Below are 68,213 nucleotides of genomic sequence, written 5' to 3' on the forward strand. Positions count from 1 at the left end.
AACGCCTCAGTTCACACCATGGTCCTGCTGCAGATTAACTCTGTGACTGTAAACACACTGCTAAACCTCACAGTGCCCTAGTTCCCTATCTCTTCAAGTAGGAATGATAACTATATCTCACAGATCTGAATAAGAATCAAATTAAATAAATTGTGCTTTTGAAAATGAGGCATCCTTAGTGCCTTTCCCTTTAGCCATCTGTGCCATTCCTGGAGCTGGTGCCCAGCAAACATGGCAGAGCCTGGCAGATAGGTCAGGCCGCGAGGTCAGGAATCCTCCCTGTGCCCATGCCTTGCTGCTTCTCAGGTTTCAAGCCCCTAAGAGATCTGATGGGATGGGGGTGCCAGCAGGAGTGGAAACTGAACCAGCGTTTGAGTTAGCAGGGTCTCTCTTGTACTCCAAGAATGGGAAGTCCTAAAGCAAAACTAGAAGCTGCAAGCGGGAGAGATAGATGCCTGTTGCCAGGGGTGGTAGCAATAGAGGCACCAATCCCCTCAGCCTGGAGCAGGATTTAAGTATCTGACAGGGGACAGGGAGTGCGATGGGAGCAGCCGTAGATGTAGGAATCAGATTTCTAAGTTTCTGAGAGAGTCCCAGGAATTAGGTCCCGGGACATGAGAGCAGAAGCGCCTGGTTGCAGACAGGAATATGTCATTGTCCTTGGTGACCCAACAGTCTTACATCGACTTAGCTCTCCGCCTTGGATTCCTCGTTAACTTAACTTGCACGAGGTAACCTGACGATTTTATATTTCTTTCTGTAAATTATTGTCATTTCCTTTATTGTTTTAATTTTCATGTTAAGAAAAATTTCAAACACACAGAAGTAGGGAAATAATATAATTAGTATATAACATATGTAATGTACAAATAGTATAAAATACCCATTAACCAAATTCAATCATTATTATCAAGATTTTCCCACACCTGCTTCACTTAAAATTTTTTTTAAATGTTTATTTATTTTTGAGAGAGAGAGAGAGAGTGAGTATGAGCAGGGGAGGGGCAGAGAGAGAGGGAGACTCAGAATCTGAAGCAGGCTGCAGGCTCTGAGCCGTCAGTACAGAGCCTGATGCAGGGCTCGAACCCACAAACTGTGAGACCATGACCTGAATGGAAGTCAGACACTTAACTGACTGAGCCACCCAGGTGCCCCAAAACTAAAATATTTTAAAGCAGATAGATAGACCCAAGTCATTTCATCCCTACTCATTTCAGTATGGATCTTTAAAACATATGTACATGGGGCGCCTGGGTGGCTCAGTCGGTTAAGCGTCCGACTTCAGCTCAGGTCACGATCTCGCGGTCCGTGAGTTCGAGCCCCGCGTCGGGCTCTGGGCTGGTGGCTCAGAGCCTGGAGCCTGCCTCCGATTCTGTGTCTCCCTCTCTCTCTGCCCCTCCCCCGTTCATGCTCTGTCTCTCTCTGTCTCAAAAATAAATAAAATGTTGAAAAAAAAATTAAAAAAATAAATAAATGAAACATATGTACACTTTCCTACATACCCTCAATATTCTGCCTTGTATTTATTACTCTCTGTGAGCTAGTTAATAGGAGATGAATATATTCTCAGGGTGTCAACAAAATCAAGTTTCTGACTCTGATGCACAGCGAACGCACTGAGGTGGATGTGCCTGTGAGGACTCTTCTGGTCACCAGGATCCCTTTGTGTGAGCATGGTCTGAACTACAACAATCCAGGCGCTCTCACTTCTCATGTGGCTACACACGCACACACTGTGCATACACAGACACACACACACACACACACACACACACACACACATAAAACTAAAGCAGAAATGAAGTAAGCGCCTTCTACACAGTGAAACAGGCTGTCACTGCAGCAATTCTGGTAGGCCATCAAGATAAATGGGGATGCTACCCAGACAGAGAACACCAATGCAAAGGTATCATCTATGCTGGCTTGGGAAAGAGAAAACAAGAATGTCAGAGAGCTAGGAAAGTACTGGCTGTTGGAACCGAAAACCATAAGCCACACTAACAGAGGCAGTATGTCATGCCAGAGAGAAATTCTGCTGGTTCCACCTTATCACTTCTATCCTGGTGTGTGAGAATCTCATTCATCTTCCCTTGCCTTCCTCGCCATACCCACTGGCCTCCTCCTGACCCATGGGTCCCCAAGGCAGTGATTTCATAGGAAGTTCTTCTCTTTCCCATCCTTTCTCTCCATCATCCCTATCTCCAAGCCCTCCTCTCCAAATGCCTCTTCTATTAACTACCCAGTGCCTTAATTTTATTCTTTCTTTCTTTCTTTCTTTAATTTTATTTGAGAGAGAGAGAGAAAAAGTGCGCACATGTGTGTAAGTGGGGGAGGGGCAGAGAGCGGGAAGAGAATTCCAAGCAGCCCCATACTGTCAGTGCAGAGCCTGACACAGGGCTCAACTTTACAGACTGTGAGATCATGACGTGAGCCGAAATCAAGACTCAGAAGCTTGAACGACTGAGCCACCCAGGTGCACCCCCCACCCCCAATGTCTTCATTTTAAACTAATTTTAAGCACTAAAGACACATTTCTTTGGCCTAAGACACATTCAACACATAGCACAGTGTCTGGTATACAATCTCTGCTATGATCTGAATGTGTGTGTCCCCCAAAAGTCACCAGTTGGAATCCTAATGCCAAAGTGATGATGTTACAAGATGGAGATTTGGGGAGGTGATTACGACACAAGGATGGAGCCCTCATGAATGGGATTCATGTTCTTACAAAGGAGGTCCCACAGACCTCCCTACCCTCCCTACTCTGTGAGGACACAGTGAAAAAGCAATGGCTATGAATCGGGAAGAGGGTCCTCACCAGAAGATGACCCTGCTAGTGCCTTCATCTTGGACTTTTTTTTGTTTGTTTGTTTATTTATTTATTTTGAGAGAGAGAGAGAGAGAGAGAGAGAGAGAGCAAGCAGGGGAAGGGCAGAGAGAGAGAATCCCAAGCAGGCTCTGCACTGTCAGCATAGAGCCTGACATGGGGCTTGAACCCATGAACCGTGAGGTCATGACCTGAACTGAAACCAAGAGTCAGATGGTCAACTGACTGAGCCACCCAGGTGCCCCTTGATCTAGGACTTCTAAGCCTCCAGAACTGTGAGAAGTAGATTTCTGCTGTTTCTATGACACCCAGCCTGTGGTATTTTGTTATAGCAGCCCAAACGGAGTGAGATAGCCTGTTGAGAAATATTGGTTAGGGGCACCTGGGTGGCTCAGTAGGTTAAGTGTCTAGTTCAAGCCCCACATCAGACTCTGTGCCAATGGTGCGGAGCCTGCTTGAGATTCTTCTGTCTCCCTCTCTCTCTCTGCCCCTCCTGCTTGCTCTCTATCTCTCTCTCAAAAACAAACAAACAAACAAACAAACTTAAAAAAATAGGCATATTGGCTGGATGGATGGATAATGAGTGGTTTTAAGCGAAAGGGTAATACTTTAAAACCCACATGAGTTCTGATGGAACTTTGCTATGACACTGAGGAGCCATTAGCCAAAATGGGCAACTAGTCATCATAGCTGGCTGTTCACTCAGGAGGTTACAAGAGTGAAAATGTGATACACGTGCCTTTCCCAGCACCATCAGCTACCAAGCATAAGAAGGGAAGAAAATGTCAGGATGGAAAGATGATGGGCACTGGGCTGGGGGAAACCTGAATGCAAACCTTGAGTCCACCATCTTCTAATAACGTGGCTTTCAATAAATTATTTAAAAGACTTCATTTATCCTTGGGTGCCTGCGTAGTTCAGTAGGTTAAGTATCCGGCTGTTGAATCTGGCTCGGGTCATGATCTCAGGGTCATGGGACAGAGCCCTGCATGGGGCTCTGTGCTGGGCATACAGTCTGCTTGAGAGTCTTTCTCTCTCTCCCTCTCTCTCTCTCTCTCTTGTGTCCCTGCTCCTCCCCCTACTCTGCTCTCATACACACACACACACTCTCTCTCTCAAAAAAAATTTCATTTATCCCATGTATAAAATGGGGATAATAGTATCCACTATGCAAGGCTGTTATAAGGATTAAATTAAATGATGTATTTAATTAAAGTTCCTAGCACAGTGCTTAACACATTTTGGGCTCAAAATCTTGTAATTTTTATGACATGATAATTATTATCATTAAGAAATCTCTGGAGAGAACCTAGGAAGTTATGGTTTATTTGTGAAATAAGCATGGTAAACACTTAAAGTTAACTTTAGACAAAGATGGTCAAATGGTATCTGTAAAAAGAAAAATTAATTTTCTTAATTTTTGAGGAAGTAAATAGTGTGTAGGTAAAAGGGAACTGCTTTATATTTTCTACCTTAACACCTTAAAAAACCTTTGACAGATTTCCAAAGGAGAGGCTGAAATAAAAGTCACATAAGATTGGAATGTTTTGTGAGGCCATAAGGAACTAAGCAAACATAAGCAAACATAAGGAAGCAAAAACAATGGGTGGAGCCTGTTGATTCCAGCCAGGGGAGGGAACTAGAGGGCCCAAGTGACAGGTCTTAGAAAGGCAGCAGATATATGAAGGGTGTGCTCATCATATTTCTAATTCTGGGTTTCTCGAAGGAAACAGTGCAGTTCTCTTCAGGCAGGTGGAGTCCTATGCACTTGGGATATCTGAGCAAGTGGTAGTTAGACATCAGACAACCATAGAGTTGACAGCAATGAGAGGAAGTGGGGAAGGAGCCTGACATTAATCTAACAGTGACTGGAGCAAGCCATGTGCCAGTTACATCTTCTCATTTAAGTCACCACAACCCACTGATAGTAACTCTTATCTCCGTTTGACAGAGAAGGAAACTGAAGCTCAAAGAGATCTTAAAATTCAAGGTCTCTCTGCTAATAAGGGGAGGGAGCTATTATAGACAACAATGCCCAGCCAATAAGCTGAGGTCTGCTGTGGATCTGGTTCCTCTGTTCAACAAATGCTTTATTGAGCACCTACTGCGTGCCAGGCACAGGGTCAGGTGCAGGAGATATGAGCAAAGATAGACAGTCCCCAGTCTCATGGAGCATAAAGCCTAACAAGGGAGTGAGAAGCAGCCACTAGTCAAATAATGCCACTAATGAAGATAAATTTACAAAGTGAGACATGAGCATATGTAACAAATGGACTTGTCTAGACTTGGGGTGGGATGGATGCCATGGGGGAGAGTGGCTCTAGACTTTATCTAGAATTGAGTAGGTAAAGGAGTGGTGAAAAAAACCATGCCATATAAGGCAACTGCAATTACAATGTATATCACTTATATGTATAAGTGATCAGGAGGAGGGAACGAGCAGTGAAATCTCGAACAACACTTCTAACTAGTGATGAGTCTAGATCATGGCCAGCAAACTACAGCCCACAAGCCAAATCCAGCCTACACCTGTTTTTGTGCATCCCTTGAGCTAAGAATGGTTTCTCCATTTTTAAATGGTTGACAAAAATCGAAAGAAGACTAATATTTTGTGGCAGGTGAAAAGTATACGAAATTCACATTTCAGTGTCCAGTGTTTTATGGGAACATAGCCATACTCATTTGCTTATTATCACCTACGGCTGCTTTCACAAGGGCAGAAGTGAGCAAATTCGACCAGCACCAAGGTATTGCTGCAAACCGGAAATTATTTATTCTCTGGCCCTTTATAGAAAAAGTTTGCCAATCCTTGGGCTAGTCAGAAGAGCCTATAAATCTGACTCTGTGGTCAGACAACTGACAAGTGAGCTTTAGTGGGAACAAGTGCAAAGTAATGCACTTTGGGATAAAAATATCCCGACTATTTATAAAATGAAGACAGGGCTCTGAGCTGCGAGGTCACAACTCAGAACTAAGCACAACTGGGAGAACTAAAGGCAGTAACAGTAATACTAAGTGATAAAAATCAGCACGCCATGGATGGAAGTGGTTATCTGAAGACTTTACCAGATGGGGGCCTGGGGAATGATTTCAGAAAGACTAAACTAAAATTGAACCAAGAAGAAAGGCTATATTCTTTTCACTTTCGCTCGAAAGTTATATATAGATATCAACAGTCTGTATGGAATCTGGGGGGGGGGGGATTAGTAATAAAGAATTAGAACTTAGGCTGTATATACAGGACTAATCAGGGGTGGGTTATCATCTAGACTTTGTCTTATCCAATTCTATAGCTTCAGTGCCTACTTTAGTGACTGGCATATGATAAACACTCAAATAACATTTGTGGAAGGGAAGAAAGAAAGAGAAGAAGGAAAGAGGAAAGGGAAGGAAGGGGCACCTGAGAGGCTCAGTTGGTTAAGTGTCCAACTTTGGCTCAGGTCATGATCTTGCCATCTGCCAGTTTGAGCCCCACATCCGGCTCTCTGCTGTCAGTGCTGCCTGCTTCAGGTCCTCTGTGCCCCTCTCTCTCTGCCCCTCCCCCACTCATGCACATGTGTGTGTATGTGCACTCTCTCTCAAAAATAAACTTTTTTAAGTTTAAAAACAAAAGGGAGGGAAGAAAGAAGGGAAGGAGAGGAGGAAAGAGGGAAAGAAGGAGGGAAATTGGGCAGAATCCATTGGGTTTGAAAGCTGAATGGCAGTTAGCCAGACACTGAGAAGGAGGAAGAACACCCCAGCAGGGAAAAAGGAACACAAAAGGCCAGGAGAGGCCATGAGGCCTGTAAATGATGTCACTGAAACCCCCCAGCCACCTTTGTTCTAGCTGTAAGGTAACTTGGTTTCTCATATTCACTGGTCCTGTGAAGAGGGCATCCAGGGCAGTAAGAGAGTTGTACCCAGGATAATTAAGCAATCAACCACACAGTAATTTACTCAGTCTCTTGGGGCAGTCTGGCATACACTGACTTCCCCAGCCTCACCCTCAGGCAGAGTTTCCACACCTGCAAAGTTACAGAACTGACTTGGGAACTCCACGGCTCTAACAGGGTCATGGTACCTTGGGGGTCCTATCTGAGGTGGTTGGCCTCCCTCTCAGACACCTTTGACCTCTTCCATTTCACTGTAACAGGAGTCACATCCTGAGAATTCCCTGAGAACACCCAGCCCAGTGTGCTGCAGGGCCCAACAGGAATAAGGTGTCTTGCCCAGGTAAGATACTCTCCCTGCCCAGCAATATCACAGTTACAGAATCTATTCTTGCTACAAGGTAAACTCATCCCAGTAAACTGTGGTCTCAGGTCTTGGAAATACCCTCCATCCCGAGTAAATCAGGACAGCTGGTTGCCTGCCAGACCGGTTCCTCATTTACAATGGGCTTCTTACCCTACTGTTCCCCAGACTTCACCTGGACCTGCTCCAGAGTTTCTGCTACCTTAAGCCCACTGTAGAGGCAGCTTTTAGGCAACATGCCTGAGCAATGGAAACCTCAGTAAGGTAAAAGGGCCCACAGTGACCACTAGGCTAAATGCAAATAGGCCCATTAGGTGACCCCCCTCAAAATAGCCTTAAGACCTAGTTGACAACTGAGCTACTTACAATGGGGCACAGGTACCAAAAAAAAGGTACCAAAATTCCACACATTCTCATACCTCCCCACCTTCCCCCCTTAACTACACCCCACCCCCCCACCCACAGCCCCCTATCAAACAGTCTCTCCTTTGCTGTCCTGCCTGTAGCTCCCTTGCGGTGTATTTAATAAACTTCTATCTCCTTTGTTCTGCCCAGGGTGAATTCTTTCACCACCCACATCACAGGCCTCCACCCAATTGGGTTGCCCCACACCCACACTCAGAATATTCAGAGTAGCTCCTTCTTGGGGTGTGGGGGGGAAGCTCACAGTGTGGGCTGGGTGGGTCACTGGGAACAGGATTAAGATCAGAGACTGGGAAACTGAGAAGGGGTTCCCAAGGAACCTCAGCTGCTGGAGAGTTGGTTGTTAAGACACCTGTCTTTCGTCTGTGTCTATTTGTTTCTGTGCATACAATGAGGATTAGACAGTATCTAGTATCAGGAAAAAACTCTCATTCTCATCGTTTCCAGTATTCTGAGGTGAGGAAGGCCTACTAATGGGAAGACTGCCTTAAAGCCTATTTGTAAGTGAGTAGAATGTGAGTTAGTAAAATATAAATAACAAAGAGGAGAGTAAAACTTGGTTGATCAGTATAAAACAGCTGTAATAATTACAGTAATTTATACCTAATTACCATATGGCATAGTGATTATGAGGCATTACCCGGTCATGTAAAACATACACCAAGATCTTTGTGATTAGGGTATTAACTTCTGCTCATTCAAGCATGCTCCTATCTATAGTCATTTTAAAACCATTAGAGGTCATTTAGGTTGGCTTGGTCTTGGGTTTTTTGCTTCAGGGAATACAAGTTAAACAACAGGTGAATTTATTACATTTGATTCTGGGAAGATCCATATAAGGATACTTCTAAAAAAAATAATTAATGCCACCTTTATTTATAAAGGAATTCTGGGAAAAACTCAAAGCACTTTGCAGATTTTAATCTAATTAATCCTCACAATAACCCTGGGAGGGAGTTTTTATACAATGGCCTTCATTGTTTAAAGCCACCAGTTCTAAGAGGTCACAAGAGTCACTTTGTCTGCAGTTGCTTCTCTGTCTTGGTTTAATTCATAAAGGTTATAATGTTCTCTGAAATAAGTCTACTGTAAGTATAAACTGAGTATTAGTGTTTTAATCATCTCCAATCAGTATGAGACAGATTAATCTCACCACTAAGAATTTCTTAGAAATTAAACATCAGTTTCAAGAAATACAAATGTTTTTTAGAGGGGAATTTAAAGTTATGAATGAACTATGATTAAAGTATTTTTTCTTTCTTTCTTTTTTCTTTCTTTCTTCCTTTTTTTAATGTTTATTTATTTTGAGAGAGAGCACGAACTAGGGAGAGGCAGAGAGAGAGAGAGAAAGAAAATCCCAAGCAGGTTTGACGCTGTGAGTGTCGAACCCAATGGAGGGCTCCATCCCATGAACCGCAAGATCATGACCTGAGCCAAAATCCAGAGCAGATGCTTAAATGACTGAGGCACCCAGGTGCCCCAGATGGTATGGTTTTTAATAGCTCTCTCTAGTAAAGTAAGTAAGGGAATGTTTTCACATGCAAAATTTCATTGGATTCTTACAGTGTTCCTGTGACAGAGGTAGGACAAATACTATTTTCCACTTTTACAGCCAAGAAAATGAGTTCAGCAACAGTATGGTGCTGGGGATCACTGTGAAAGGATGGCAAAATTAGAGGCTGAAGGAACTTCTCTTGTCTGTGATGGATTCCTAAAGCATGTCCAAAATCAGCGTTCCACCCTCACCTTCAAGCTGTTACCTCCAGACTCCAGGGCGGGTGTGCTTATGTCTTAAACCCATCCCAGCTCCTATTCCCTCTAATTTTAGCCAGATATGGTTAGAGAAATTCACAGGTACATTTCCTTTAAAAAGTAAAGAAAGACAAAGCAAAGGTATGAAAACAATGAACTTGACTGTTTTAGCTCACAGGTTGGTTTTCCTGACAGATACATGGGTGTGGCCCAGAGACCCTCTCCTTTATCTACTCACTGTCCAAGAAGGCAACTTGCCTGTCCTTGGGCAATTCTCTTACCTACTTTGCATCCTTCTCTTCCCCTGGAGGAGGGGTTAAACTGACTCTCCAGCCACTCTGTTAGCATAGCACTCCATAGAAAGAAGAAATTATTATACTCCCCATAGTTGTGTATCACATCACTAGCCCTTGTCCATTTGTATCTGATAGCTTTCAACCCCTCCTGAAAAAGATAAGGAGTCACATTCCAAATGCATCCTTTGGAAATCTCCTACAATCATCTATTCCAATGGAGAAAGGAATTCTCAGGTTGGGAATATGCAACATGTGAGCCTGTCAAGTAAGTGGCACCTTTCCCCATACCTCGGTTTTTAAAAACTTTTCCACTTTTTCCTTTCCTTTCCAAGAAGGATTTCACAGGGTGATGTTGAAGTCTCAAGGTGCTGGCAAGTCTTTGATATATGGAACAGGGATTTCTCCCAGCACACCTGAAGGAGTCTAGGTGCTTTTCTGCACATCATTCCATTTGTGTGTGAAACTGAGAGGACAGTGCAGGCTAGTGGTTGAGAGCTTGAGCTCTGAAACCAAACTGATCTGGAATTGAACTCCTGCTCTGTTTTTTAGCTGCATGACTCCAGTCAATTTACTTCACTTCCCTGAGACTCTATGTCTTCATCTACTTAAAAAAAATATGAGCTGTCATCGATTGAGCACTTACTATGTGCTAGGAACTACATATGCTATGTTTTACATGCTTTACATGCATCATCTCATTGAATCCTCACCACAGCCTCGTGAAGTGGGTACTCTTATCATCCCCATTTTATATGTAAGAAAATTGAAGCACAGATTGGTTAGTTTTCCAGAGACGATATAACTAAATGGTGAAACCAGGATACAAATATGGTCAGACTTTAAGACCCATGCTTTGAATTCTTAACTTCCCCTCTAATGGAAATCAGGTCCCCTGCAGAGGTGCTTGGTGCATAAACAAGCCCCAAGTAAATGTTAGCTGTGGTATTATTTTCAGCATTGTCATTTGTCCCAAGAGCTATCTGGGCCACAAAACAGGTTTTGAGAAAGGATATTTGGGGGCTATTCTCGTTGACTGCTGGAGTGTGTGTCTTGCAAATGTCAGACTTCTGGTATTACCTAAACAGTTTGTGTGTTAGGAGTTACCTGGGTAAGAAATAGGATAAATGGTTGGCAACTTTTTCTATTTGCCCATGCAAAAAAGTTCTTCAACTGGAAAGAAGTATTAAGTCTCTTATAAAAGAATGGCATGGTGAGGAATAGCTAGCTGAATTGCAGGCAGTACCCAGATTATAAATGGATTATTTTTCAAAAGTTCATTTGTCTGTTGTTATAAATTCTGAATACATAGAAATAAGGTTGCAAATTCCAAGACTATTCACAGAAGTCTATTTATTTAGCCCATTTTAAAGTTCAGTGATAGAAATCATGCCACTAGCCCAAGGACAGGCCTAGGAACAAGGGCGCGCGTGATAAAAGAATAAGAAAAGTGTCTTTCCTGGTACAGAGCAAAGTTGAGATTGAGTATATTCATTATCTATTGCTGTGTAACGAATTATCCCCAAACTTACCATACTAAAACAATGAACATTATTATCTCAGTCTCTGTGGGTCATCTGGGAGTGGCTTAGATGGGAGCTTCTGCTCAGGATCTCTCATGGGGTTTCAGTCAACATCTCCTGGGCTAAAAACATCTGAAGGTTTAACTAGGGTGGAGGACCTGCTTCCAGTACGGCTCATTCACATCGCTGCTGGCAGGAGGTCTCCATTCTCATCACATGGGCCTTTCCTTGGGGCTGCTTGAGTTCCTCGTGACATGGTAACTCTGGCTTCTCCCAGTGCAAGTGATCCAAGAGAGAACAAGCAGGCAACTACAGTGCCTCTTATGACCTAGTCTTTTAAGTCATCTACTGTCACTTATGTCACATTCTATTCCTTGTAAGCCATTATGCTATTCAATAAGAGCAGCTCACATTCACTGGGAGGGAGATTAAGCTCTACCTCTGGATGGGACAAGTATCTGAATTTGTGAACATACATTAAAATCACTGTATAGTTTTTGTTATCCACCCATCACTCTGTCCAGATACCCAGCGATACAAAATAGTAAAAATAAATGGGGACGCAGAACTGCACCCCTTCCCAACAAAGCTTACTGTAAGTACCCAAAACAATCCATGCTCTGCCTCAACTTTCCTTGAAAACATCTATCCCCTTTCCTTGGATGGAATCCTATTTGAAGAACTCATACTAAAGAGAGAGCAATCACACTCCTGACATAGTTGCTTTGTTCATTTATCTTTCTCACTAGCAGAATTTCAAGCAGTATAACAAATGAAAAACCACTAACCTACTCCCAAATTGGGTGGATTAAGATATTTGGGGTTAGGAAAGCACTACTCACTAAGCACTCTCCCTTCAGCTGATAATGAACTGAGGGCCCTGATTATTGAATAATTTCCTAGGCAAGACTTCCCTCCCGGGTCTTGGGAACCATGGGATCTCTGATCCAGGTTTCCTAACCTGACTCCCATGGCTGCAGCTCTGTGGGGATATGGTGGGCATTCAAAAGTGAAAGATTGCTGGGGAGTTCAAAGGCAGTTGGTGCTCTTGCACCCAAGGCATGCAAGATTCGAAAGTGCATTCTAAATCTTCAGAGGGAAATGATGTTCCATGTGACTTTTATTGCAGATTTTGTAACTTGAAATTTGGCAATCCATGTAGACTACTATCCAAATATGACATCCATTAACACAGGATAAATAGAGGAGTTTGCACTACAAGTCAACTCTGAGTGGAAGCTAGGGGGTTGATCTATGAGTTCTCCTGACAGTGTTGCTGTTTTAAATCTTACTTGAGTCTTAAACCCATTTAGAACATGATGAAAGCTAGGGGACTTGACTCAAGAAAACCCATATAAGCCACAATATTTTGCACATGAATTTAAGGCTTCCAGAAGCCCCTAAAACCCATTCAAGGGCTCTGGATTAAGAATCTCTTAGACTTTCAAGGGAGAAGAGGAGTGGGGAGGCCTATTGCCATTCCATTCTGCTATTATTTTTTAAAGTTTATTTATTTGAGAGAGAGAGAGCGAGACAGAGGGACAGAGCATGAGCAGGAGGGGCAGAGAGAGGGAGACACAGAATCCAAAGCAGCTCCAGGCTCAGAGCTGTCAGCACAGAGCCCAACACGGGTCTGAAACTCCAAGCTCATGACGTGAGCTGAAGTCAGGCTTAACCCACTGAGCCGCCCAGGCACCCCTCCATGTTACTATTAAAAGTTAAATCTTTAAAAAAAAATTTTTTTTTTAGATATTTATTTTTGAGAGAGAGAGAGAGAAAGAGCGCATGAGTGTGAGCAGGGGATGGGCAGAGACAGAGGGAGTCACAGAACCTGAAGCAGGCTCCAGGCTCAGCTGTCAGCACAGAGCCCTAAGCAGGGCTGGAGCCCAGGAACCACGAGATCATCCGAGAGATCCTGAGCTGAGCTGAAGTCAGACGCTTAACTGAGCCACACCCAGACGCCCCAAAACTTAAATCTAAATCAGAAACTGCTTCTCAGAACTTCTTTTAAATTTGTGGTTGTTAACAGAACCAAAGGCCAAAACGAACACCCCTACTAGATTTTCTGCTTGGGTTTAGTCTATGTTATATGGAGGGAGAAGGGACACTAAGCGAACACACAGGATAACACATACTTGCTGAAAAGCAATAGTAAATCTAAAGCAGGCCATAGAACTGCTGACCATAAGCTTTGCTTGCCCTCTCACCCGTGCAGCAAATTTTGTCAACTTGCCAGAGAAGCAGCAACTCGAAGAAAGCAAGCTGCTTAGTTTCTCACTTAGCAAGAAAGCACAAATTCGTTTTCTGCCCAGGATCCGCAACGGAGATCCTGCCCCGAGATTCCTGAGGCCCTCTAGGGTGGAGCGACCTCCCGCAGCAACGCCCAGCCCCAGGCGGGCGGGACCGTTCGAATCTACCCACTCGGACCGCAGGCCCCGGCTCCATCCGCTAGCGCCTCTCCGCCTGGGGAGGCGACAGTGCGGCACCAGAGACTGGGGCTTTCCTGTGAGTGCCCCTCGGGCAGAGCCGGGCGCGCGGGGCTCCGCAGCCGAGACTGGGGCTACGGGCGGGAGGCGGAGGACTGGATGCGGCACGAGCCCCTGCCCCGCCCCTTTGCGGGCGCCGCAGCCCTGCGCCGCGGGCCTGCGTGGGCTCGTGCGGACCCCTCCTTCGCGCTCCTCGCCTGCGGCCGCTGCGGCGCACGCGCGCGGCCTCGCGCAGGGTGGGGAGAGGCGGCGGCCCCCGGCGGCCGGCCCCGAACCTGTCAGACTCGGGAAGCCGGCCTGGAGTTGCGGGCGCGGCAGGCGCGAGGACGGCCCCGCTCCCCGCCCGGCCCCGGGCCGAGCTGCGCGAGTCGGCCCCGCCGAGCCGGCCGGCCGGGGGCGGGGAGATGAGCGGCGGCCCCGCGGCAGCGCCCCAGGTAGATGCGCCGCCCCCTCGCGGAGCCCCGGAGCCTCCGGGCCGGCCTGGCGCCCCCCGCCGCCCCGGGCTTCGGAACTTGTGGGCAGTATTGGGGCGCCTTTAATTTATAGCGTGTTTCGTTTTCCACAGGATGGGGAGGGACGCGCGGCAGTGCCATCGGGAACTGGCTCTCCGGTGAAGTAGGAGCCGCCGGCCGGCCGCCTGCACCGAGCCATTCCGCGCCGCGGCCGCTCAGCCTCTGCCATGGCCGGATCCGGCGCGTGGAAGCGTCTCAAATCTCTGCTACGGAAGGATGATGCGCCGCTGTTTTTAAATGACACCAGCGCCTTTGACTTCTCGGACGAGGTGGGGGACGAGGGGCTTTCTCGGTTTAACAAACTTCGAGTTGTGGTGGCCGATGATGGTTCTGAAATCCCAGAAAGGCCTGTTAACGGGGCGCACCCGGCCCTCCAGGCCGACGATGATTCCTTACTGGACCAGGACTTACCTTTGACCAACAGTCAGCTGAGTCTGAAGGTGGACCCCTGTGACAACTGCAGCAGACAGCGAGAGTTACTGAAGCAGAGAAAGGTGAAAACCAGGTTGACCATTGCTGCCGTTCTTTACTTGCTTTTCATGATTGGAGAACTTGTAGGTGAGTTGTGTGGCCAACTCACTTTCCATTTACCTTGTCCGGAGGGTTGTTGTCAAGCTTTAGCTACACAGGATTTGAGGTTTAAACGTTCTTTTCGGGAAGTTTGTTATTTCTCAGTATACCGATCTGGTGATATGGAAAGGCCACACGGTTCCAAAGTGCAGATCAACCTAAGTACAACATAAACTTTCAGAGATAACTGACATTTTCTTCCAGTTCTCCAAACACCGTGACATCTACTGTAAAGCTAAGGACATGAGCTTCATCGTATATCATTTAACTTCCTCTTTAAAAAAATTTTTTAAAAATAATAATCGCCAGGTTAATTTTTGCAACCTTTAAAAATAGTAAATGACCTAGAATAACTTAGAATCATAAAATTATGAAGGTATGAAGTGACCTTACTGAACACCTGCTTTACTTTCTTTTTCACACTTAAGGAATCTGAGGGCCCAAAAGAGGTGTAAATAAGTTGTGAGGACACTTAGCTGGTTAGTGAAAGAGCCACATCTACAGTCCCGGTCTCTATTTTGTGTGTGTGTGTGTGTGTGTGTGTGTGTGTGTGTGTGTGTGTGTCTGCATTTGACCTCAGGGGTCTCTTCATACTCTTTCCTTTTGTATTTATAGCCAAGAGATTTTCAGAATTAGATACTACTAACCTTTAAAGTGTTTCATTATAGTGAGGATCTGAAAGGAAACAGACGGCTCCCCCAGGGTTTATGAACTTGGTTTTTTCACTTTTTAATTACTCAAGTAATACATTCTCACTATAAAATACATTCTTAGAGATTAATTTCACAGTCACATTAGTGTAATTGCTAACTTCTCTTAGTGACAGTTTACAAAGTGACATAAAAGCAAGGATGTTATTCTGCCATGTTTCTTAACGAGGACCCATGATGAGAATAGAGGTGGCAGTCCAGATTAAGATGCTGGCTGGAGGTTGTATGTGGGAAAATTATATACATTTCCTACTTCATTTTATACCTCCTCCCCAGTCCTCACTTCAGCCATGCTGGCCTTCTTTGTCCCTATGGCTTACAAAGCTCTTTACTGTCCCTAAGGCCTTCAAACTAGCTGATCCCTCTACCTCAGTGGCTCTCAAACTCTTTTGATCTCACTATATAGTAAGAAATACACTTAACACTGTGCCTGGTTGGGCATGCATGCATACATATGTAGGCATGTATGTACACACACACACACACACACACACACACACGTATTATATAGCATATATATGTATAATTAAGACAAAAGTCTTATTTCTTGTGATGCATTCTAATTTTTTTTTCAGTTATCCCCCCAGCCCACTTAATTGATTTCATGTTCCACAAAAGAGATCAGGGCTTGCAGTTTGAAAAACACTGCTTAACCTTGAATGGCTTTTCCCAAATCTTCTCTTGACTGGTGTCTTGACATTCATATCTTACTCCAAAAGATACCTCTGAGAGACCTTTTCTGACTGACTAAAGTAAACATCTCCTCTCTCCTGTTCTGTCCCCAACTTTAAAAGCCCAAAGCATGAGATTATCTTGTTTGTATATTCACTTAATATCTCTTTTCTGCTGAAATGTAAGCTGTGTTCTCAGCACCTAAAACAATGACTGGCACAGAGTTGACACTCAATAAATTTGTGCTGAATTAATTTTTATTGTGTTAGAGAATTATAAATGCTTAAGCTGTAAAGAAATTTTAAAAGGAGTTAAGCTGTACCTGATAAGGCATGGCCTCAGCAGACTAAGATTCAATGACTTGCCCAAATTCACACAGCTAGAAAGTTGAGTCAGTCAGACTTAGTGATTCTTGAAGTTAATATTTAATATTTGAAGTTAAAGTCACATTAATCACAATTTTCCCCCTTAAAATTATTTTACCTAAGTAAAAATTAAGATAAAATTGTTCTGACATACAATTTTTAAAATCTGTTATTTGGTAAATGTGGTTTTGTGAAAGCCACAATAAGTATTTTCTTTCAAATATTTATTTTCAAATAGAAAAATCTTTTGTTAATACAGAAATGCTAATACTTAGGATAAGCATTAACAAATATTCAGAATATTAGAGTTAAATTGTATATAGTAGAGCATTTATTAAAGTGTATCAAAAACACTTAGAAATAACGTATCTTATATAGGAAGTATGGAATAATTTAAAAAATGAGGTAATTTAAAGATCTGAAAGAGAAGACTTGATTTTGAATCTTGGCATTGCACTAATTTGCTCTGAGACTTTAGACAGGTCTATTCTTCTTTCATTCAGCAAGTATTTTTTGAGTACTTAACTCTATGCCAGGCACCGTATTATGTATTGTGGTATGCAATGCAGACAAAACTATTATAATCCCTACTGTTTGAAGTACTTAGTCTAATATAGGGCACAGATATTAAATACATAAATAAATTTAAAATTCATATGGACTTAAGTATTATGAAGAAGAAAAATTAGGTAGTATAAGACATTGTAACCAAGGGGACATAGTTTATGTATGAGCCAGGTATAGTTAAACCAAAAAAAAAGAATGGTAGGAGTTATCCAAGCAAAAGGAGTAGAGGAGTTTTCCAAGTGAAGAGAACAGCATGTACAAAGGTCCTAAAAGCCTCCAATTTTTTAAAAGGACCTAAAAAGAAGGCAAGTTTGGCTCGAATATAGTAAGAAAAAAGGAAAAGAGACAGGAGCGTCAGGTCAGGTTGGTTCTGATAGACCATGTTAAGAGTGCAGTTTGTTTTTTTTTTTAAGTTTATTCAATTTTGAGAGAAAGAGAGAGAGAGAGTGAACAGGGGAGGAGCAGAGAGAGGGAGACAGAATCAGAAGCAGGCTCCAGGCTCTGAGCTGTCAGCACAGAGCCCGATGCGGGGCTCGAACTCACAAGTCGCGAGATCGTGACTGGAGCTGAAGTCAGAAGCTTTACCGACTGAGCCACTCAGGTGCCCCAAGAGTGCAGTTTTTAGTTATAAGTACAACGAAAAGCCAGTGGAACCTTTTAAATGGAGGATGACATGATGGGATTTATCTTTTTAAAATACTATTGTGGCTCTTATGTGGAGATGGATTGGAGAGTGCAAGAATGGAAGCAAGTAAACTATTGCAGGGGTCCAGACAAGAAATGATTATGGCTTGGATTAGTGTGGATGGAGAAAAATGAACTGGTTGAGAATCATTCTAGAGGTAACATTAACAAAACTTACTAATGGTTTAGATATGGGGATTAATGGGAGAGCAGCATCAGGAATGATTCTGAAGTTTCTCATTTAAGCATCTGAGTGTAGGGAAATGTATGTCATTTATGAAGCACGGAGGAAATACAGAGCAGGATATAGGCATCGGCTCAAGGGTTGTTTCAGACATTTTAATTATCAATTGTATGTAAAATAGCCAAGTAAAGATGCCTAGTGAACTGTTACATATGAGTCAGTAGTCCAGAAGAGAGGTCAAGTTAAGAGATACAGTGTGTAATGCCATCAGAATGTGAAAAACCACCTAGGAAACCCAGGTTTTGGGGAACTCCAACTTTGGAAGTCAGGCAGAAGACAAACAGGTATTCCAGAATCTCAGAAAATAGAGTATTTCCAAGTGGAAGTAAGTTGAAGCTGCTGAAAGGTCTAATAAGATGAGAACTAAAATATCCTTTGGATTTAGTAATGGTTATTGATTAACAACTGCATTTTTATTGGGAGTGAAAAAGCTTGAATGAATGAATGCAAACAGACTTCCAGATAAAGATAGCAAATGAACTCTTGTATCTAAATGTACTTTCTCCTGAAGCCTCTCTTAAACTATAATAAAGGGAATTTTAAATACACACACACACACAAAACCGTATATCCATCCATATGTGTATGTGTATGTATATCCACAAAGATTGGGAAAACTAGAGACAAGATAAATTTGGGAAACTAGAGATGGATGAAAGAAGTAACTGACTTAATAGACCCTAGGAAGCCAGCTCCTAAGCAAGCAGTTGGGGACAGCCAAGAAGCAACCTAATTCATCAGAAATACCTAGAGAATTTATTTGTAAGTTTATTTATTTATGTATATAGAGAGAGCACGAGTTGAGGAGAGGCAGAGAGAGAAAGAGAGACAGAATTCCAAGCAGGCTCTACACGGACAGCGTGGAACCTGATGCAGGGCCCGTAAGATCATGATCTGAACTGAAATCAAGAATTGGACGCCTAACCAACTGAGCCACCCAGGTGCCCCACACCTAGAGAATTTATTAAATAAAACACAAATTGCTGGGGGAGAGTTTCTAATTTCGTAGGTCTGGGATAGGGCCTGAGAATTTGCTTTTCTAACAAGTTCCCAGGGGATGCTGATACTGCTGATCTAGGGACCATACTGAGAACTAACTACTGCACTTCAGAAGCCTCAGTAGGCCCAGAATTGTTTGCACCAGATACCCCTAGGAGTGTGGGTAAAGAGGAAGACTAAGGAAGCTAGTTAAACCCTGTTTAAGAGCCAGTCGGATATAATAATATAATTCCTATCCAGAGAAATAGATTATTTATCAACAAGAATAGGCTAGGGCAGCTAGGTGGCTCTGTTGGTTGAGCGTCTGACTTCTGATCAGGTTACAATCTCACAATCATGTGTTTGAGCCCCACATCAGGCTCTTCTGCTGTCAGCACAGAGCCCACTTGCGATCCTAACTACCCCCCTCTCCCTACCCCTACCCCACTTTCGCTGTCTCTCAAAACAAACTTAAAAAAAAAAGATTAGAAAAAAGAATGAGCTGTTGTAAAAAAGAAAATCAGGGTAAAGAGCTTTTCAACAATAAAAACAAAATTTTAAACTTCATAAAAGAAGAGAAGATGAATTAAGGTAATCTCTTAGAGAGTAGAGCAAAAAGATAAGAGAAAAAACATAAGAAAATTAGTGTGTCAATCCAAACTCCAAGTAATAGGAGTTTGAGGAATAGAGAAAGCAGAAGAAAAGAAATTACCAACAATATAGTTTAAGAAATTTCTCCAGAACTGAAGGGTGTACATTTCCAGATTAAAACAGTCAACAAAAACCCAGCAAGTTGGGTGAAAATAAACCCACACCAAGGCGTATCTTTGTGAAATTTCAGAATACAGGGAACACTTTGTTATCTGTTGCCTCAGGCAGCTGCAGTGTTGAACAATTCCCTGTGATTGTTTTTGACAAACCTTCCTTAGGGTTTGCATAGGGCAGATCCCCAAGTCAAGTCCAGTGAAAACAGCCTTGCTAGTATGGCCTTCCAGGGAACTACCAGACAGATCCAATAATGCTAGTTCTTTGGGATTGGGCTTTTTAGGAGCTCTAACCCCATTTGATACCTTGCAGTGGCTGCCAGACTGATATTTTCACTGTGCTTGTTGGTTTTCAGGGCTACCACAGAACTGGAGAGAGGGAGATGGGTCCAAGGCAAATTAGAATGCCACAGAGCTCACTGTTCTTATAAAGATTCAGTCATTTTCCTTGAATTAATACTTCCTGTGTCAGCCTTTGGTTAATTTCCAGGGTTCTGAAAAAGCTGATTTGGACCATTTTTGCACATATTCTCCCAGCTTTTGTGGAGATTATTTTCAGAGATCCTTAGTTTGCTAGTTTTGCTGATCATTATCAACACGTGGCTCTTTAAATATGTTAACTAAAATTAAATAAATTCAACTCCTCAGTTGCACTAGCCATATTTCAAATGCTCAAAAGTTACATGTGACTAGTGTCTACTCTACTGGACAGCATACATAGAATATTTTCATCATCTCAGAAAGTTAATGGACAATACAACTTTGAGGTATTATTTTTATTTTATAAAGAAACTGAGGCTCAAAAGTATTAACTAACTGGCTGAGAGTTTCAGAGAGTCTAAAATCTCATATTATTAACTACCAAGTTATACTTTCTCTTAGTGATTTTAGCTTTCTAATGTCAAGGGAATACATAAAAACTGGTATTTGTATAGAGCACACTGAAGTAAATGGATGTGATTTCAAGATCGCCAGCTTGTGTCCTGCTGCTCTTGGCTGTGCACACTCATCCCAGAAAGAGAGGGAACGGTGGCTCAGCACACTTATGTGTCATAATACCCTGACCATGAAGTTCATTGTAACAGTGATTCTCAGAGGTACCAAGACTAGAAGCGTCGATGTCACCTTGGGAACATGTTAAAAATAGAGATTCTCAAGCCTCATCCAGCTCTATTGAATTAGAAGTTCTGGGAGTGGGGCAAGCAATCTGCAGTTTAACAAATCTTCCAGGTGATTCTGATACACAAAAGTTTGAATGCTTGGCAGAAAAAAGCTTATTTAATGAATGGTGCTAGGAAAATTGATTCACCATAATAGAACAACATACATATATGTATACACACACATACACATCTATGAAATGAATTTTACATGCTACATATACATATAATGGCTGGAAAATCAGTGTTAAAAATTGTACTCTAGGGGCGCCTGGGTGGCGCAGTCGGTTAAGCGTCCGACTTCAGCCAGGTCACGATCTCGCGGTCTGTGAGTTCGAGCCCCGCGTCGGGCTCTGGGCTGATGGCTCAGAGCCTGGAGCCTGTTTCCGATTCTGTGTCTCCCTCTCTCTCTGCCCCTCCCCCGTTCATGCTCTGTCTCTCTCTGTCCCAAAAATAAATAAACGTTGAAAAAAAAATTTAAAAAAAAAAAAAAAATTGTACTCTAAATACCATGTTTAATCCTTCTGAAACATTGCTGTCTATAACCAAGGGAATCAGTTAAGGTACTAATTAGTTAATGTACTCATGTACATTAAAAAAATGTCTTCCATTTAATTTTGTGTTCAAACCCTCACAACAAGTGAGTATCTACCTTTACCTTTTTTGTAATATTTACATATTGTGGTTATTAATTTCAGTGTCTAATAGGATTAGTAGTTTGAGTAAAAGCTGCAGTGCTAAACCACAAAAATTTCTGTGTGTTAGCCTCCAATTTAGTGGTACTTAATTTTTTAAGGTCATTGACTCCTCAGAGAATCTGTTCTTAGAAATGAAAATTTTCTTTTTTTTAATTGTTTTTAATGTTTATTTATTTTTGAGAGAGCGAGCAAGCAGGAAAGGGGCAAAGAGAGAAGGAGAAACGGAATCCAAAGCAGGCCCCAGGTTCTGAGCTGTCAGCAGAGTCGGATGGGGGGCTGGAACTCATAACTGTGAGATCATGACCTGAGCTGAACTCGGACTTAACCAACTGAGCCATCCAGGCGCCCCATGAAAGGGATGTTTTCATCACAAAAATATATACATATTTAGTGTTCTGTATAAAATTTCAGAATACCTTGATTTAATTGTGATTGGATAAATATTTAATTGAAAGTTGATGTTTTGTAGGATGTTACATATTTTTGGTTTGATTGCTTATGTTTATTATTTTAACTAACGTATTCCTTCTTCTCTCTCACCCTTACTCCAAGGTGGATACATTGCAAATAGCCTAGCAATCATGACAGATGCACTTCATATGTTAACTGACCTAAGTGCTATCATACTGACCCTGCTTGCTTTGTGGCTGTCCTCAAAATCTCCAACCAAAAGATTCACCTTTGGATTTCATCGCTTAGGTAGGTAATTGGAGTTTCTTTTGGTTTATCAAGTTTTATAGTAAAACCACAATGAACTATAACTAACCTTTGATTAACTGAAATCTTTCTGGTGATAACCTATTTGAAAAAAACAAATGACAACAGATGAACAAGATTTATTCAGATACATATATTCCAGGGTACATTCAGCCTAGTCAGCTAAACTGCTTACACATGTAAAATTATATGGTAATCATTAATCTTTAAGTGTTGTTCCCTATTTCCTGAAGATGTTATCAGAAAAAAAGTTTACCTTCATTTTATTCAACCAGGCAAAACTACATGGGTTTGTTAATGTGTATTAACTTTTTTCTTTCACTTCAGGTGTTCCAACCAAAGCTACTGTAGCCCAGATCTTAAGCAGTACTGTCATAGGTATAACATATACTGTGTGGCTGACCTTCACTGCTGCCACTGTATCAATATAATTCTGTAAGTGCTGACAAAGATTCTTTGCTTGACCAAAGTTTAGTCAGTCTCCTGAACCTTCTCCCAAGCCCATCTGTGCACTTCCTTATAAAATCTTATTTTAGCAAAAACCCTTCTAAGCCAATTTAACAGCACCCCCACTCTTAATGTCTGATGGATTATCCCCTAGGCGATGTCTCATTGCACTGGCTTGTGTCTAGCGAGAATTCTGTTATGTCCGTTTAGCCAGAGTCCCCATACTCCTGATGTTTCCCCTTAGAAATTTTCCATCCACTGACTCCCACCTTGCTCCATGGCTGTAAATTCCCCCTTGCTTATTCAGTATTCAGCGTTGAGCCCAATCTCTTCCCCCACTGCAGAGTTCTGTTACAGTGGTCATGTAACCTATCTTGGTAGCTTCCTATCCCTGAATAAAGTCTTCTTTACCATGTGTTGACAAGTGTCATTAAAATTTTTTTCTTTCACTGTACACATATTTTTATTTTACTATTTTGAGCAAATAAGAATTGAGAGTTAAAATCATACATTGTTATCCATACAACTCTTTCCTGTGTTACTGTGTTTTTAGATTTTTTACTTATTTTTAAAATATGTATAAGGCAGTCACTTGAACTAATATGTGAAATGCCATATATCCAGATGTCATTTGCTTAGAACCCAAAAATTGACATTTAGGTGGCTTCAGCAAAACCTATCTTAAAGAACCAGAATTAACAACTTGTAGTTTAATTTTGTAGAGACACTGACACTCTAATATATCAGTATATCTGCTGTCACTGACACTGCTAATATATCAATCAGTTCTTCCCCTTCTTGGTTACTTTTTAGCGTAATCTTAACTAAGCTCTAGGTCTTCTAAAATTTAGTCCCTGGGCCTTCTGTGTAAAACTTGACATTGTGCCTTAAAGGCTATATATTTCAAGGAGCTATCCTGATTATCAGATTGGGAAATTATTTGGCATCCCTTCCCCTTAGCTGCTCGCTGTACAGGAGAGCTGATGCCCTGAGTGAGGTGTTTCTGTTGTTTGTTAAGCCATGCATAGCGTACACTGGGATGTGTTCCTAAAACACACCCCACTGTTTACCAACATACTATACGCTCATTTGTTACCTGATTGCCTTGGGCCTTTTAAACAACTTTAAGATTATTTTCAAACTTTAATTTCTTGTGATTTAAACGCCTTCAATTTAAGATCTGACACTCAAACACAGCATCATGGAATGGGGGTTTTTACCTTCCACTACTATTTGGAAGAGTGCATTTCATTTTGTCCTGTGGCTCTTAACCTTTTAGGTTATAGAGCATTTGGAATGCTAATGAAAATGGTGGAGTTCTCCCCCAGAAACATGCAATAACAGAATATAGAAAGTCCCACATATAATAAGAACCCATAATCATGAAAATTCTGTTAGATATCAAAGTAGTACTTAGTGTTTCTCTAGGTAGTCACTTTGTTTCATCATAGATAACAAGCACTATGAAAACATGAGAGAAAACAGAACTCGCTGTTCTATTTATCTCTGCAAGTTTCTGTGGAGAGTTGAATCTTCCTTTTTCCTTAAAAGTACAAAGTTCACACTTGTGGCCTAGATATCAGCATTTGACTCCTGTCTCTCCTGAGAGTTCCTTGAAATAAAAACAACAAAGAGAAGCAAGGGATTGGGTCACCAATAAGCAAGAAATTTCTGGAAGTTGGAAGATAGATGGGAGTGGGTTGGAGGAAGAAACAGGGAAGCTGTAGCCTAGAGTACACTGAGCCAGGACCTGGATCAGCCCAGCAGATCTCCAAAGAAGAGCCAGGGACAGAGATGAGTAGGAGGGAGAACTGGGGCTGAAAATAAGCACAATTAATTGAATGGCTATAAATGGGAAACTGTTGCACAACCTTGTGCCTATACTAAAAGCCACTGACTTGGGCACTTTAAATTGTTGAAATGGTGAATTTTGTCTGAAGTTTTTAAAAGTCATCTAAAAAAAAAAGAGTTGTTAAAATCTAGGTAGATGAGTATTTCCCAAAGGTACAGAGGAACTCAAATCTTCACTAGAAGGGCCTTTTGGGATCTTCATTTTCTTCTTTGCATTCCAAAATTTTATGAGGCTATATCTAGATATAGAACTTACTTCACTTATTCTGCTCTTTGGGGGAGGACTAAAAAGACAAGGATATGTAGAATTGAATAAGGCTGTAAAACAAAGCAGTGGCTGTCCTGTGTTCCACAAAATATATTGCTTCATGAGTAATCTCTTCACGTTCTGTAGGAGAACGTATGTTTATATTGGACACTTTTAAGTAGTGTGCCTCCTGTGTCTTAGGGATTCAGGTCCTAAAAAAACGCTGCAGAAGGAATCCCCTTCTGGTGTGTTAACTGTCGTTGAATTTTGTTTTGATGCAGGGTAGGGGGAGGGGGTAAGACAGGAGTTGGTTTTTTTCTTTGTTGATCTGTCTTGTAAATATGTAAAGTTTATGTGTTGCAAGAATAAACAATTAATTTCTAATACAAAGGATTTCCTCAGAGAAACCTTGTTTTCATTCTGTCCCCTCCATCCCTTCCTCTAATCCCACTCCTTATTAGTAATGATTTTTTTTTTAATTTTTTTTTTAACGTTTATTTATTTTTGAGACAGGGAGAGACAGACCATGAACGGGGGAGAGGCAGAGAGAGGGGGAGACACAGAGTCCGAAGCAGGCTCCAGGCTCTGAGCCATCAGCCCAGAGCCCGACGCGGGGCTCGAACTAACAGACCGTGAGATGGTGACCTGAGCTGAAGTTGGACGCTTAACCGACTGAGCCACCCAGGCGCCCCATTAATGATTTTAAATTTGTTTCTGACCTATCCTTCCAGCATTTCCTTTTGAAAGTACAAGAGAATATATACATATACCTCACCACCCTACTTTATGTGTTTTTCATACATGTTCATATTCCGTTACCTGTCACCCTTTCTTATGCAAAAGGCAGCATACTGTGTACCCTGTTCTAGACCTAGAGGTGGGTGCCTGTGAACGACAGTCAGATATTAGTAGTACCATTCCTTAAATATATTTCCTTTTTGTTTGCTCATCACACTTTATGTATGCCTAGTAGCATTTATCACACTTTTAGCTGTTTTTTATGAAACCATATCTCCTAGACCATGAATGAAGTAGGAATGGAAATGTAATATTAAACTCTGTAAGTGCAGTGTAAGAGATTATTAATTGTTGCATAGTCAGGCTGAGTAAATAAGGACATGAAAACTGTGAAACAGATTATTTAGTATAGCTCATGAACCTCAAATCATTGTGTTTGGGGTGCATTAAGCCAGTTTCCAAACTAGGAATAGGGATATTTTTGAAATTTGGGGACTAATATATTTGGGACTTGAAAACATTTATCTGTAATTCTGAAACTGTGGTGATGTTCACAAACTACACTATAAAAATTTATATGATCCATAACATAACTGAGTACTGACTTCTAGATCCCTTTGACGTAGTAAGAAATTAGTCAAAAGATGGGGCGCCTGGGTGGCGCAGTCGGTTAAGCGTCCGACTTCAGCCAGGTCACGATCTCGCAGTCCGTGAGTTCGAGCCCCGCGTCAGGCTCTGGGCTGATGGCTCCGAGCCTGGAGCCTGTTTCCGATTCTGTGTCTCCCTCTCTCTCTGCCCCTCCCCTGTTCATGCTCTGTCTCTCTCTGTCCCAAAAATAAATAAACGTTGAAAAAAAATTAAAAAAAAAAAAAAAAGAAATTAGTCAAAAGAGTGTTTCTTCTTGGTGTCAGTCAGGGGCAGCCCTATTTGTTTTTTACCACTTTTAGAGTTTTGTGAATAAATTGTCTTTGGTTCAGATCAGAGATCTGCAGTTTTACTAGCTATTAAGACCTTTTGGGGAGTGATTTAATCTAAGTACAAATTTTTGTGTTTGGTTTTTTTTTTTTTTCTGTAAAATAGGAATGATAATACTTCCACTGCAGAATTGTAAAAAATACATTAAGGTGGTAAGGTATAAGTACCTACCTAACCTGCTACCTGGCACAGAGTAAATTCCCAATAAAAGTTAGTTCCAATCTTCTTTTCCTTCCCTCTTCTCCCTGCCCACACTTACCCACACTTTTCATATCTTTGAAGATGGTCCACGCCCCCAAATTGCCTGCCTTCCCTCCCTGCTAATTGGAATTCTTCTCTTTGTGTAACTGTCTAAGCTAGGTAGGAGAAAAGAAAGGTGATTCATCCTGATGATTAAGCAACAGTTTAAAAATTTTTAAATCTTTTATTTATTTTTGAGAGAGAGAGAGTGTGAGTGGGGGAGGAAGAGAGAGAGAGAGAGAGGAACACAGAATCCAAATCAGGCTCAAGGCTCGAACTGTCAGCACAGAGCCTGACATGGGGCTCGAACCCATGAACCATGAGATCATGACCTGAGCGAACTTGGATGCTTAACCAACTGAGCCACCCAGGTGCCCCTAAACAACAGTTTTTAAAGATGCAGTATTTAACTCAGGTCTTTTGTAGCACTTTTGGCAATATAAAATTTATTTTAGCAAAAATCATTTAGTGAAGGTGAGAGAAAAGTGGTTTTAGTTTGAGGAGAAAAGCAAGTGGCCGTCCCAGGAGTCAGTTCCATTCTGGTGATACATTCCTTTCCTTCATGTGAACTCAGAGATTGTGTAAAATCATTCAGGTTTTTCTGTTTTTCTTTTTTTTTCTTTTATTACATTACAGTGGCAATTCTTTTGTGGGAAAAGGGAGAGTTGGCTAGGAACCATTATATGAGCTATTTTTAAATGCTTGGATTTATTTGACTGTGGGTACGTCCTCTTTTTCTGGAAGTTAAAAACCTTAGAACTTAATGAAACATACTATAGGAGAAATCCCACAAATCCTTAGGAGGAATAGCACTATCTGCCAGACAAGGGGAAATGCTGTTCTAAAGAAAACTGTGAAAACCCTTGCTTGCTTTCTACTTTTATCCTTCTCTATGGATTATGAGCATAATTGACTCTTATTTATGGCTTTTCTGTCACTTCTTGGGCTGAAGAAGCTGCATGGCTTAGATAAAGATAGAGATAATATGAAAGGACTATAGTAAGCAGAGTTGTCTGTATTCGAAATAAAAAAAGCAAGATTTACATTTTGGCAATGCGAATCATCAGCCTAGGTTAATGGCAAAGTGACAGTGTAGGAGTGTAGCAGTGTGTGGTTCCACTCAGCAAAGACCTTGGCAGATCTGGCTAGATGATGGTTGTCCTAAGGTAGGTATATAGTTGTAATGTTAATTCTGTGTAGTTTGTTATTTTATTCCCTGATGCTAAAGGAGCAGAAAGTTGTCAGCTAAAAAATCTCTTCCCCCATACATGCAGCAAAAAAAAATCATCTCTTCTCCTTAGTGATTCATTTTAACAGCTTCCTCCCACCCCTGACAAGAATTATGCCTATTAATTATTCACATCTTAGAATTAATTCATATCACCTGAACATCTGGAAAAGAATAGGTGTGTCCTAGAATGGGAGTTTTTACTAAGGCTGAAGGAAGCCATGAGTGAGGTGGTCAATGTTGGACAGCCAAACGTCACTTTGACAGTGCTGGGTACCTTGGGTGTGGGGTAGAGGGAGTGGTGAGAAGGCAGGAAATAGAAGAGAATTGAGAATAGCAGTTGAAAGGATCCAAAGATGAACTTCGCAGTTTAGCTTGGTGTTCTGGTGGCAACAGTGGGCCACTGAAAAATGCCTTAGCCTGAATGCAGTAGGGCTGTCTGTGATTAAGTTGAAATTCAAATACACGTTTGGAAATTTTAGCCAAATCCAGCACAGCCTACTGATTTTCCTTCTGTTTCCTTCCTATCTTTTGTTGGAAGAAGGTAGTAGCATAAAAGGAAATACAAGAGACAATGTGTCTCCATTCTCCTTCCCTGTTCGTTTTTATAAACCTCTGAAACCTGTCTTTAGATGTTTGCTATAATTTTTTGAGGCAATAGAAAGACAAACATTATATAATTTGAAGGAAATCTATTCATTATTGGCATCATAGCATTAGAAAAGTTAGCAGTTATGATAGGCCAGTACATCTGGCCACACTCATAGAAAACAAAGTATGCTTGGGTTGAGTTTGGTTTACATAGTTGAAGCAGATTGTTAATCATTCACTGAATCGATGCTCAACAGGTTAATTGAATGAATAGTAGTATACCTTGGGGAGACCAGCAGTAAATATATACACAAATACAACATAATTATAAATTATGTTAAATGCTATGAAGTAGGGGCACCTGGGTGGCTCAATTGATTAAATGTCCGACTTCAGCTCTGGTCATGATCTCACAGCTTGTGGGTTCGAGCCCCATGTCGGGTTCTGTGCTGACACCTCAGAGCCTGGAACCTGTTTCAGATTGTGTGGGTGTCTCTCTCTCCCTGCCCCTCCCCTGCTCGTGCTGTGTCTGTCTCTCTCAAAAATGAATAAACATTAAAAAAAAATTTAAATGCTATGGAGCAAATGAATATGGTACTATGGTGGAGAATAACCAGAGGACAGAGAAGGAAGGACTCAGTGTTTTTCATATGAACCTTGAAAACCTCTAGTTTTGGCAATTTATAGATGTGTTAAAATATGCATTTTTCACACTTTATAGTGCTGTCAAAACTTGATAATCATCTGTGTTTTCTCCCATTTGATTTTTTTTTCTTACCATTTATTAGCCATTCAAACCAAAACTGTTTATTCTCTGTGTGTGAAATTCAGGGTATATTTTAAAAGACCTAAGTGATGTAATAATAACATGTATTCACTCACCTTCCTCTTCCAGTGCTACATTTCAGTCAGGTGGAGTGAGTTAATTATTTGTGTGTAAAGTAGCAAAATATGTTAGAACTACTATAATAATAGGTTTTCTAGAATTTCCATAAAAATCTTTCAAGAGTTTTTAATTTATGATACATTTCCATTTAGTCAAGTTTACCTAAAGTTACCGGGGTAGTAACTTTCACAGAAATCTGGGTTTTTGTTTTTGTTTATTTTTATTAAAAAAAATTTTTTTAATGTTTATTTATTTCTGAGAGAGACAGAGAGAGACAGCATGAGCAGGGGAGGGGCAGAGAGAGGGAGGGAGACACAGAATCCGAAGCAGGCTCCAGGCTCTCAGCTGTCAGCACAGAGCTCGACGTGGGGCTTGAACTCACGAACCATGAGATCATGACCTGAGCTAAAGTCGGAGGCTTAACCTGAGCCACCCAGGTGCCCCAGAAATCTGGGGTTTCAATTGTGAAAGTTCCTGGGTCTCCCTTCAAAGATGAAAAATCCGTATGTTATGTACTCTTTTTTTGTTGAAAACCTTTATTGTATGTTATGTGACCAGAGACTAACCCAGAGCAAGAATGAGAGGAGTAGAGCAAGTCATAATGTGGTTGTTGATGGAAAGCTTCCCTCTCTCTTAATTGTTGGGGGGCAAAAATCTTGCCTATGTTTATCTGCATTCCATCATGTTAAAGATACTATGGGGAAAAAAATCTTAAACGCTCATTCCTCCCATTCTTGATATTTCACCAAAATCTCATTTATTCATAGTGAAAGAGCTTTTATCAAAAGAAATGATCATAGTAGTACTATTAGGATTTTTAGCTATATACTATCATCTGTGCCTTATACTTCTCAGTTATAAATCTCAGCCCTAAAAATCTATTTCAGGTTTTCTTTTTCTCCTTTTGCAGTTATCGGTATCCTGTCTAGAAGACATTTTGACAGGTGATTAGAATAAAAAATAACAGATGAGGGGCGCCTGGGTGGCTCAGTCGGTTAAGCGTCCGACTTCTGCTCAGGTCATGATCTCACAGCTTGTAGGTTCGAGCCCCGCGTTGGGCTCTGTGCTGACAGGTCGGAGCCTGGAGTCTGCTTCGGATTCTGTCTCCCTCTCTCTCTGACCCTCCCCGTTCATGCTCTGTCTCTGTCTCAAAACTAAATAAACATTAAAAAATAATTAAAAATGACAGATGGATGTCTTTGCTTTTCACCAAGGGAACTAGACATGAGGCCATTCCTTACTGATTACTGGAAAAGAGATATTGATACCAGGATCCTAATATGTTATTTTGGAAAGTTCTAGGAATCAGCTGGATTCCATTACTCTTAACTGTGGGCAAGCATTGGGATCCCTTTTATGCTGCTCACATGGGTGAAAACTGGTATGGAGAACTGCGTGTTCCGTGGCAGGAACCCTAGTGGGCCTTCTAAGTATGGGAATCCTCCCTACCAAAAATCTGGTCATGCTTTAGTTTGACTTTCACTTCATTTATTTATTTATTTTTCAATGTTTATTTTTGAGAGTGGGGGGAGAGGCAGAGAGAGAGAGAGAGGGAGGGAGGGAGACACAGAATCCGAAGCAGTCTCCAGGCTCTGAGCTGTCAACCCATACACCAAAGCAGGGCTCGAACTCACAAACTGTGAGATCATGACCTGGGCCGAAGTGGATGTTTGACTGAGCCACCCAGGCGCCCCTCACTTTATTTTTTTTTTAAGTTTATTTATTTATTTTGAGAGAAAGTGCAAGTGTGAGCAGGGGAGGGGCAGAGAGGAGGGAGAGAGAACCCCAAGCAGGTTCTGTGCTGTCAGTGCAGAGCCAGAGGGACATGGGGCTCAGTCTCACCAACCATGAGATCATGACCTGAGCTGAAATCAGGAGTTGGATGCGCAACTGAATGAGCTACTCAGGTGCCTCCATTTTACTTTATTTTCAATGTGTTTTTGCCTTATCTGAAAGTTCACAGTAAGGTAATTTTAAGTGTTTAGGAAAATTATCACTGGGAGGTGGGGTTGCCAGATTTAGCATCTGTTATGTGCATACACACATTCTTTCAAGACACCCAGTATGTCTGAAAAATTGCATGGGACATACTTATACTAAAAAATTATTTGTTGTTTATTTGAAATGCAAATTTAACTAAACATTCAGTGTTTTTTATCTGGCATACCTACTAGTGTAACTGTATCATTTACCATCCAAACCAGGACACTTTTGAGAGTAAAGTGGAGCACTTTTAATAATTTTGCCAGGACAACAGACATATTGGGACTATCCCAAGAAAACTATAAAGTATTGTCAGCCTAATTATAAGAGGTTCTGAAAGGATTTTTGATTACTGGTTTTAGATTTTCATAAGCAATCACATCTTTATGTCATTAACTTGTATTACTATGAATCTTTATAAATGTAAAGTGTATTGCTTTATAATTTTATATTAAGAAATATGACTAAGGCATCTTGACACATGATTGAAGTTCTCTTTTTTGGGAAGGTGTTGGGGGAAGAGTTTGAGAAGAATTGGTTTTATTTATTGAGTGAGTGAATGAGTGAGTGGGAGCAGGGGAGGAAGAGAGAGAGAGAGAGAGAGAGAGAGAGAGAAAGAATCCCAAACAGGCCCTGAGCTGTCAGCACAGAACCAGATATGGGGCTCAGACTCACAAAACTGCGAGATCATGACCTGAACCAAAATCAAGAATTGGATGCTTAACTGACTTAGCCATCTTAGGTCCCCTGGTATTTTTTTAAGTAAACTCTAAAGCCAACATGGGGCTCAAACTCATGACCCCAAGATCAAGAGTTGCATGCTCCACCGTCCGAGCCACCCAGGCATGCCAGAATTGGTATTAAATATGAATTCTAAAGATAAAATTCTCTTACTTTGTGAGTTAAATGAGGCCACCACTAAGTACATGAAATTATGGTTTAAGGATATTTTAATTCTTTTTATTATATATATGTGTATTTTACTATCAGCAGTTATAACTTAAGAGAAGAAATTCTCTATGTTTTCTGTCTTGTATTTGACTTAATTCTTCTCTTCTAACCTGTGTACTTCTTGTTTTGGGGGATGTAGTAAATAACCTATTATTCACATTTAGCTCACCCTTCTTAATTTCATAGCCTTTTATCATCTGCCTTTGCTCAACCTAACTTCATTTTGCAAATCCACCCATAGATATTTGCTACATGACAACTACTCTGCTGAGTGCTATAGTAAATGTGACATGGGAGGAAACTGGTCCTGTCCTCAAGCTGCTGAGAGTGTGCACTTGATGTGGTAGTCTCTCCACAGCTTTGTATATTTCACATTGTTTTTCTCTGTCTTCTTAACCCCCTGTCTCTTTTGAAGTGTGATGATTAGTATGTCAGAAATAGGCGTAGCATGGTTTTGAATAGGAACTGTATGTTGTCTTATTCCAACATTTGTTCGGCTGATGCACAGGATTTTATTGGAATTTTGTCTACATTAATGAGAGGTGTTCAGGAAACAGCTTAAAACAACTACTAGATAATTTTTCTGTGCTGTAACTTATGCATCAGAATAAAAATGTATCAAAGTTCAACAGATTTGAACTGCCTGAGGAACCTTTGAGCAATGAGTTGACTCAGATAACAGTTTCCCAGATTGTTTAACCTTTAACAAGATTGCCTGGTTTCTCTAAAGGAAAAATTTTCTTCACAAGTATTTTCTTGCTTTTATTGTTTTGATTATCAACAGTTGTTTTATATTATAATGTTGGTTAATTATTTAAAAATGTAAGTACTTCCCATTGCCCTATTTGTGTTATCTTGAAAAGCTATAAAATTATTTCTACTGTATACTCACATGGTAAAAAGTTTATATGATATAAAAGCATATATAGTGCAGTCATCCCTGTCTCCCAGCCACCCATTCTTTTCATAACCAGTTTTTTGTCAATATTTTATATATCCTTTAAGAGATTACATGTACAGATATTATTATATATTCTTTTTTCTTTTCACATAGTAACATACCATATGCACTCTTGTGTACTTTGCTTTTTTTATGTAACACTGTATCTTAGAGATTACTCCTTATCAGAACATAAAGAGCAGCTGCATATTATTTCGTGTTACAAGGCCCCTACTAATCACTTTATTGTTTTCAGTTGCTTGCTGTTATATACAGTGCCTGATGAACAGCTTCATAACATCTCATTTTGCACATGTGCAACTCAATTAGCATGAATGTGTATATCATTGCAAGAAGAATTTCTGCGTCAAATTGTATTCACGAATAGTTGAATGTCTTATTGTTTTTATGTCTAATTGTTTTTCTTTAAAGGTAATACATATCTGTGGTAAAACTTAAAACCTTACTGAAAAGAATAAAATGAAAAATAAGTTCTCCAAGCTTCTAGCCCCACTTCCTAGATGTAACACTTTGTTGTCTTTCTTGTGATTATCAACTTGCCTAATACTCATTTTTCTTTTTTTTCCTTGTCTTTTTAAACATAAATGGCTTTATGATATTCCAGTATATGGATATATCATACTTCATCCAGTAAGTTCCTGATTGGTGGACATTTAAGATGTCTCCAGATATTTTTTGATACTAGTGAGGTTACAGTGAAGAACCATGTAGATACATGTATTTGCATACATATCATGTGTTCGTTCTATTGAATAGATTCCTTGAATCAAGGAATACATGCATTTTAAATATTGATTCATTTTATAAACTCTCCAAAAAGATAGTTCCACTCGATACGTCCACCAGTATATCCTTGCTAACTCTGGTTAGTAAGATCAAAACTTTTTAATCTTTATGTGTTTAGTAAATGACAAAACACAATCATATTCTTATTTGAACTTCTTGTATTATGATAAGTTGGTCATTTCTGTTAATTTTCTATGTGTTAATATTTGTGTCCTTTACACATTTTTGTTATGGGTTGTTCACTTTGGTAGTGATTTGTAAGTGTAGTCTTCTATTAGGAAGTAGTCTGTGATCATGTATGTTAGAAATAATTTTTTCTCAGTTTTTCAGTTTTTACCATGTGTATGTTCTGTTAAATATACACAGTTTGGACCCTAAAGAGATGAGGGAAAGGTGGAGAGTGCTGGGAATGAATTAGTGGAAGATCCAGAGAAAACTACTAAACACATTTTAAATAAGGAAAATTACATGACAGAAATGATACCGTGTTTTTGTCTCTTTAGAGGAAAGATATAAATAAAAGATTGTGAAGTGTTCAGTTGGTATGAAGTGTAACAACACACAGATATATCACTTTTTTATATTTTTCCCTCCAGAGGTTTTATCAGCTATGATTAGTGTGCTCTTGGTGTATATACTTATGGGATTCCTCCTATATGAAGCTGTCCAAAGAACTATCCATATGAAATATGAAATAAATGGAGATATAATGCTCATCACTGCAGCTGTTGGAGTTGCTGTTAATGTAATGTAAGCTCTATTTTTTTTTAATGTAATAGCTTTATTTTTTAGACTAGTTTTAGGTTCACAGCAAAAATTGAGCAGAAGGCATAGAGATTTCCCATATATCCCCTGCCTTCAAACATGTGTGGCTTCAGCATTATCAGCATCCTTCAGCAGAGTCATGCATGTGTTACAGTTGATGAACCAACATGAGCACATCACCACACGGTGTCCCTAGTTTACATTTGGGTTCATTCATTCTTGGTGTTGAATATTCTTTGGGTTTGGACATTAAGGTGTCACACACTCTATATTGTTTTCACATCGATATTTTTAAGTACTGTGAACTGAGAGATTTTTATACATGCATTCAGTAATGTGCAGTGGTATTTTTATGTATTTTAAAATTATATATGTTAAATATGTAATTTTTCTTATGCTAATAAAACACTTGGAATTATAAATTCCTCACTAGTTTGCTCAATTATGCTGAAGTTTGACCAACAATGAGGAATTTAAGTGGGACAAAGTTTTTTTTAACTTTTATTTTATAATACTTTTGTATTAATATTTTTAACTACAAGCTTTTTTCCCTAAGAATTATGAAATTTTTAGGTTTATACTTAATCATTTGGATCAGCAGTCAGCAAACTTTCTTGTAAAGGGCCAGACAGTAAATATTTTAGGCTTTGAGAGCCATGCAGTCTCTTTTGCAGCTGCTCAACTCTGCTGTTACAGAACAAAAGCAGCAACGTGTAATATATAAACAAATGAGCATGGCTGTGTCCCAGTAAAACTTTGTGTACAAAACCGGGCATTGGGCCACATACGCTTTACAGACCATGGTTTGCCAATCCCTGCCCTGGCTTCCATTCCTACTTAAAATAAAATCAAAATCCTTACCATCACCTTTTTGATAAGATCCTGTGTACCTCTCTAACTCATATCCTAGCATTCTTGCTCACTTTAGCAACAATGGTTATCTTGCTTTTTTGAAACACGTAGAGCACATTTTCATACAAAGGCCTTTGCCCTGGTATTCCTTCTGCCTAGAACCACCCTTTCACCACCACCTGCTTCTTGACTTGATTCGAGTCTCTGCTGAGAAGGAATCTCAGAGAGACACTGTCTGACCGACCACCCCCCGACCCCCGACCCTAGCACTCTCCATCCCTCGAAGTGCCTTACTTTTCTTCAGAATAGTTGCATTGCCTGGCAGTATTTTCTGTATTGATTTGTTGAATTCTCTGCCTTCTCTACTAGAACAGAAGCTAGTAGAGCTTCTACTGCTAGCATGGGGATAGGGATAGGTCTGTCTGATTCACTGTTTTGACCCTAGCACCTAGAATAGTACCTGCTACGCAATAGGTGCTCAGATATATATTAAATGAATGAGTTCCATGTTGTCTCATTAGTGTCTGATTAGCAATAAATATTTTTATCAATACTGCTAGGAAGAATAATAATGTTTTCTTTTATTTTTGACAGAATGGGGTTTCTATTGAACCAGTCTGGTCACCACGCCCATTCCCACTCTCTGCCTTCGAATTCTCCTACCGTAGGTTCTGGATGCAGACACAACCATGGGCAGGACAGCCTAGCAGTGAGAGCTGCATTTGTACATGCCTTGGGGGATTTGGTACAGAGTGTTGGTGTACTAATAGCTGCATACATCATACGATTCAAGGTAATAGGATTGCTAATTTTTCTATTTTAAAATATACTTAATTTCAATATTAAAACTAAACGTAATTGTCTTTTATCAGTATATTGGACACCAAAGCTAGTCTTACTCATTTTGCATTTAGGGAAGCTTAACTGAGCCACCAGTATAGCTCTTTTGCTAACACTAAACACAGTAGTATCATTTTACAGAGTAACAATCTGTAGCTGGCTTCAGTACCACCTTCACTCAAGTTTAAGCCTTGTCTCTGAACTGCTAGGTACTGGCATGTGTGCTGGACTAGAAATCCAGAGATTTCTGTTCTAGTCTTGGCTCTGCCATTAATACTTTGAGCAAGTATTGAGCAAGTAAGTCCCTTAACTCTAAACTCTTATTTATTAGGTTTATTTATTTTGAGAGAGTGCACACAGGCACACACGTGCACGAGTAGGGGAAGGGCAATGAGAGAGAGAGAGAGAGCAAGTGAGCGAGAAACTCAGTCTCCTCACTCAGCACAGAGCCTGACGCAGGGCACTATCCCATGACCATGAGATCATGACCTGAGCTAAAATCAAGAGTCAGACAACCAACTGAGCCATCCAGGAACCCCTCTAGATCAGATAAGTGGCTGCTAAAACTCGTTTGAGCTCTGATATTCTCTGGTTCTGGTTGGAAGATTTAGGGAAGGCACAGAGGAAAGCAGTAGAACAAATGATTAAACCTCTGGAAATAGGTCTTACGAGGAAAGGTATTTAAACAATCCAGGAAAGAGTCACAGTATCTAAATTTAAAGGTATTCTTCAGTCCTGGCAAAGGCAGCTAAAGAATGGAGGACATGGGGACAGAGTATGGCTTGTTTTGCTTTACAGTCTGTTTTATGTCAGTCTGTACTTAATCATACAATTTTGCTCTGTCACCTTTCAGCCAGAATACAAGATTGCCGATCCCATCTGTACATATGTATTTTCATTACTTGTGGCTTTCACAACATTTCGTATCATATGGGACACAATAGTTATAATACTAGAAGGTAAGATCTCACTAATATCCCCCGTTGTGGGTTTATTACTTCCCTAAATCAGATTGGGGGTGGACGGGGCACTCTAGGGTAGGTAGGAGTCCTGTTTTTTCTTTTGACAGATGCTTATAGGTTATAGTAACACCACTTTATGTGTATATAAAATATAAGAATTGATGTGCTCTCCCATCTGTTACCTATTCGATCCTTATAATCACTGAGAAAGGTAGGTAAGGTAGACATTATTATCCCTATTTACCAACAAGGAAATTGAGGTTCAGAGGGGTAACATAACTTGGTTAATTAAGATAATGCTGCTAATAAATAAACTATGGAGCTAGGACAAAGATGCAACTCTTTCGAGTCTTAATACAATTATGTCTACTGGTTTACTTATTAATTCCTTAATTCCCATTTAACTTGCTATTTTGTTATATTTCCTACATCCCTACTTATATTAAGTATATGCCTATATTTTCAACAGTACGTTCATTATCATTGGATGTTCCCTTTTTTTCATTTTTTTTCTGTCTATCCTGGCTTTTTTTTTTAATGTTTGTTTATTTTTGAGAGAGACAGCATGAGAGTGCAAGCTGCGGAAGGGCACAGAGAGAGGGAGACACAGAATCCCAAGCAGGCTCTGTGCTATCAGCAGGGCTCGAACCCATGAACTGTGAGATCATGACCTGAGCCAAAATCAAGAGTCAGACACTTAACTGACTAAACCACCAGGTGCCTCTATCCTAGCTTATTTGTTAAATGAAGTATTCAGGTTTGATATATATATTTTTAAGTTGATTTATTTTGAGAGAGTACATGTACACGTGTGCCAAGCGCAGGTGGGGGAGGGGCAGAGAGAGAGAGACAGCACCCAGCCCATCGTGGGGCTCAATCTCATGTGGGATCATAACCTGAGCCAAAATCAAGACTTGGATGCTTAACCAACTGAGCCACCCAGGTGCATCCTTGTCTTAAAATATTAAGATATTTTAAAGTATTCATTTAAACTGAATTTGGTAAAGCCATTTGAGTTCTTTGGAAAAAAAAATTCTATCAGTTATGTATAACTTTTTCCCCCAAATAAACTTCACTTATAAATGATATATTCTAAACTAATAGGTGTACCAAGCCATTTGAATGTAGACTACATCAAAGAAGCCTTGATGAAAATAGAAGATGTATATTCAGTGGAAGATTTAAATATCTGGTCTCTCACTTCAGGAAAACCTACTGCCATAGTACACATACAGCTAAGTATGTTGCTGACGGTAAATCCTGGGATTGGTGGACTTTGTCTTTGGAATTGAATTTAACATTTTTGCTTTTAAATAAGTAGGAAAATTGTTTCTGCTGGAAAGATTTGCTTTAAGGGAGGGTTCAGACTTTTCAAAAGGTGAGTTGCAGATCAATAATGGCAGCCGAGCAATAATTTTCAATCTCTTTAAGATGAGACATTACAAATTGATTTTTGCTTTCAGATTAAAGCATGAAGTGTCTCTACCATGCTGTATTTCTACATAAGAAAAGCTGGATCTGTTTTTATTTCTTTAGGTCATTTCACAGATTGATGCTTTTTGTTTACCAAAATAATACATGCATGTGGTTTATTTTTTTTAAAAGTACAGAAGACTTGCAACTGATGTCCAGTATTCTTTCTCTGAGAGTGGACTAGAGGGATTGGAATAATGACAAGCCATCCTGGCTTTTTAAGCCGGTGTGCTTCTCCAAGAGAGGAGCTTCAAGAGGGGAGAAATCAAACTAATAAAAATAGGTTCACTGTATATGAAATTTGTTATTTCCCTGTGTCATTGTAACTTTGTACAATGAATAGTAATGATATTTTCTTGACATTGCAGTTCCTGGAAGTTCATCTAAATGGGAAGAAGTACAGTCCAAAGCAAAGCATGTGTTATTGAACACATTTGGCATGTATAAATGTACTATTCAGCTTCAGAGTTACAGGCAAGAAGTGGACAGAACTTGTGCACATTGTCAGAGTTCCAGTTCCTAATTTTATATGTTTTGGGGACCACTGCCTTATTTATCCTGCAGTCACAGACCTGAGAGCAATAAATGTGCACACCTGAAAGAGAAAATGGAATCCCTGACAGCTGTGTCCATATCAAGCACCTGTCTCTCAAAACAATCACTCTAGCCTGAGAGTGCTACTTTCTGTTTAATGGTAAAAGGAGACTTCACCATGGTTTTCAGATGAAGATGTTTCCAAAACACTATTTATAGAATGAGACGTGACTCTACGGATACCTCAAAGAAGACAATCCAAGACCACATTTCACTAACTGTGACAGAGTACATGTCTTAAAGGGAGCATCAAGAATTCAGTATTTGCATTTAAAAATCCTTTTTAAGGACCATTTTTTATCAAGCTAGTGCTGGAAAACTGATTTTTTTTTTATTAGGTAATCTTGACAGCCAGCTTCTGGAATTTGACACCCAGTTATGTTTTTACAGAAATTATTTCTCAACAGATTTCAGAGAATACTAGAAATTATCCAGATAGTGGAATAAGCATGTATTCCTAAGTGTTTCAGAAATGTTTTATTTCACAAATAATGTTATTGTTATAGTTATACTTTATAAACAACTTTTTCCAGATGTTACAGGGTTTTGAATCTCAAAGTTATCATTTTGGTTATTTGTAATCTTAATCAGAACCAAATCTTTACATGTTGTGGTGGTCACTGTCATTAGGAATATTTAGGAAATATTTTCAATACTATTCTAAATGGCAGAAGTTAATCTTAAATTACTATATGGTGATTTAAAATATAGGAGTGAGGATGGAGTGTGGAATGTCAGATTGAAGTCTTCCTGCAGTCACTTTTATTATTCATGGAATTATCTTAAGAATAGCAGGAGACTGCAAAATGTAAACAATGATCCTCTGTCCTTGTAAGAACTGAAAGTGTGCTTGCTACCTTGCTTCCTGCCTCCATACCAGTTAGTCTGTGCCCCTTCAGGGTAAAACTCTGGAGAGCTGTGGTTCAGTTTGTAATGCCTATCTTTCACATGTAGATTAACCACATTCCTCCAGAGAGAATTTGTTTGATGATATGGGTTAGGGATTCTCCACGGACTCCAGAAACCCTAAGATATAATTTTGAGGTTTTCCAATAATACCATAGCAGAAATGCCCAGAGAGATAGAGAGAAGACATTTAAAAAGAAAGAAAACATCAAGGGTTTTTGACCTTGTATTTGTGTTGTTTGAAACACAGGAATTGGGATGGACATTCAATCTGTGTTGTAGGGAGGCTAAACCTGAAACTTTCCAAACCAAATGCAACCTAATTGGTACCAGTTGTGTTAAAGGGGTAGCTGTGAATAATCAGGTTTCATTTTGCAACTGTTGGTTTTGTGATTATCTTTATGCACTTTAGAAGTCTATTTTCACAGGGACAGTTTCTTAACCAAGAATGGATATGGTTCTTGAGGTTCTCAGAGAATCAGAGTACAATTACTAGGCAAGTTGTGAATTAGAAGCCTAGATAAACATGCAGATGACTTACAATATCAAAGAAGGAGAGGAAACAGATTTCGTGTTTCTACCAAGTACCTCACTGTAAGTAAACCAAGATAAAACCTGAAGTTCCCTAAAAGATGATTAAGAGTTGATGGTATCCCCCAAAAAAGGGTTGATGAGGGTTAATGGTATCTAGTAAAACCCAGTGTTTATTGAATTGAAAATTAACCTTATGCGGTTCTTGCTGTGAATCCATTTAAAATGATTTGAATTTTTCAAAAATTTGAGTAGTACATACATAGTTTAAGTCAAAATTCTCTTAAATGTGGAAGGCAAATAAGAATAAATGAGAAGCATTTCAGTGGACATCTTGGCATTACGGACTTTGGGTACCTAGCAAGAGAAAGGAAAAGAACATGCATTGTATGCTAATGGCTTTCCCTGTATTTGCAGGTGTTTCCCATGTGTCCACTGAGCTTGTTTCTTGTAAACTTTCCTTTATCCTAAATAGGCGTATCTTACTTTTCATATCGACCTGTTCCTTGAAAAAGTTATGTGATAAAACAGTCTGAAATTCATTTGAGGATTGAAAAGGATTTTTTGTAAAGTGCAGAAACAGTGAAAACTTTTGTAAATTTTAGTGAGTGTGCTTTGTTTAAGTGAGGTACACATGAAGTTCCCTGTGCTTTGTCTTTTGTAGCAAGGACTACACATTTTGTACTTGTGCTTTCCTGGGGCTGAGATTGAAAATTGATAGATTTCACTTTTTGTAACTTGACAAAACCCACACAGGACGATGTGAACTTAGCAGTTAGGGCCAGGGACTGCACGACGACGGAAGCCACAGAGCCTTGGGTCTGTCCCTACCCTGCTGAGCTGCAACCCTGAGTCACACCCCTCAGCTCTCACAGGAAGAGTTCTCCACTGTCCTGACACAGGCACTGGGTAATTTTGGATAAACACTTTGCATTGTTAATTTTGTACTGAGAAAACAGATCACAACCTAAAAACTGGGCAGTTCTTCAGTGTGATGTTTTTTTTGTTTGTTTTTTTTAAGTAAGCTCCACAAAGCATGGAGCCCAGTGCCAGGCTTGAACTCCCATCCCTGAGATCGAGACCTGAGCTGACATCAAGAATTGGACAGTTAATCAACTCATGCACCCAGGTGCCCCCAGTTTGATGTATTTTAATTAACATTTGCAAATAATCAGAGTTACTTGTATATATAAACCTGTCAAAACTCTGGCCAGAGGCAGCATTTTGATTTATTTTAGGAAAAGACCTATTTTTCATTAACGACCATGCTGCCTTACAAACCTAATGTGAGGAATATAGTTGAATAGGGCATCTTTCAGAGAGCTTTGAAATGTAGAACCATTTCAAATAGAATTCCCACATACACTTCCCATTAGCTGTGCCTTGTGTAATGTGAGCCCAGATTTTCGCAGCTTGCAGCTCCTGTCAGTATTGTTTGCCAAATCACAGGCTCTCTTATTTTACTGTTTTCGTTTCATGTTTGGGTACTTTATTTCCATTTTCTAAAACTAAGTTTCCTGCTCTTAAAAGTCTCAGTGTTCTGGTTCTGTGTCTTGAACCCAGGTGTCCTCACTGACAGTGTTTGTTTTTAGTAGAATTTTCCCAGAATAGACACAGGCAAGATCAGATACATGAGCTTCCCTTTTGTTTAAATGTGAGGAAAACCATCTTTCAGAAACAAAGCACCACTTATAAACTTTTTCTTCGTGAGGAAGAACCCTTTTTTTAAACAGCTGATTGTTCTTGATCCAGATTTCTCTTGGACACTGAACTTTACAGTGTAAGTATGATAGAAATAGACTACACTATACAACCATAAGTGAAGATTCTCTCTAATAAGACTGGATTGTGTTTCTTAAACAACTACTCTCACCACTTTAGAAGAGATAGTCATTCACTTTTGAAACAAGCACAATGAGGTAAATTTATTTTCTTTTTATGAATTTATGTGAATTGGTTCACCATAATGAATAAGGTGTGTTTTTACAGAATCTGAGCCCCGTTGGAATAAGATTTTAGGCAATTTTCCTGTTGACTCTACCTTACATATAGTAAACTTAAAGTTACAGAATGTGTTAATAGATGTAAGATTAGTTCCTTTGGCTTGGTTTCTTTTTAAACCAAGCTTAGCTCATGAGCCAGTTGAGTATTAGTCCCAAAGAATAGTGACACCTTGCTATATGCTGTGTTGAGGGGAGGTGAGTCTGATTTCCAAATGATTAAGTTTTTTTTGTCTCTAACCAAAACGTGATTTGCAAACTCTAACTACAGATCTGCCACGGGAATCTTGCTGGAAAGGACATCAGATTTGTTTTACAGCTCACCAATCAGGGATATTTTTTGTTATGTTCGTAGGAGCCCGCAAATTAGAAGAAATTGTCGTGGGAATTCCTCAGTATTGAATTGTGTATGTGCATTCAGGCCATCCGATCCTTGAATTCCTGCTTACAAAGGGTTTACTCTGTTACGTTATTCTTCCGATCGTATTGTAAAGACCAATATTTTCTGATTTTTGGTAAGACTGGAAAACATTTACGGAGACTTTCCCAATTACATCTATGACAGCGTCAATTTAAATATTGAAGTTAAGTATATTCTGAAAAATTGAAATGGCCAGTATGTCAGCTTTGCACCTGGAAGATACCTTATATTTGGAAAGCTTATGCTTCTCTAAAAATATATGTTATTAAGCCATATCACAGTTTAAGAAATTGTATATACTTTTCCATTTGCCCTTTCAGAAACCAGGTATTTTGCATACGATTGATTTTAGGAAGATTTTGAAGCTGGTGTTTCTCCATATAATTTAAGATCAAGGTATAGTATATGTATATGTACTGTATTTGCAATTTTCAAATTGTAATTTCCTATACATTTATTAAATAAAGTATTGTTTTGCCGTGTGGTTTATTAAAAAATGAAAATATATAATCCTGAAATTTCTGGGCTGCTTTATTGAGCAATAGCAGACCTTAAAACATAGTAATAATCTTAAAAAGCATTGGAAAATAGATGATAACCTAGTTTTATAAACTCAGACTGTAATGCCCTGTTTAAGGTGTTTAAGAACTAAACCTGGGAAAAACCTTCCAGATAAAGAAAAAAAGAGCTATTAAAAGAATCTATAACTTTTTCTACAAGTCGCTTTTAATATTCCTGCAGGCCCAGCAACAATGGCAGAAAGGAAAGAGATGCTCCCGTGAAAGTAAGATTGGTGAGGGCCTTTGTGAAGTCTGAGAGGAATGACCTGGTGACCCTCCGATGGTACAGACGGGGGGGGGGTCAGCACACTGTGCCTCATGGGCCGAGTCTGGCCTGCAGCCCGTTTTGCGTTGCCCATGGAGCTGAAAATGGTTTTTGTATTTTTTAATGGTTAAAAAAAAAATCAGAAGAATATGTGAAAATTACGTTGAACTTTAAACTTCAGTGTAAATAAAGTATTCCTCAAACACAGCCACACTCATTTCATCACGTATGGTTACCTGTGGCTGCTTTCGTGCCACGGTGGCAGAGTTGAGTAGTTGGGACAGATATAAAATATTTACTGTCTGACCATTTGTAGGCGAAGTTTGCCCGCCCTTGGTATACACTGTCGTATGGTTTCAAGGCTCTTAACAGCGCAGATGGATGCGGCAGGCTTTTCTGGAGCCTGCTCGGAAGTTTCTGTGACTGGCCAGTCTGAAGGCCACCTGCGCTGTCAAAGCTTCTTCCCCTCCCTTACCTTTTTTTCTTTTGTCTGTCTTCCTCGGAAGTTTGAGGCAGAGATAGAGGAGAAGAGGAGCAGGATTTCAAACACCGTCTATGTGCCATATACTCTCTAAGTTTACTAGCAAAGCAGTTTTCTACCCCCTAACACCAGGATCATTTCAGAATACTTTTCAATATACAGGTTTACTGGATTTTTTAATTTTCACTTAAGTTATGACAAAAAATAAAGAAAATGTCCAACCTACTGAACCAATTCTCTGAGATGTCCCAATTTCAGTATTATGGTATCTTAAAGATGAGAATGCTTCTCAAACCAAGTATGTAGATCTCAGTGGCTAAAACACTGAATTATATAATATTTCTTAGAACTTTAACAAACATGCGTTAAAGTACCCTATGTGTGTTGAGTACCCTATGCAGCTTGTGCCAAATGGGCGCTCACGAATGAAAAATACCATTTTATCTGCTAAGACGAAATTTGGTTATTGGGCTTTAAAAATAACATGTTCTTGGGGCGCCTGGGTGGCTCAGTCGGTTAAGCATCCGACTTCGGCTCAGGTCACGATCTCACGGTCTGTGAGTTCGAGCCCCGCGTTGGGCTCTGGGCTGATGGCTCAGAGCCTGGAGCCTGCTTCCGATTCTGTGTCTCCTTCTCTCTCTGCCCCTCCCCCATTCATGCTCTGTCTCTCTCTGTCTCAAAAATAAATAAAAACGTTAAAAAAATTTTTTAAAAAATAAATAAAAATAAAAGTAACATGTTCTTTAAAGTTTCCCAGTCACCGAGAGAAAGACTCCTCTATTTTTGAAAATAGTAATAAAATATAGTTTTAGGTAAGTTATAGTAGTGAGATGTTAACATATAATTTGATTACTTACCTAGCTGTATATCTATTTTGATGTGTCATTTTTTTCGTCTTTGTCAGATGCCAAAATGAATTCGAATTTACTTTATAATAAATTATAAATTAGACTTACAAACTCTTACTTATGCCAAACTTCCCATTTTATTTTATGTATTAGTTGGATAATATTTTTGGTTATAATTCCAGCTATGATATAGTAATTTTCTTTAAGCTAGAATATACCTAAGCATAAATAGGAAGTATGAAGCCTTCTGACTAAATATCATCTTTACATAAATCATGTGTTTAAGATTAGGAGCTTTAAAAATCCAGCCTCAGTGAAATTTTCAGGCAGAATTCTGGTTTAAGGCTCTACGTGACTTTTACAGAACATAAAGTTTGGCCAATAAACATGAAGATGATACTTTGTAAGTTACCAAATTCCTTCTGTGAACTTTTCAAAAATTTGTTCTGGTTTGACTTGAAATTCCTGTTTGTTTTACTTGCCAGCTTCTGCATATTGGTTTGTGGGGTTTTGGTGTGTTTTGGGTTTTGGTGTTTTTTGTTTTTTTTTTTTAACACTTTTGTTCACTTTAACAAAATGCTGGCGCCATGGGGAAAATGTGTGTGAGTTGGTTTTTCTACAAAATATACTGAGCTATTTCTTGGGAAGAAAGTAGGATTTTTTTTTTAATGGAAATTTTCAGAGACCCCATGAACGCAAAGCCAACCTGAAAGCAAGACAGACCACCTCTGTTCCCTTGACTTTCCTAGGATTGAAGATCTGCTCCCACCCTCCCTCATTATTCTTTCTTCTACTTCCTCCCCAGAGGAATCCTAACAACATAAATGGTTACAGGGACACTTGCCTCAGGACAGTGATTGTAGTGGATATCTGGCCTAGTCAAGGAATGAACAAGTGGGGTGAAGAGGAGAGTTTCCTGGACTTCCATTCGCTACATCAGTTCCCTGTGAAGGCTACTGGCAAATCCTAGTTCCAACAGGCTCTTAATCACTTTACGGTCTGACTGGAGTTTCAGCAGTATCTGAACACAAGCCTGTACCATTGTTGCTTTGCTTTTTTGTGTAAGAATATTTTCCAAAGTCCTGCATATTTGTTAAAATTCTAAGAAATATTATATAATTCAGTGTTTTAGCCATTGAGATCTACATACTTGGTTTGAGAAGCATTCTCATCTTTAAGATACCATAATACTGAAATTGGGACATCTCAAAGAATTGGTTCAGTAGGTTGGACTTTAATAAGGTATATTGAGACTACCTCCAGATGTGAATTCATTTTACAATCATTTAACCAAGAAATGATCTGTGAAGGCCACCTCCCTACCACTGAATATGTTGTGGACTAGAACAAAAAATTCCTGTGTATTTTTAAAAATTAAACAGGAAATGAAACAATATTATGTTTTTGGAGAGCATCTTGGGTCATACCCTCACTCCTACAAATAGAAGATCACACTCCCATTACAGATGGCTTGAGAAACTGGCCTGTAGGATAAAGTCCATCCTCTCGGTAACGACATACAAAATCCTTCTGGTTTGGTGACTGCTCACTTCTCCACCCACAATTCCACCCTTTCTACAACCACTATCCTATCTCCCATGCTTCAGCCATACCAAACCACAGTCCAATTTTGGTTAATGGGGGAAATAATTGCTAACATTTATTGAACCTTTACTGCCTTTCAGACACTGCTATATACTTAATTGTGTAATTCTCATGATGGTATTTTGATAAATATTATAATCTTCACTTTACAAATGAAGAAACTGAGACCAGGAGAAGTTAACTGCCGTGCTGAAAGTCACATAGGTAGTCATGTAGAAAGAGAAGGTCACAGACATCTCTTAAATATAGTTATAACTAGTAAACAATATAAAAGGGATCCAGTGTAGACTACTGTAGTCAAAATCACAACCATTAGACCATAGATGTATACAAATAATGGAAGTATAATAGTTTAGGAAGACACAACTTTCCATAATTTATATACATGCTTAGCAAAAAAGTAGCCAAAAGTTTACTCTATTTCTTAATTGAGTTCTTGTTTTTTGAGGCACCAGGATAGTGCTAAATCAGGTTTCAGCATGTTCTCACTAGCCTTTCCTTTCTTCATTCCTCAGTCCTCATAGCCATGACTGGGAAGCGTTGGGACCCAAGCCACAAGGGCCAGGCTCCTTCTGCCATTTCTTCAATAGCCAGCCACTGCTTTGCTCTCAGGACAATGCACTTCTGTGCCCACAACTGGTCTTGTTTGTGAAGGGGAGGGGCTAGTCCACGTTACAGTCAACGTACCATGGGACCCCCGGGCACAACAATCCCCCAAATCTTTTTTTTTTTAATTTTTTTTTAACGTTTATTTATTCTTGAGACAGAGAGAGACAGAGCATGAACGGGGGAGGGGCAGAGAGAGAGGGAGACACAGAATCGGAAGCAGGCTTCAGGCTCTGAGCCATCAGCCCAGAGCCTGACGCGGGGCTCGAACTCGCGGACCACGAGATCGTGACCCGGGCTGAAGTCGGAGGCTCAACCGACTGAGCCACCCAGGCGCCCCAACAATCCCCCAAATCTTAAGTCAATGTTTACATTGCTTGGGGGTGGGGGAGGGGAGGGAAAGGTGGCTAAAACAAGCAGAAAGGGTTGTGCCCACCATTGAATCCTTACCAAGACAGGATCGAGACAAAGAAACAGCTCAGAAATATTACATACAGACTGTGAACCCATGGGAAACAAAAAACACAAGCCTCCAGTAATTCATAGATATTTCCAGGAAGTCAATGAACTTCCCACAAGCCATGGAATTATGGGTTAAAGCTGATCTCATCTTGGTTGGGAGTGGGTAAGATGTAGTAGATATCTGGGTTAGTTACTAGGTAGCTCCAAACCAAATAGATGCTTTCATTGTGAGCTCACACAGAGGTATGGACTCAGAGCAGACTGCCTAGGTTTCCATCCTGGCCCTCCCCTCCCTTTCTAACATTGAGATTTGGGGAAACTTTTTGAACTTCTCTGTGCTCGGTTTCTCTGTCCACAAAATAAAAATATTAACTGTTCCTGCCTCATGTGACTTTTATGAGGATTAAATGAGCTACATAAAGAAAGTGCTGGGAACACATCATTATTACTACAAGTTAATTTCTTCACAAAGGCACTGCCTATTATTTTTTTACTTGGCTAATTGAGCAGTGCCAGTCTTATAGCTCCCAGAACGAGGCAAATTTTCTTATCCTCTGCTCCTTTGCCCCTTCTTTATCTGGAAAATCATTTCCCCAGCTTCTTTACCTCATAAAAACCAAGTCATCCTTAAAGATTCTCCTCAGGTATCATCTCCTCCAAAAAGCCTTCCTTTCCCTCCCTATGTGAATTAGGAGCCCTTCTTCTGTGCCTCCCTCCCTCCCTCATTTGGTCACTGTGGGAGCCACCACTGTCTGATTACCCACAAGCCCTTGGGGGAGGGACCTAGGTGTTTTCTTTGAATTTCTAGTGTTAGAGACACAGAAGGGCTGTGTGAATATTCCCACAGTTAGAAACCATACATACACTAAATATCTTTTTTTTAATGTTTGTTTTTGAGAGAGCGAGAGAGCGAGAGCGAGAGAGAGAGAGAGAGAGAGAGAGAGCATGAGTGGGGGAGGGACAGAAGTAGACACAGAATCCGAAGAAGGCTCCAGGCTCCGAGCTGTCAGTGCAGAGCCTGAGGTGTGACTCACAAACCGTGACATCATGACCTGAGCCAGTCAGCCGCGTACCCAACTGAGCCACCCAGGTGCCCCACTAAATATCTATTTTTGCATGGAAATTTTTTAAGGAGCCCTAAGAATCCTCACTGTCAATGCTGTAATCTCTTTTCCATAATGTAACTGAAACCCTATCATAAAATTGCTTCTCTGAAAAAATGTTCCAGATTGGCTATCTCCCAATAACAAAGAATTGGGTTTTTTTATACTTGGGTATGTGTAATTATAGTATAGCTATTCAAGAATTTCTGGTTATTTTCTGTATCTCTTTAAAAAGATTACAACAGAAATTAGACCCATTTCTGAAACATCCCAGACAATTACACAATTAATTGCAACTAAATTGGTATTAACAGCCAGTAGCTATTATCACTTACAGAACCTGATAATCTCTCCCGGAGCCCCTCCTTAGTAGCACCAAGCTAGTGCTTGTCAATTCCTATCTTGCTGATAACAGCTTGTTTGTTTTACAAAAGACACTTTATTTTTAGAAGATGAATAGTAACTATTTTCAGCTTGAAGCTGGGGGACAGCTTACACTACTTTGAAAGTACTGATGGAGTTGAAATCACTCATTTTTTAAATATATATATTTTTTAATGTTTATTCATTTTTTGAGAGACAGAGACAGAGCACAAGCAGAGCAGGGGCAGAGAGAGAGAGAGAGGGAGAGGGAGACACAGAATCCGAAGCAGGCTCCAGGCTCTGAGCTGTCAGCACAGGGCTCGAACCCACGAACTGCAAGATCATGACCTGAGCTGAAGTGAGTTGCTTAACCAACTGAGCCACCCAGGTGCCCCAGAGCCCACTTCAGATCCTCTGTCCCCCTCTCTTCTTGCCCCTCCCCTGCTTGCACTCTCTCAAAATAAATAAACCTCAAAGAAAGATTTTATATCTAATGTTTTATTTATTTATTTATTTATTTATTTATTTATTTATTTATTTAGAAAGAGACAGAGTGTAAGCAGGGGAGGGGCAGAGAGAGGGAGACACAGAATCACAAGCAGGCTCCAGGATCTGAGCTGTCAGCACAGAGCCCGACGCAGGGCTCGAACTCAAATCATGAGATCATGACCTGACCTGAATGGAGTCAGATGCTTAAGTGACTGAGACACCCAGGCACCCCTAAATCACTCATTTTTTTTTAAACTAATTAATTTTTTTCTTTTTAATTTACATCCAAGTTACTTAGTATGTAACTAACTCAGTTATGTGGTGCAATCATGATGTCAGGAGAAGATTCCAGTAACTTATCCCCTACATGTAACACCCAGTGCTCATCCCACCAAGTGTCTTCCTTAATGCCCCTTGCCCATTTAGCCCCTCCCCCCAGCCACAACCCCTCCAGCAACCTAATCACCCTTTATTCTCACGGCTAAAACATAATGCCAAACAGACAGATGTACCCTGGAGTAGGAGGCAGAAGAACCGATTCTGGTCTCAGCTTTGCTAGGTGTGTCTCATTGGACAAGTTACTCTGTTTTGCCGGGACTCAGCCTGGCTGTCTGCATAGTTAATAATAATAAAACATTGATTGAATGCTTAGCCCTGTACATGCCGAGCAGTGTTCTAAAGGCTTCTCAGGAGGGGCGCCTGGGTGGCCCAGTGGGTTAAGCGTCTGACTCTTGATCTCAGCTCAGGTCTTGATCTCTTGGTTTGTGAGATCAAGCCCCACTTCGGGCTCTACAATGACAGTGTGGAGCCTGCTTGGGATTCTCTCTCTCTCGGCCCATACCCTGCTCATGCACACACATGCACATTCTCTCTCTTGGTCTCTCTGAAAATAAATAAACATTAAAAAAATAATAATTGCCCAACTGGATGGACAGGTTACCTTAACTCTGACCTCATCTCTCCCAGAACTGCCTGAGGCTTACTGACATTTTTTGTCAATAAAGACCCCGAGGGGCTATGCTCTTAGAGCCTCTTCTCTTATGTGTTTTGTTGTTGAGACACTAAAGACAGGCAGTATGATGTGATGAGGAGAAAGTTTGGATCCAACCTGTGAGGGCTCAAATTCGGCTCTATGAACTTAATAGCTGGGTGATCTGAGACTGCACCTAGCCCTCTCAGCTGCACAAGGTAACACCCTGGATGTCACAGGTTTGCTTTAGGGGTGAACTACCATGATGTCCATAAAATGTCTAGTGTGGTGCTTGCAGGTCAATACATTGTCATCTCCTCCTCCCGCTCCCCACTCCGTGACTGAGAAATCGCAAGTGTCGCCACTGGACCTATCTACTTGTATAATTCAGGAAGCCTCTTATACCAAGGAGTAACGGAAGGATGGAAAGAAACTAACATCTGAGATTTTATGTCAAGTCATTTCAAACCTATCAGCTTCTTCTCACTGGGGCAGAAGTGACCCCTAAGTGTATGTTCAGGTTCTGTCGGTATGAACTAAGGTAAATTATTTGACCTCTTTGGGCTCAGTTCTTTCACCGGTAAAATGGGGGTCGTAAATGTCACCTGACCCCAGGACTGTTGGGAGGATTACACGAGGTGATGCATGCCAAGTGCCTGGTGCATGCCAGGTGCTCCTGAGTGGTGGCTGCAGCTGCCATTATTCCCATTTTGGTTTCCTGAGCTTCCCTGGCCTCACTAGAAGCTTTCCTGACACCCTGAAAAGAACACCAACGTCATAACTTAAATACACAATTGAGGGGCAGGACCTGCTCCCCAAATGACTCATTCATAACCACCCCAGCACAGGTCATGCTGTCAGTGCAAAGATGACATCTTACTATGCTTGCACTTCCTTCCACCAACGTCCTGGGCTGGGGGCTGCTTCTGGCAAAGTATCCACAGGCAGAATCTGTGAGTCATGAGCAGAACGACCTAAAAATTCTTAGGAAGATTCTTGGCTCGGTACACCCACAGCCACTAACTCAGGGCCTAAACTAGTTTTTCTCCAGAGGGAAACATAAGTAGAGATGTGTGTATACTGTCACAGTGACCGAGTGAGGGCTTAGACTCTGGGGAGTTCCAATGAGCATGGTGCCCCCACCACGTTCCTGGGACAGGCACAACTAGTCCTAACACAGCATGTGTCTCCTTCTCCCTCCCCTTCACAGCAAATGTCCTCCCCCCCCAAAAAAAAACTGCCTGAAACACCAAATTCACCAACTGCACCTCTATTCTCTAAACATACCACCATCTCTGTACCTGGTTCTTATTTTCACAGGTTATATCACTAGGAGAGGGAGAGGCTTCATCCCTCACCCTAAGCCCATACCACTCCTGGGGCCATCCCAACACCTACACAGACTTGAACTACTCTACTGTATAATCACACTGGATTCGTCCTCTCATTCCCCAGTGGACTTAGTACACCCATAGGCAACCAGACTGAGTCCACTAGAATGTAAGTATCTTAAGGGCAGGGTCTGTATCCATTTTGCCCCATCCCATCCTTAGTGTCTAGCAAAATGAGCGGCACAAAGTGAGTCTCAATAGATCTTCACTGAATGAATGAGGAATGAATATATTCCGAGATTAGAGCAGGAGTGAAAGTCTCTCCCTGGTACAAAATCACTGGAGTAATAAATACATTCTAGAACTGTGCTGCCCAATATGGGAGCCACTAGCTACATTTGGCCATTTAAATTTAATTACTATATTTTTTAACGTTTATTTTGAGAGAGAGAGAGAGAGAGCACGCATGTATGCGAGCGTGAGTGGGGGAGGGGCAGAGAGAGAGGAAGAGAGAGAATCCTAAGCAGGGTCCGCACTGTCAGCTCAGATCCCGATTTGGAGCTCAATTTCACAACCCTGGGATCATGACCTGAGCTGAAATCAAGAGTTGGACACTTAACCGACTGAGCCATCCAGGTTCCCCTAAATTTTAATTAATATTAATTAAAATTAAATAAACAAAATTAACTCACAAAAATAAACTCAAAAGGGATGAAAGACCTAAACGTGAGACAGGAAACCATCAAAACCCTAGAAGAGAAAGCAGGCAACAACCTCTTTGACCTTGGCCACGGCAATTTCTTGTTTGACACATCTCCAAAGGCAAGGGAATTAAAAGCAAAAATGAACTTTTGGGACCTCATCCAGATAAAAAGCTTCTGCACTGCAAAGGAAACAATCAACAAAACTAAAAGGCAACCGATGGAATTGGAAAAGATATTTGCAAATGACATCTTAGACAAAGGGCTAGTATCCAAAATCTATAAAGAACTCACCAAACTCAACACCCAAAAAACAAATAATCCAGGGAAGAAATGGGCAGAAGACGTGAATAGACCCTTTTCCAAAGAAGACATCCAGATGGCCAACAAATGAAATGATGCTCAACATCACTCATCATCAGGGAAACACAAATCACAGCCACACTGAGATACCACCTCACACCAGTCAGAGCGGCTAAAACGAACAACTCAGGAAACTACAGATGCTGGCGAGGATGCGGAGAAACAGGAACCCTCTTGCACTGTTGGTGGGAATGCAAACTGGTGTAGCCGCTCTGGAAAACAGTGTGGAGGTTCCTCAAAAAATTAAAAATAGAACTACCCTATGACCCAGCAATAGGACTAGTAGGAATTTATCCAAAGGATCCAGGAGTGCTGATTCATAGCACTTGAATGTTTATAGCAGCACTCTCAACAATAGCCAAATTATGGAAAGAGCCTAAATGTCCATCAATGGATGAATGGATAAAGAAGACGTGATTTATACATACAAAAGAATACTATTTGATGATGAGAAAGAATGAAATCATGCCATTTGCAGCAATGTGGATGGAACTGGAAGGTATCATGCTGAGTGAAGTAAGTCAGTCAGAGAAAGACAGGTATCATATGTTTTCATTCATATGTGGATCTTGAGAAACTGAACAGAAGACCATGGGGGAAGGGAAGGGGAAAAAATAGTTACAGAGGAGGGAGGGAGCCAAACCATAAGAGACCCTTAAATACGGAGAACAAACTGAGGGTGGATGGGAGGGTGGGGGAGAGGGAAAATAGGTGATGGGCATTGCGGAGAGCACCTGTTGGGATGAGCACTGGGTGTTACACATAAGCGATGACCCACGGGAATCTACCCAAAAAACCAAGAGCACACTTCATACACTGTATGTTAGCCAATTTGACAATAAATTATATTTTTAAAAATTTTTTTTAACGTTTATTTATTTTTGAGACAGAGAGAGACAGAGCATGAACGGGGAAGGGTCAGAGAGAGGGAGACACAGAATCTGGAACAGGCTCCAGGCTCTGAGCTGTCAGCAGAGAGCCCGACGCAGGGCTCGAACTCATGGACCGCGAGATCATGACCTGAGCCGAAGTCAGACGTCCAACCGACTGACCACCCAGGCGTCCCGACAATAAATTATATTTAAAAAAAATTAAATAACACTGTAAAGTTACAACTACCATATATTCCAGCCACAGCATTCCTAGATATATACCTAAGAAAAATGGAAGCATAGATCCACACAGAGATTTGTATAATGATCTTCATAGCAACTTTATGTGTATTGGCTAAAAACTGGAGAAAAGAAGCAAATGTTCATCCACAGATGAAGGGATAAAAACAAGTGTGGTATATCTATACAACGAAATACTACTGAGTGACAAAAAGGAATGAACTATTGATACACACAACATGGAGGAATCTCTAAATAACTCTGCTGAGCAAATAACATAGACAAAAAATAATATTGTGTAATTCCACTTGTATAAAATTCAAACTAATCTATAGTGACTGAAATACTGACTGAAAGCAGATCAGTGGTTTTCTGTGTGGGAAGGGGGAAGGGTGAGAGGGAAGGATTACAAAGGCACATGAGGAAACCCTGGGCTGAGAGAGAGGCTCCCTGTCTCAGCTGTGGTGATTGTTGCACAGGTGTATACACATACCAAATATTATTCGGTTGTACTTTTTAAACATGTGCAGAGGACATTGTCAATTATATCTCAATTAAAATCGAGTGTTAAAAAAACTTCAATAAAACTAAAATTCAGTTCCTAAGTCACTTTGGCCACATTTCAAGCACTCAATAGCTTTATGTGGCTTATGGCTACCTCACTGGACAGCAAACAGACAGAACTTTCCATGCAGAAAGTCTGTTGCACGGCGCTGCTCTGGAATAAGAAAATCGGATGCGCGGGGGCCTCAGAAGCCATCTGCACAACCCGCCACCAGACCATAAAGCTGCTGCAAAATTCCTGGACTGTTCCTGTGGCCTCGCAAGTACACGGGGCTCGCCCTGCAACGTGCTTAGCCCCAGGGCGGTTCTCACCAAGCTCTTCATTCCATCCACTGTGCTCCACCGGCCTCCTGGCCTTCACCTTCCCTCCCCTGGGACGCCTTCTCTTTCACCCCTTTGCCCTCAGTGAATACCTCACATCTCTCTCCTGAGAAACAAAGTAAGCCTCCTTTTGGATCCTGGCCCCAAGTCTGGCTGCTGCCCTCCTTCCCTCCCTCGCAAGCAAAATCAGGCAAGTGTGGGGAGTCTGTCCCCGCTTCTTCTCCTCCTTTTTGCCCAAACTTATTAGACTTTGGATTTTACTGCCCCCTCTTGACCAAATCTATCCCCCAAGGTCACCAGTGCTCTTTCAAGTGACATCACCACTGAACATATTTCAGCCTTTTAAGTTACTAGGTTTCAAGCTTTCTCTTTATTTTCAATACATAAACCGGCATATGCTTCAAACATTAAAGCCAGATAGAAAGACACACGGCAAATATCTGTCTCCCCCCAATCAGTAACCACCTGTTTTAGCTCCTTGGGTGTCTTCTTCCAGAACCTACTCCCCGATTTGTCTCCCTACCCTGCAGAGCACACACAGTGCTCTCTGTTCACTGATTTTTCAGGCCGGCAAGCCTAGCACTCCCTCAGGCTTTTGTTTAGCTGACTCTTCACTGAATGGGCAAGGGTTTTTCTTAAGGCTTTATTTTTTCCTAGAGCAGTTTTACGTTCACAGCAAAAGATTTTCCATCTTCCCTAATGCAAATTAAACTGAGGTGAAGTTTTTTCTTCCTAGTGGGTAAAATCTGAATGACTTGGGAGACTGGGGTTTTTTGTTTTGTTTTGTTTTATTTTAGTTTTCAGGCTTCCACCATACCTTGGCCTTTCTCCACCTCTCTTCCTCCTCCAAGAGTCTAAGAATAAGAAGTTGACCATTTTTCATAAATTCACTGTCCATGGGATATCCTTTTTTACTAAGTGCCTCTTTACAAGACTCTTGCTCCTTTTTCTATTGCATTCTTTTTTTTTTTTTTCCGAGAGAGAGAGAGAGAGACGATGAACGCTAGAAGGTAGAGGGGCAGAGGGAGACAGAATCTTAAGCAGGTTCCATGCTCAGCGCTGAGCCAGACACAGGGCTTGATCCCACAACCTTGGGATCATGACCCAAGCAGAAATCAGAGTCAGGGGCTCAACTCACTGAGCACCCAGGCGCCCCTCTATTTATTGCATTCTTTATGTTAACTTTTAAGAGTTCTTTACGGATTCTGACACAAACGCTTTGTTGGTTACACGTGTTGTTACACACACCTTTTCCATCTTTAAGTTTCAAATCAACTCATTTTCACCTGTACACACCAGAGGCTCAAGGCAAATTCAATTTTGTCATACTCAGAAGTGACCAGCAGATGGCGCCCGAGTCTCACACCTGAGCCTTCCGCCGACTGCCTGAATTTCCGCTAAATCTCCCCAAATTGCATTTTACAAGTAAGCAATATTAAAGAGAGAGAAATGAAAGAGAAAATTTAAACCACTATGCAGTTAAACAGAATACAGATGGAACTTTGTTTCTTGGAGGAAACAACACATTAATCTTTTTTGCTCAGAAAAAAGGAATAGAAAAGGTCTTTACCACAAAGCAGAAAGGCAGGGGTGGGGCTGTCCTCAGGCAGGCGGGCACCAAGCAGAATCCATGGAAACACCCTCTGAGAGTAACCTGCAGGCAGATAAAAAAGAGAATAAGTACCAGCACAGGGTCTGAAATGACAGCAGAACAGGGATTTGTCAGGGGTTATAGGTGTTTTTCCACCTCCTCATTATTCCTTTTTGTTTTGTCTTTTATTAGTTATAGTTTATGATTGCTTAAAACTGACTTGGTGGGTCTCAGAAACCTCGAGGGAAACCAGCCCACCCGCTGTGATGGAAATGGTGTCTAAGAGTGAACATGTTTGAACCCTGAGGCCCCGTTGGTGATGAGCAGCCTGCCCACTCTGCCCCTCTTTGTCCCTCCATTCAGAATGGATGCTCCCCTCGAGCTGGACCCTCACTCAGTATTGGACAGACCTTTATCCTCCTTCTCCTCCCCAGCCCTGCTCCCCACTGAACGAATGAGAATGAATGAATGAGCGAATGACAAGGTCCCAGCCTTCCTGATCTTAGAAATCAGAGCACATAAACCCCACACCCAAAGAAAGACCCAAGGGAGAATGCAGAAGCCCTACAAGTAGAGGCAGCCTCATCTGAGAGGGAGCTAGGAGGAAGCCTGGTGTGATAGGTTGCCTTGTGACGGGCTACGGTTATGGACAAGGGGAAGGCACCTTCAGATGAGGGACAGATGTGAACCAGGGCCTGAGGCATATTTGGGATGTGGTGGGAAGGTGACCTCTTTCCTCCAGCCTTCACAATGGTCATTGACAGGAACACAGGAGCATCAAGCCAGAGACCCAACTCATTTCCTGGGGTAGCCAAGGCAAAGTTTTCGCCGCTGTATGTCACCACCTTTGACATCGCCAAGACCTAGTGCAAACTCTGGCACATTCAGAATGTGTCAAGTAGACTCATCAGTGCTTTTCATTCTCAATGAGCCTGGGTTGAGTTGCAGCTCTGAAGCTCTCCTCTATCCCTTGTTTGTTCACATCCAGCACTATCCCAATTGCATTGCAGCCCAGAGTAAAGAAATAGAGTCTCTGTCCTCTTTTGTTTTTGTCATTGCTCAGAAAGCAGTCTTGCCCAATCATCCCCAGTGTGGAAGTTCCAACCCTCACAAGATTTCACACATTCAAAGGAGAAGGGCATGGCTCCACTCAAATTTCCTGGCTCCGGGCTGCCAGGGTAGGTGTCCAGAGGCTGGGACCTGGGCAGACACAGGGTCCAGGGATCCAGGCCAGGAAAGCACAAGTCCACAGGCAGGAGGGGTGCCCAGGGCCGGGCTCTGCTCCTCTGGGTCTTACTGTAAACAGGGACGCTGAGGCTCACTGCCCACCTCCTGCCATCCAGACTGACATTGCCCACAGCCTGGACAGGGAAAGGATGCCAGAGGAGATCCACATCCATGGAAATGTCACCCCCTAGAATTTGGGGTTTGGAGTCTCCCCCTTTTCTCATGGCCCCGGTGGCATTTAGTGGTTGCTGGAGCCAATCTGTACTACTTGCAAAGCTTATTGTTAAACTTTCAAGAATTTGGCAAAGTGGTTATTAGACATTACTTTATTATCATTTTTTTTAATTTTTTTAATGTTTATTTATTTTTGAGACAGAGAGAGACAGAGCATGAACGGGAGAGGGTCAGAGAAAGGAAGACACAGAATCTGAAACAGGCTCCAGGCTCTGAGCTGTCAGCACAGAGCCCGACGCGGGGCTCGAACTCACGGACCGTGAGATCATGACCTGAGCTGAAACCGGCCGCTCAACCGACTGAGCCACCCAGGCGCCCCTATTATTTTTTTTAAGTTTGTTTATTTTGAAAGAGGGCGGTGGGGGGGTGCCTGGGTGGCTCAGTCGGTTGAACGTCCGACTTCGGCTCAGGTCATAATCTCATGGTCTGTGAGTTCGAACCCCATGTCAGGCTCTGTGCTGACAGCTCAGAGCCTGGAACCTGCTTCAGATTCTGTGTCTCCCTCTCTCTCTGTTCCTCCCTCACTCATACTCCGTCTCTCTCTCAAAAATAAAATAAAAGATTTTTTAAAAATTTAAGGAGAGAGAGAGAGAACGAGCAGGGGATGGGCAAAGAGAGAGGAACAGAGGATCCGAAGCGGGCTCTGTGCTGACAGCAGAGAGCCGGACATGGGGCTCGAACTCACAAACCGTGCGATCACCACCTGAGCCAAAGTCAGATGCTGAAACAACTGAGCCACCCAGGCACCCTTAAACAGCCATTATTTTAAAAGTTACATTATAAATACTTACAAGAAAGTAAGTTATACTCTTAAAAAGCAATAAACACTCAAACCTCATCACTTCCTAATTAATTTGCCACCCTTTGTGATCACACACTCTTGAAGCTGTCCACACCTATTGTGTCTATCCAGCGGGAATGTTACATGAGAGTGTGTTACTTACACGTCTCGTCCCAAGTCTGCATTCGGTGACGTCATGTTGGTAGCTTGAAATTGGTCACAGCGGGAATATTGACACCACAGGAATCAATAAATTCTATCAACCAAGGGCTTTTTGCCCCAAGCGCCTGTCACACATTTGCTGGCTCACCGCTGCACTTGGCCTCTGGCCTGTGGAAGCTGGATATGCAACGGCCGGGCAGGCGGCCAGCCCTGGGACTTCCTTCCCTCGCTGCAGCCAGCTCGGGACCTTCCTCTCAGCCAGACCAGAGGGAGGAGAGGGAAGGGGAGGAAGGAGAAGGAAAGCAGCAAACACCTTTGGCTCCTCGACCAGGGACCAGGACGCAGCAGAGAAGGGCCTGGCTTCCTCCTGGGTGAGCAGGACTAACTCAGGAACTCAGGAGTGTGAGGAGGGTAAGGAGGGGGACAGGCAGGAAGGAAACATGTGACTGAGTGGAAGTGAAAGAGCTCCACCTGCCGGGGCTGCACCCTGTGGAGCTGGGGTCTCTGGAAGGCCCTGCTGCACTGGCACCTCTCCCTGGCTGTAACGATGGGGTAATAATCACGAGGAGGGTGGTGGAGCCCTGACGAAGTCACAGGACTCCCAGTGCTGGCCCTTCTCCATCCCTAACTCACACCTCTGCCCCCTCCTTAAAATTCCCTTTGTCTGGGGCATCGCAGCCCCCTCCCTCCACTTCCTGCCACCCACTCACCCTACATCCTCCCCCTCACACCTAAGGTTTCCAGAACCTGCCATTGCTGGAGACACCCCAACTTCTGCCTTGAACCGGATGTCCCACAGGCACCCAAAGTCATCACGGACTCCTCCAAACCTGCCGCTCCCCACAGACTCCCATCCCAGGGAGAGGCACGTTGGGCGCTGGCTGCCAAACCTAGGCGGCCTCCTTTGCTCAGCAGTCCTCATGGCTCAGGGGGGCTCTCCCTGCATCTCCCCCGCCACGTCCCTCTTCCTTCCCCAACCCACCTCCCAGGCCTCAGACCACTGCTCCCCAAACTTACAGGACTTCTTCTTTGTGCCCCATGTTTTAAAAGATGCTAGGACATCGCATTTATTAAACAGTAATATCAGCCACCCTTAAAGTTGTGCATACAATTTCCAATCACAACTTCATCCATTAAACACCTACTGAGCAGTTACTGCGTACCGGGTGCTGTGCCAGCCAGGCACGAGGGATGCCACCGTGAATAGGGCCAGGCCCTGGCCCTCCAGGGCTCATGGCCTACTGAGGGGAGAGTCACAGAAAGAGATCATAAATTGTAACGATGCCTTGGGGTAAGGCCAGCGATGGGATGTGCACACAGTCCTACAGCACCTCAGTCTCCTTCGCGCCTCATGTGCATGTCCCTTTAAACTCTCAGTTTAACTCTTTAACTCTCCAGAAATTGTATGCAGTCCCCTCACCAACACAGCCATGGCTGGAGATTAGGTCACCAGACTCCGCCACTTGGACTCTCTGTCCCCAGCCATTCTCCAGACCAGAGCCAAAAAGGGATTCCCAGAGTACAAAGCTGACTGATTCCCCTATTAAAAACCTTCAGTGGCTCCCTACTGCCACTAGGATAACATGCAAACTCACGAGCACAGCTTCACAACCCTTTCTGATTGAACTCACGTTAACATGAGAATTCTTTCCCTTTAACTTGTTCACTTAATACCAGTTTAACTGAACACTTGCTATGTGCTGGGCATTCTGCTGTGCACGGGAATCCCGCAGAGAATATTAACGCACACCATTCTCTCTCCTGGAGCTTGTGGTCTAGCAGGGGATACAGATATTAAAGAGACATACAGATCATTGAATTGTTACAAGTGCAGGAAAAGGAACATTTCCTTGTCAACAGTCTGCTCCAACCATGGTCAGCATCTCTGGTGCCTGCCTCCCGGCCCCGCCTAGGCTGTTCCCTCTCCTGAAATGCCTCTCTCCTTCAGTTGGCCAAATCTCTCCAGCTGTCTAGGTCTCGGCCCAGGGTCCTCCCCTGGTGGGGAGTCTTCCCTGAACCTCCTAGGTGGTTTCATTGGATCCTGCCCTCAACTCCGCGAGAATGCAGCATACAGACCAGCATGGGATTCAGCACTGTAAACGCTCAGTAAACGCTTGCTGCGTGAATGACTGCCAGGTCCTCTTTAAAAAAGTGGATTAAAAAAAAAAAAAATCCATCCACTTACAAAAGTCTGTGTGTTTTAAAAAAATTCATCATGAAATTTACCTTGATATCTACCATACATTCAGAAAATGCCCGGGGAGGCCCCAGCCCGTGTGGCATGGCAGCCAAGGGGAGGCAACCCGCTGCCCAGCCCCACGCTGTCCATGCAGGGTCTTCATCTTTCCTCGGGCTCCTGGCCCAGGGGTCCCGCTGACCTTCCACTATCACCCAGCACCCCAGCCCCTGGAGCCCTGTATCTGCTCCTGGGCTCCCCTCCTGTGGGCTACACTTTGCTGAGGGACAGAGGGGCATCTGGGAAAGAGGGGGAACCTCCAGGGGGGCTGGAGCCGCTGGACCCCAGCTGCCTTCTAGCACTTTAGTACCTGCGGCAGCCTTACCAGCCTTACCGAGGCGAGGTGTCAGGACTCCTGGCCTGGGCCTGGCGGGGAGCTCCACTTCCTGCCTCCAGTCAGGGCCTGGGGGCTCAGACCAGGTCTCCCAGCAGCAGAGGCCCAGCAGGGAGGTGACCCTGACCCCCACCCACTCTGAAAAGCCTCCCGTCCTCTCTAGAGGAGGCTTTGTTCTGGCTGAAAGCCCCCACCTGCCGCAGCTCTTCCTCCAGATCCCCGGCGGCTCCCTTGAGTTTTCTCTTTCCCTGGAGTCAGAGCTGGAAGATCACCTGGCCCACCCACTACCTCTTACAGCTGATGAAACTGGAAGGAATTAAGTGTCCGAGGTACCAGACCTGGTAAGGGCAGAGTTGTGCTTTTAAACAAACAGGGCAGCGCCCTGACTCCCGGGCAGCGGGGGCCCCCCTCCGTGACGCCCCGCTGTCGGCCTGGTTCTGGTAGGCCGCCCCAGCTTTGCCAGTTGGTCTGAACCCAAAAGTTAAGCCTACACCAAATGATACTCGAAGGAATCATTGCCACCCCCAGCCTACACCCTCTTCCACACCCACTCTCCTTCCTCCGACCTTCTGACACACAAGTGAGGGCAAAGCCGGACCCAACCTGACAGGCCTCTCCCAGGCAGGGACCCAGAGGAGGGACGGCACAGTCACTCAGCCTCAGGAGTCACCTGCATAAGGAGTGGCTGCACAGGTGTGCTCAGTTCACCTTCCTGTCCCACAAGCACGACCCGGGCTCTCACAGCCTGACAGGATAAGGCCCCGTCCTCTTAGCCTGGCCCTCAAGCCTCTGCCATTCCGGCTACAACCTGCCCATCCAGCCTCATCTCCCACCGCTCCCACCCCAAGCTCTTTCCTGTCACATCAAACCATCCTCAGACCCCACCACACTCTCCAGGCCTCGCTGGCTTTGTAGGTGCTGTTCCTTCTGCCTTTAATGCCCTTCCTTGCTTCTGCATAGAGCAAGCTCCTTCTCAGGAGACCCAGCTCTGAGGTCATCTCCCACCCTCTGTGTAGAAGTCTCCCTCTCCTCAGTGTGTCTGCAGGGCTTCTGTGCCAACTTTATAGGACAATAAAGAAAATACAAGGTCACGAATCTGTGTCCCCACTGGACTCTCAACTCCTCAATGACAGCAGTGTGTCTTTGTCTTCAAATTCTTGGAGCGTGGCACAGAGTAGACACTCGAAAGACAAAACAAAACAAAACAAAACAAAACAAAACAAAACAAAGGAATAAATGACTAGACTAAATCAATACGTGGACTCTGCATTTATTCCAGAGCTAAATTAGGAAGCAAGTCTCAATGTGACACAAGAATCCCCTTCCAATTCATTTATTGGGGATGGTTATGTGCAAAGCACTATACAAAGTACTAGAAACTCAGAAGCTGGAGTAGACACAGGAATGGACAATTTGGGGGTACAGACGGGGAGAGAAGAGTACTAGCTGTAGGGAAATGTCTGGACTGACAGACCAGTGCAGGTGTAAGCAGTTTATTGCATGTAATCCGACGTCAGCCCTGGGACGTAGGCACTTTTGTTATTAGTCTCACTTCACAGACGAGGAGACTGAGGCTTTCACAAGTGGAGAGACTTGCTTGTAAGTCATGAGGGCAGGATTTGAACCCAGGCTGTGGTTCCCCCAGACATCACATGCTCAAACAGAAAGGTCTGTTACAAGTGTTTTATTTTCTCAGTCGTGGCCCTCAGCATTGTCTGCATTCTGCAAACACCGGTGGCGGGGGGGGGGGGGGGGGGGGGGGGGAGGGGAAGGGGCTTTAAAAAGACTGGTGCCCACCCTGGTCCCACCCAGAGATGCTGATGTAACTGAGGTGGGGTGCAGCCTGGGCATGGGGGTTCTAATGTGCAGTCAGGGCTGAGTCCCCCCACCTCTGCTGAAATGAGGGAGGCCAGTGTCAAATGTGTAAGGGGAGACCCACCTGCCGCCGAGACGCTCCCGCTCGTGTCAGGGTCCCGTTTGTAGAGACACGAGCTGTCCTGTCCTCCTGGGAGGGGCCCCCGGCAGCGTAGGCAGGACCGGCACTTCCTCCCTTACATTCTCTCCGTGTCTCACCAGTCCTGACCTTCCTGTGGCATTCGAGTTGCCAAAGACAATGTGCTGGGGAAATTCCATGGTTTCCATGCAAGGGGGCGTGGGCTCTCCGGGGCACCGCCCAGCTTTCCGTGTGAAGGAGCCAAGATCTGTGGGTCACAGTGAAGACCGCTGATGTGAGGAGCCTGGGTGGGTGGCTTGTGGGCTGCAGGCAGGCAGGGAGGGCAAAACGCCACCCACTACCACACGTCCCAGTAGGCGGGCTCTGTGGGAGCAGAGTGGGCCCACCATGTGACTTTAGCACGTGGCAGCCGCTGGACCCCCTGCTGCCGCAGGCCCTGAGGGGCAGTGAGGCTCCCCAGAGCTAGTACAGCCGGGCTGTGTGGCTGCAGGCAGCAAGGCTGGGTTTCCCCTTCTCAGGCCCGGGCAGTGACTCAGGGCACAAGTATCGAAAGCAAATGGTGACCTCGGCATACTTGCCCGGTGGGGAGCATGACCCTACCCCAGAACATCTGAGGAGCAGTGAGTCCAGGGCCCAGTGGGATGGAGACTGGCAGCACGGTGCGCGTGTCTGGAGTACCCCGGACACCGTCCTCATTCGCTGGCAAGGACCCTTGAGACCCTGCTCCTCACAGAGGTGTTGTGAGCACAGTTTCATTGGCTCTTCACCACAGAGCTTGAGGTGCAGCTTTTCAGCGCAGTGTGTATGGGGCTTCCCAGGTCACACGGGCCCTCGGGCAGCAGGGCTGGGCTCCCACCCGGGGTCTCAGGGCGAATGGACTTAGGCCGTCTCCCAGATGTCCCCCGATGTCAAACTTCTGCCTCTCTAGTTCTAAGTCACGAGTCACGACCGGCTGACTATGAGAAGCCATCGCTTAGGGTGGCCATGTCTGTTCTTGGAATCTTGGGGGTTAGGGTGTGCCTCATGGCTGCACCCCACCGTGACCATACGGGAACTGGCTTTCCGTGCAGGAGAACCACCGGTGAGGCCCCAGAACAGCCATGGCAGAAGGTGGGTCTCACCCCCAGCCTGCACTCATTAAGGGTAGAGGTCCCGTTTTACGTTTACCTAAGCCCCTTCCTCCCCATATTGCCTGGTACGATACCTGGCATGTGACACACGGTCCTTAAAAGTTTTCTGGATGATGAAGCCCAGTGACGAATCATTTTGCAAAGACTCATGCCATGACGGATCCCTGGCATACGGAATCTTCGGCGTTTGAGGTATGCATTTATTCAACCCATAGATGAGTGCCTTCTATGTGCCAGGCACATGCCAGCGGCTAGTGATCCAGCGGCTAGTGAGGCAAAAAAAAAAAAAAAAAAAAAAAAATCTCCTCGTGGAGCTCCACTTTTGTGGGGGAAGAAATGAATTACTTTCACCAAGGCACATCAAATGACACACATAACGTTTCTAAGGCAAGAGCCCCAGGACAGCGGGAGTCCAGGGGAGAGGGTCTGTATGGGGGTCAGAGAAGCCTTCTTTGAGGAAGAGGTCTGCACATCGACCCACCAAACCACCATTATGGACTGTGCTCCAGAGTTTGCTTAGCAAGATGCTGGGCACACGTTGGCTGCTTGGGTGATTTCCCCCCAGGACCCTGAAGGACAAGAGGAAAACCCGAGGCTTCTGACTGCCCCGTCCTTCCTCATGCCACCTCAAGCTTCTAGGGCTAAGTTTTCTGGTCAAGAGGAAAGAGGACTTTTGTTTTTTTATGCAAAGCAGATTAAACTGAAACTGATCTCACCATGGGCGTCTGAGGTTGTTTTCGGTCAGCAAAGAAGGAAGTGAGCCAACTTTCCAGGAACCTTGAGGCCACACCCGGATTGCCCAACAGTGCAGGGCAGCACAGGTCAGACACCTCCCAGGCCCCTTCCCCAGCCGCAGGACCCTGGGGGGACATCCTCCTTAGTGCCAGCTCCTCTAGAGCCAAAAGTCCACAGGGGATGACCCCAGACAGAACCTTCTCCAGGGTCAGCACAGGGTGAGATTAAGGGCAGGCCTGGAGGAGTGACCCTCGGACCAGGCAGATGAGACTCAGAAACCAAATAGTGTGTCAACAACCAGGAGATGGATGAGGACTCTGTTCCCTCTGATGCTTTGCCCCTGAACTTCCCTCATGCCTTTTCAGGGCTCGTAGCTCATGCTAATAATCCTACTGGCCCTGGACAGGTGCTCTGTCCACTAGGCTTCTGGCTTTCTCCTTAGCGCTCTCTCTCTCTCTCTCTCTCTCTCTCTCTCTCTCTCTCTCCTGACTGGCTTTCCTCCATCTCTACTCCCTCAGTAACTTGGGGTGCAAGTGGCTCTGTTACAGCTTCTCAGCCCTGACTCTTCTCCCCAGGTTGTGTGCCTCTAACTGTAACTCCTGTCTGTCTCTTCCTTAAGCTCCAGAGAGGGTCTGAGTGGCCTAGTAAGCCTTTGCAAGCCAGGCCTCCTGGGGTCTTTGAGAAGGGGACTGAGAACACAACAGGCCCCCTAAGATCTAAGCTCACCCCCTCTCATTCTCTCTCTTTCCTGCTCATCAAATTGCTTCTCCCTTTGGATGTACAGATGGCTACTGTTCTTCCCGACTCCATGGCTGAGAACATGAGCTCTGCTGCAGCCTGAGCTTTGTCCCTCCCAAGGAACACTCTTTCTCTCCTACCTTATGCTGTATACATACACACCCTGGCTTTCCGGCTATGGTCTCAGCTGTGGATTTTGAAGCTTCTACGCTGAAACTTCCTTGTTCTAGACCAGAGCGTTTCAAACTTCAGCCACATATAATAACCTGAAGGGTTTATGTGTTAAAACACAGAATCCTGAGATTCAGAGTCGGTCGGCCTGGGGCACCCCCCCCCGCCCACAAGATGCTGCCCACGCTGCCCATCTAACCCAACTGCCCTAGGAGTGGGACAGGGCTCACAGGGCCCTCACCCTGAGGCAAGGGATGCTCCTGCCTTAAAAGCGGAAGGAAGATCAGTGAGGAAGTGATGCAGGAATGTAATATCTCAGTGAAAACATTTGTAAGTATTAACCCAGCCCACAGGCCTACCCCTGAGATGAATCCCCCTTTGCAAAGCAAGGTTCTGAGAAGTTAGGAAACTTGCCCAGGGCACCCAGCTCCTAACTGACAGATCCTGGAGTCAGGTGCTGGCCTGTCTGCTTGCTCCTGGCCCGCCGTGTCAGCTGTGAAGCTGGATTAATGTTTGATTTGATTGTCACAATGGCAGAACCACTGTCATCGGTCCTGATACCTGTGGTCAGCAGTGTCATCTCTGCAGAGAAATGATGTTCACAAATGCAGATGCATTTACGCACATGCCCGATAAATCCACCGCTCCTCAGGGTAAGTCACCCGACCAGAGTGACTAAGCAGGCAATCAGGGCAGCCTGCCTGGGAGAGGCGTTCCCGCCCTTGAATCTTCCATGCCTGGCCTGACCCTGCTCTCCTCACAGCGAGAGTTCAACTGGTGGCTAGGGACTGGACTAAGATGTTACTGAGTGGGCAGAATTCCCCACTAATTACCAAATGTTGTAAGGGGCAAAGAGCTTCAGCACTGTGCCCAAAGTGTGGTCCCCCAACCAGCAGCATCAGTCTTACCTGGGAACTTGTTAGAAACCCAGATCCTTGGCTCCCACCCCAGACACACCAAAGCAGAAATTTTGGGTTTGGGGCCCAGCAATCCCACATTTCAATGTGCCTTCCGGGAGATTCTGATGCACGGCTGAAGTCTGAGGACCGCTGGCCTACTGACAGAATTAGATTGCTAGTGGAGGACTTGATCTGGTGCCACGGAGGGCTCCCTGCTCTCTGGGCGAGCTCTGACGTACCCCAGTGGCACAGGAGTTGGTGAAGCATATGCTAGTCCAGCTGTGAAGTCAACTATACCTTCTCCTGCTTCACTTGGTTACAGCCTTGCCCTACAGAGGATTTACTGCCGGGATAGCCTTGTTGCTATGGGGACTCTTGCACTCTGCCTGGGCCCTTCCTCTGCAGGTGGTAATATTTGTATCACTCAGACACTAGGTAAACCCAGTGTCCACACTTTGCTCCAAGGTCTCT

General features: G+C 42.7%; 1 protein-coding gene across 5 annotated transcripts; it reads left to right on the forward strand.

Annotated features, from left to right (window-relative positions):
* Window positions 1-13,776: 13,776 nt before the first annotated feature.
* On the forward strand, window positions 13,777-44,438 carry SLC30A4 (solute carrier family 30 member 4). Of its 5 annotated transcripts, XR_006293309.1 has the most exons (9): window positions 13,793-13,971; window positions 14,103-14,607; window positions 22,014-22,160; window positions 34,659-34,812; window positions 36,274-36,472; window positions 37,373-37,478; window positions 38,586-38,720; window positions 39,323-43,802; window positions 44,148-44,438. XR_006293309.1 is itself a non-coding variant. In XM_043555509.1 (8 exons), exons 2-8 carry the CDS (start codon window positions 14,217-14,219, stop codon window positions 39,339-39,341), a joined length of 1,077 nt encoding a protein of 358 aa, XP_043411444.1. In that variant the 5' UTR covers window positions 13,788-13,971; window positions 14,103-14,216; the 3' UTR covers window positions 39,342-43,924. The 5 variants fall into 5 exon arrangements, 4 of the variants coding, with proteins under 4 accessions (XP_043411445.1, XP_043411444.1, XP_043411442.1 ...); XM_043555509.1 differs by lacking the exon at window positions 44,148-44,438 and having other exon boundaries at window positions 13,788-13,971; window positions 36,348-36,472; window positions 39,323-43,924; XM_043555507.1 differs by lacking the exon at window positions 44,148-44,438 and having other exon boundaries at window positions 39,323-43,924.
* The last annotated feature ends 23,775 nt before the right edge of the window (window positions 44,439-68,213 follow it).

Source organism: Prionailurus bengalensis, chromosome B3 (assembly GCF_016509475.1).
Source record: "Prionailurus bengalensis isolate Pbe53 chromosome B3, Fcat_Pben_1.1_paternal_pri, whole genome shotgun sequence".
NCBI classification, from domain to species: domain Eukaryota; kingdom Metazoa; phylum Chordata; class Mammalia; order Carnivora; family Felidae; genus Prionailurus; species Prionailurus bengalensis.

Coding starts and splice junctions, on each gene's coding strand:
- SLC30A4 (XM_043555508.1), top strand. CDS start 14,217: ATGGCCGGATCCGGCGCGTGGAAGCGTCTCAAATCTCTGCTACGGAAG. Junction 22,161..34,658: donor CTTTGGATTTCATCGCTTAG/GTAGGTAATTGG, acceptor TTTTCCCTCCAG/AGGTTTTATCAGCTATGATT. Junction 36,473..37,372: donor CATACATCATACGATTCAAG/GTAATAGGATTG, acceptor GTCACCTTTCAG/CCAGAATACAAGATTGCCGA.